General features: G+C 32.2%; 2 protein-coding genes across 2 annotated transcripts; one reads left to right on the top strand and one right to left on the bottom strand.

Annotated features, from left to right (window-relative positions):
* The first annotated feature begins 10149 nt into the window (after positions 1–10149).
* Positions 10150–23727, top strand: TOC64-III (translocon at the outer membrane of chloroplasts 64-III). The gene is made up of 13 exons (XM_021436540.1): positions 10150–10508; positions 11521–11673; positions 12252–12376; positions 12814–12939; positions 14535–14717; positions 14825–14969; positions 15832–16000; positions 17009–17143; positions 17244–17444; positions 21190–21317; positions 21399–21450; positions 22874–22943; positions 23324–23727. Exons 1-13 carry the CDS (start codon positions 10306–10308, stop codon positions 23404–23406), a joined length of 1773 nt encoding a protein of 590 aa, XP_021292215.1. The 5' UTR covers positions 10150–10305; the 3' UTR covers positions 23407–23727.
* Positions 23728–33002: 9275 nt separating this feature from the next.
* On the bottom strand, positions 33003–38374 carry LOC110422644 (nuclear localized protein). The gene is made up of 7 exons (XM_021436640.1): positions 37952–38374; positions 37634–37719; positions 37356–37418; positions 37137–37238; positions 36850–36915; positions 34134–34212; positions 33003–33814 (listed from the first exon to the last, which is right to left on the bottom strand). Exons 1-7 carry the CDS (start codon positions 38304–38306, stop codon positions 33309–33311), a joined length of 1257 nt encoding a protein of 418 aa, XP_021292315.1. The 5' UTR covers positions 38307–38374; the 3' UTR covers positions 33003–33308.
* Between the last annotated feature and the right edge of the window lie 17298 nt (positions 38375–55672).

Raw genomic sequence — 55672 nt, forward strand, 5'->3', positions numbered from 1 at the left:
TCAAATATAAGTTGTAGTGTTGCACTGGTGCTTGGAATTTCATCCATGTATCATTTTGTATTCAGAATAACTAATGTGTTCTAACATATATGTTGTAAACTTTAATTAATAAAGATATACATGCAAATTGACAGAATGAAATAATTGTATTTCTTTTAATACAATTTTTTTATTATATACATTTTTAATGACCCTCAAAATAATTTTTTTATTTAATAATTATTTTTATTTCTTAAACCGTTTGATAAAATTAGAGTCATTATGGTTAGCATATTGCTAGTTAAGCCCAGCAAATAAATTCTAACTTAATATGTTAAGCCTATCAAATTTGGAAAAAATAAAAGTGAGTCTATTAACCTAAACTCACTAAGTTTTAATATAAATCTAAGCTTATCATAATATATTATAACTTAACAGTCCAACCAAATAATCTATCATAACATGTTATCTATCAATAGTTTAACCCAATATATTAATTAGCAATTTAAAAGGTAAATAGAAAATAAGATAAGAGCTTCTTCAAAAAGTTACCCATTTCATGTAGAACATATAAATTAAAGAGACAATTTATTTAAGTTTGAAAAATTGTTCTCTTCCACTTTTGCGTACAAAGAGTGAGAAAGACTTCTTTCATAGTTCCATTCAGTCATATATATATGACACCATCATTACTATTAATGTGCATTTTTTTGTATGTCCAATGTCTTGCAAATTTTATTCAATCTTCTAGATGAATAAGAATTGAATTATATATAAAGTTCTCTTTAACTGTTTAGTATCTTATTCTATTTGGCCTCTCTTTTAAAAATGCTCTAGCTTTGCCCCTGTCCACAAATATTAGGGAGAGGGTGAAACATCATTCAAAACTTCCAAAACATTTCTTCACAATAACTTAGTTTTCACTTACATAGCATAGAGATCGATCTTATTTAGGTTGGAGGTCGATCTCGAGTGCATAAAAGCCTTTCCTTAGCCTTCTGTTACCTAAGGATCAACACTTAATCTCAAAAGGGTTGGTCCCCACAACATATTCTTGTTCTTATGACTATAATGATAATGCATATACTTTTGATGAACTTCAAGATGCATATGATGACTTGGCATTTGAGTTTGAACATATGAATTTAAAATACAAAAAAGTCATCTCTAAGCTTAAAATAGAAAATGATTGAATGATTAACATTAAGTCTGAGCTGGAAAACAAAGAAAAAATTTTAAAGAATGAAGTGAATAACTTAAAGAAGAGAAATGAGTAATTAAATGAATCATATTCTAAATGAAACAAGGGCTCATAGAAACTTAATGAAATGCTTGAGACTTAAAAAGAATTTTTGACAAAAATGGCTTAAGATATGATAAGACAAAGACAAAAGCTTTCTTTGAAAAAGAAAATGAAAAGCATGGTGCATCACATGTTTGTGTTTGTTGTCACAAGAAGGGACATTCTATATATTTCTATTCTCTTAGAAAAACACCCCTCAAAGAAAATACTATAAAAAAGGTATAGGTCCTAAAAGAAACCAAACCTACATTAGGAAAAATTGCAGAAATTTTTGAGGTTCCAAGTATAAACAAACTTAGAAGAACTAACTCTCATAGGCCCAAGAAAGCTTGGGTACCAATATCAAAAATTAGTTTTATTTTGTAGGAAAGATCAAAGCAAGAATGCATGTATTGAACTTATTGCAAAATCAGGTGATATCTATTCCATGAATGACTTGCCTATAGAAAATGATTTGTTAATTGTTCGTTGCTCTCTGATTGGTTGATTATTGTTGAGACAAAAATTAGTTTCTTGAATTCATGATTTGGAGGAATGTTGTTTTGATGATCTAGTCTGCATAATAGTTGTTGAAATAAAATTTCAATCATTTCATACATATACATCATTCAAAACCAAGAACCATGTGCACTGGACTTGATTCTGCTTTTAAGATCTCTTATATATAATTGGGACAAAAGATTCTTTTTTTTTTCAAGTTTATAAAAGTTAAGATACGACTTCTGATTTTTAAAGAATTGATCCTTCAAATACAAAATGATTTCCAAAATGCCTAAAAAATTCAAAAAATTGACATTAAATTTCAAGAATCGATTCTTAAAAAAACTTAAAAAGTCTTGAAAAACTTAGGTAGAAAGAATCGATTCTTATCATTTAAGAATAGACTTTTGAGCCTTAAGTCAAGAAACTATTTAAGCTTTAAACTCTCATTTTTCAGTTTTTAAAGTTTTTATAAAGCAAAATCTCACAATCCCGTCTCTCTCAAGAAATTTTCTCTTTTTCCAAAAGCAGATATTTTAAGAGTTAAAGACTGAAATTTTCCCAAAAGCTTTTCGACTTCAAATCCTTTTAAATTTAAGTTGACTCATTTGCAAGTGCATGTTATCCAAAAGTAGAATCGATTTGCAATACGAAAGAATCAACACCCCCTTTCTCAAAACCTCGATTCTTCACTTAAACTTTTAGAGGAAATGGCTCCAAAATGGCCAATAGAAGAAAAAGGAAAAAACCAACAATAGCTTCCAAAACAATGAGATATGAGAAACTTGATCCATTCAACATTAACTTTGCGGACAAGGGAGAAAAAAGATATTTGATGAGGACTACTCCAAGAGAAAAGTAATTCATGGAAGAATCATAAACTTGAAATAGTTTGAAAAAGAATTTAAACCATCTTACATTGAAAATCTGAGAAAAATGAGATAGTATGAATTTTTGTGTCTAAGAAGACTAGCCTATCAGAAATTAATTGAAGTGTTTTATTTAAATGGAACCACTAAGTATCAATGAGATAATGATGAAAACATCAAGGACCACAATGATTCACTTGCTACATTAGTCAGTGGAAAAGAGATCATCATCACACCAACGTTATTATAAAAATTGTTGAAGCTAAAACCTATCAAAAGTGATTCTATCAGTGAGATAAATGAATAGAACAAAATCCCAGAAGATGAGCTAGAAGTTGAATTTTTTATTGGCCTAGCCACTTCACAAAGCATCAAAAAGCATAACAAGACTTGGTACAAATAATAAAATCTTGCATTTGATAGTCAGACAAACACTAAGACCATTCAACCATAAAAGCAACACAGTGACAATTGAAAACATTTGGTTTATGCATCATATCAAGAAGTGTACTCTAATAGATCTAGCATGGTTCATTTACAAAGATATAGAGTTAATAACTAAAGGAGGAAGAAATAGTCTACCTTATGGAATGGCCATCTTAGAGATTTTTGGCAAAATGAAGGTTAATACTTCACTAGACAAGCTAATAATGGCTAAAAAAGTCAATAATCTTGATCAAGAAGAAACTGGACAACTTGGCTTTGAACATGATGTTGTCAAGAATGAATGGATAAGGAAGAATATTCAATTGAAAGATAAAGTTAAAGGGAAAGAAACACAAGCAAGAAGTCAAAAAGAAAAACCTGTTTAAGTTGGAAGTCAAAAAGAAAAATTTGTTGAAGTCCATTCTGAAATAGAATTCAAGATATTTAGGCAACCAATAGATCCATCATTTCCTTGTGAACCTCCTCCAAAGGCAAATGAAAGTCCCTTTGGACTACCTAATATGGAGTACATGCTTGAAAGTGCACAACATTCAACTTCAATCTAGGTTCAGAAACTACTAGAATGTTACGTTGCATAACATTTGCATACATTTTGTTTCATGCTAATGTAATTGTATTGCAAATGATCCTTTGTATTCTTTTTAATCAATGAAACATCTTTTTGATCATATTACTCTGTGTTAATATCTCTTGGTGTTAATGGATGACTAATTGAACTTGCATGCTATGAATGTTTCCATTGTTAGTGTAAGCCCTGCAAGCCAATCGATTTTGTGCTTGTAAAACACTATATTAATTAGTCATATTTCATGTTACATACATTATGGATATTTTATATAATGTGTGAGGTATTTCTTTATCCATGAGTTTATTTATAAAGAGTTATGAGAGACTTTGTAGATAAAATCCTTGAAACATAATGGTCTTGTAAAGAAATTATAAAGGTTATAATTATGAGATTCTTATGCATTAAAGCCTTGTTCCTAAGTATGTTCCTGGTCATTATATTGTCAAGAATAAGGGCATTGACAATGCTCAAAGGCTAGTACATGCAATGCCTCCTCACTTTAGAAGTAAGCAATTGATCTAATAGGTTAAAGTATGTGAGATACTTGGGGATAGTATGTGGGTGCTTGTTATGAAACAAGTTCACTGAACATGACCTGCTATGAGAGTTCCATTTGATATTTCACTCAAGTGTCTATGAAAATACTCTCATGTGTCAGTAGTGTAAGTAATTCTCAAACTTGTGATACCAGGTTATCTTGTATGTGAATTATCATGCTTTGATTTCACCTCTATGGGTCTGGAGATGACCAGATGCTTAAATAAGGTGCTTTTGGGCATGACATGAAGCATACGAAGATGAATGAGTAGTTTAGAGAGGATTCATTACCCCAAGTGATATGAAGGGGACATATCTCATTTGTTCTTAGCTTATATTGATGAAAAGTCCTTGGCTAAGGAAATCTTGATAGGTCAATATAGAAGCTGTAGGACTAATATGGACAAGTTAGAAAGTAGACATCGAGCCAAGCTTTCTATCTATCTAGGATATATGATGAAAGGATCGAATTACACTAAGATACTGTATACTGAAAGGTTAGTCAAATCATATTAACTCTCCTAACATTTGGGTGGTCATGATGTATTGCTAGATGCTGCTCATGATCTATAAATATAAATATAAATTCTTAACTGAATTAATTTATATTTATTGCCAACATGCTGGGAACCTAATAGGTCACACACATAAGGTGAATTGTCAAAATTAATTTGAGTTTAATTGGATGTGATCTAATTAATTTTATAGAGGTTTAGGGTTCCTCATAATAGAGCATTAGTAGCACAAGTTAAGTATAATGATCAATCAAAATTTAATAATAAAATTATAGATGTTGGGGATTTAAATCATACTAAGATAACTCATACATAATGGAATATTATTAAAATTTTAATCCCCAAATCCATGGATCACTTTAATTAAAACTAATCTAGAAAAACTTAAAATTGTATATTTGATTTTGACATTAGAAATATCAAAGGAGAATTGAATTCTTTACTCGATATTCTTAGTAGAGAATTTTTACAAGGAAAAACATGCCATCAAAATTAAGATATAAAAAAAGAAGAAGAAAGGAATATCCTCTTCCCAAAATCATTTCTAAAAACTAATCAAATCATGGTACAAACTTTGTATGCAAGAAACTATTAGGATGAACCTTACAAGCCAATCTCTAGTTATATAGGAATTACATTTTAAGTTATTCATGTATGACATTTTATTAATTTATAATAACTATGAGGTAATTCTTTATTCATAAGTTGTGATTTAATTACTTTTTGTACTTATATAGATAAAGCCCATGAAACTATATATGCTTTGTAAAGGAATTGTATTGGGATACAACTATGATATCTTTTTGCATCAAAGAATTATTCATAAAAGTTCATGATCATTGTATTATTGAGACGAGGCATCAATAATACTTAAAGGTTGACGCATGCTATATTCCTTACTTGTGAAGTAAGCAACTGTTCTCATAGGTTGAAGTATAGAGATACTTGAAACTAGCATGTGAGTGCTTGGAATGAAAGAGTAAGTTCACTGAACATGACCCTCTAGGAGAAGTGCATTTGGTATCTCACTCAAGTGTCTATGCAATACTTCTCATGTGTCAGTTGTGTAACTGCACGTTAGACTTGAGACACTAGGTTATCTTATATGTAGAGTACTATACTTTAATTTTATCCCTACAGGTGCCTAACTAAAGATGCTAAAATAAGATGTTTTTGGGTATAGTATGAAATATATAAAGACAAATTAATAGTCAAGATAGGAATCATCACCCAAGTGATTCAAGGGGAAATATATTAGGCAAAATGTTTTCAAACATTTTTCTCTAGTAAAGCTTCCCCTAATTTTTTTTTTCAAAAAGATTTGCATTTAAGTTTGAAAGCACTCTTGAAAAAACATCTTGAAAAATCTAGCCAACATGAATGGAAATTTAAGTACAAGTTTACTCACTATATTTCTCTTAGTTTTTGTTGTATAAAAAGAAATAGAAAATAGAGTATAAGAATAAAGGAAGAAAAACTCATAGAAAAATAGAGCATTAGTAGCACAAGTTAAGTATAATTATCAATCAAAATTTAATAATAAAATTATAGATGTTGGGGATTTAAATCATACTAAGATAACTCATACATAGTGAAATATTATTAAAATTTTAATTTCCAAATCCATGGATCACTTTAATTAAAACTAATCTAGCTAACATGTTTTTCCTTGTAAAAATTCTCTACTAAGAATATCAGGTAGAGAATTCAATTCTCCTTTGATATTTCTAATGTCAAAATCAAATATACTTAAAATTGCTTTCCATCGAGCAAAAATTTTTGTAAGCAATATTTTGGACATCCTTTTGTAAAACTTCTTTTACTGACTTGCAATTAATTTTGTGAAGGAATTTTTGATATAGTAAATCACTTTAGAATTTTGAAATATATAAAATGCTTGATAAAATCTCTTTTTTGATAGTATTGCAATTTTGTTGGGTAGGCGTTCAATGTTTTAAGGTGAATTGGATTATTTGTTCCTTCTAATTTTGACTTGCTTAAGAACACCCCCTCATATCTTATGTTTGAGACATCAATTTTTACAATCTTTAAGGCACTTAGATCTGCTAGATGTAAGTAAAGGAGTTTTTTAATATGAAATTTAATTTGTTAGATAACATTGGCATGCTCTTGGGTCCAAAGAGTAGGATTCCTTATGAGCCTATCATGCAAGGGTTTATAGAGTTTGCTATGGCCAAGGTAAAAATCTATAACATAATTAAGACTTCTAGGAACCTTTGGAGTTAGATCTTGTCTAGAATTTGGTTAGGAATTTTTCTACAAAATTTATGGATCTTTCTATTAGTGTAATGGTTCCTTGGGTTACATAATGACCTAAGAATCCTACTTTAGTTTGGAACAAGCTAATTTTAGATTTGAAGACTACTAATCCATTTTTCTTAATTATATTGATAAAAATCTTAGGATGTTTAAAGTGTTCTTCTAAATTTTTAGAAAACACTAGGGCATCATCTCTGTAGACATAAATTAGGAATAAGAATTTAAGATTTCATTCTTTATTCTTTGGAATTTTGATGGCGTATTTTTTAATCCAAATGGCATAACATTCCATTCGTATTAGCTGAAAGAGACAGTAAATGTTGTTTTATATCTTTCATATTCTTTGATTTAAATTTGCCAAAATCCTAATTTCATGTCAAATTTTGAAAAATATTTGTATTACATAATTTTTGTAACAATTTTTTTTTTGTTTGGGATTAGATATCTGATCCATTTTAAAGCTTTATTTAATGGTTTGTAATTTATTACTAACCTTGGTGTTTCTTTCTCCAATTTTGTAATTTTTTATAACATAAAAAACATAATAGCTCGAGGGTGAACTGCTTTCCTTATGAGGTTCATTTTAAGAAGATCCTGTGTTTTTTTTGTACAAAACGCTTCTATTTCTTTGTTCATTTAAATTGGTCTTGCTTTAGTAAGAATTTGTTTTTCATTAAAATCTTTTTCATAAGGTAAGTTGACTTCTTGTTTGTTCCTATCCCAAAAGGCATTGGAAATATTATAACAAATTGTTTTTTTAATGACTTTCAAAAAAAATTATTTTTTAATTTCTTTTTTGATTTGTTCAATTTTTTGTTGAACAATTCTATTACCTAATTGTTCATTTATTCTTTTAAAAGCAATTTCTTCTTTTAAATAAGTAATTTGTTTTTACTTGTTATTTATTAGAGAATTTATTTAACCCATATGAACAGATAAGGATTTTAGTAAGTTAAAATTTCTAATTTTTGGTTTTGCTATGAAAGGAAAAATTATTTTGTTGTTCAATACTTTAGTAGTAATTGCTTGGTTTGTAACTTTATATGGTTTAAGTAAAGATATGAATGGTATGCCCAGTATGACATTTGCATTCTTGATTGAACGGATGTGGGCACATGGAATGTGCAAGTGAATTGTTAACAAGGACATGGTTAAAATTGATGAAATGCAAACATGTGATGTATGTTATGACAAAGGTATATGAATATATGTGTGTTTAGATTTATGTTTGTTACATGAAATGAGTTGTGCTAATGTTGTTTATGTTCATGAAGCTTGCTTGAGTCTAGTAGACCTTATTTACATAAGCCTTTGCATCGGTCATGGTTCGAGATTTAGGTTGTTACAAATATTCACCTTGCTTGTATAGTTTATCAAACACTCAAATCCTTAAGAGATATGGAAGTTATGCCTTAGCCTTCAAAAGATATTATTTAAAAGTTTTATCTAAGTCTTAAAAGATAAAAAGATTATATATCTTAATCTTCAAAAGTTATTTGTATTGATTGATATTCTATAGTGAATTCAACTTCTTAGCAATTTAAAGGAGAGGACACAAGCACTAAGAGGTGGGAGAAAACCTCCTTGAATTAAGTTTGCAATTCTCTTTATACTTTTTTTCTTTATTGCATCTCCTTTCGATTAAATATTTGTTCAATTATTAATTATTTTAATATTTGATATATTTCTTTTAAAAATTTATTTTATAAAGAAGAATTTTAGAGATCTAATTTATTCCCTTTTTGGATTATTCACTCTAATTAAATTAAAAAACTCTTCCCAATTTTTCTGTCTTTTTGTTTTCGATTTTTAAGGTTTAAGATTTCAATTGCCACCATTTATTCCTCCACCACCCGCTTCGCATCTCCTTGCTAGTTTTGCCTCTCCTCCACTTGTAAATCATTTTACAGAGAAGCAAGATAGGAAATGACAAATACTATTTTATCATTTTTCTTTCTTTTTTCCCTTGTTTTCCTTATATATATATATATATATATTAAATAAAACACCTACATCGATGATGTTGCCATCATATACATCATGGCTTGGTTGATAATTAATTTTATTTTAAAAAATTTTAATCTTTTAATTACAATTAACAAAACATTAGATTTTTCTATTATCTTACATTTTTTCCCTTTCACATGTTTTTCATGAACCCTTCATGCAGTAGGTGTGTCAAAATTTTTTTTTCCAAATATAAGGTGTGTATAAAATTTAGTTATGACAAATTACAAGGTGTGTTTTCATATTTTATGCTTTCTCAGTCTAATAAGTTAAGAAATTAAAAAAAAAAGAAAATTACAAAATAGGTTAATGAAGCAAAAATAATTGGACCTTGTTAACATGGTTACAAACACTTAGCAAGAAGGAAATAAAATTTATAAAATACTATTAAAGAAGTCATTATATTATTTCTTTTCTCACGAGCTTCTTTTCTAATAATCTTGTTCATTAAATTCTTCCTTCGCTTGGTTGAATTCAGCCGGTTGAGATCCCTTTTTTGATCTCATCTACCTTTCAATAATTTCGAAAACTTCAATATCCTCCCTTTAAAATATTATACCAATGGTAATAAAAAATGTAAATATTTGTGGTCTATTACCCTTTATTGTAATTTTCCTTTATTTTAAAGAAGTCATTATATTATTTTTTTTTGACTAACATCCTCACTAATAATCTTGTTCATTAAATCTTTCCTTCGCTTTGGCCTAATTTAGGTTGTTGGTATTATTTTTTGATACCACTTGTCACGGAATCTATATTTTATTTTTCGATACCATTTGTCACTTGTTAATATCCTTTTTTGATACCACTTGTCATTGTTAGGAATTTAAACCCAACTCTATGAGTCGCAATTTAAACTCAACTTGACGTGGTTTTGAATTCTAAAAATAGAATTTAAGTAAGGTTATAAATTACGAGTTTATATTCTTAATCTAAAAAACATACTTGATAAGTAGTGAAAAACTTATATTTATATACTCTAGATTTATCTTTATCTCTGTGAGATTCGTAATATCTTATTTATTGATACCTTTTTTCAATAATTTCGAAAGATTCAATATCCTTCCTTATAAATATTATACCAATGGTTGCAAAAATGTAAATATTTGTGGTCTATTGCCCTTGATTGTAATTTTCCTTGAAAAACCCAAAAAGGAGAAGGAAGCACGCAACTCGGTACTTCCGTCTCTTTGAGAAACTGGAAATCCAGCAGCCTCATCCACCCAAAGCCAAACCCCACAAAAACCCACCCTAACCCCTCGCCTCCCTTCCTTTCATTCAAATCTTTAGGGCCTTATTCAAACATCGGCAGCAGCACGCATGGCTTCTCATGCCGCCAATCTGTGGGTGCTGCTGGGGCTGGGCTTAGCTGGAATTCTTCTAATGACCAAAAGGCTTAAGAAAACTATTAAAGCTGACTTTGGAGCTTTCATCCAAAAGCTAGAGCTGCTTCCACCGCCTCAACCTGCTCCTCCCAAAGCTCCCCACCCTCTTACCGGTCTCAGTTTCGCCGTCTCTGACCTGTATGCTGTTCTTCTTTTTATCTTATATGAGTCTGTTGTGCTTGACAATTGTTGGGGAAGTGGAAATAAATGGATTTTTTTTCTTGTTTTATTGTAACTGGTAATTTAATTGCTGGATTAATTTTGTAGTTAGGAGTAGATAGGAGAAGTGCTTAAGGCTAAAGGACATATATATATATATATATATATATATGGCATCTTTATCCTTTAGGGCAAGAAAGAAAAAAAGAAAGGAAAGGAGAGAAAGCCAAAATATTTATGGACTTTTGTTGCTTCAACTAACTGTCATCTGCAAAAGGAGTGGCATGGTGGAGTTGGAGTTGGTGCTTGAGTGAATGCTTTCTTTATTGGGCCGTTAATCTAGTGATGTGAAGCTCTATTTGAACAAGAAATAGCTCTCTTTCTTTGGCACAAACGCATACTTATATCCATAAACCTTAATAAGGGTTTGGCTGCTGCTTTTGCTACTTGCTCTGGTATTTTAGAAGCAAATGTAATAATAGGCTTCCTTTGGATTCAAAAGAAGTAATATTTTTGAACGCCAGAAATTAAAAATTTAATTATTCAAAAATATAAATAAAAATGCAATTTTTATGAATAACGCAATGCATGAGTTTACTTCTATAGAGAACACTTATGTTTCAATCTTTATTGCATTTTAGCTTAGCAACTTGTGAGGAAGCAAAAAGCTAAAAGCAATTAGCAAAACCAATAACCTAAATTTTTTTCTCTGCTATTATGAATACTTTGAAATTTCTCATTTTTCATGGTTATTTGTTTCAAAGATTTCATTGGGAGTTGCGGGAAATGGTTAAAGAGTGTAATGGGAAAATTCAATCGAGTTTTTGAATTTTTTGGTATTCTGTTGTGTTTTAAGCATTAAGGTTGTCAATTCAGAATTAGTTATGTTACACTTGCATAGCCCTATGGTTTTACTCTTTCCTCTGCTCAGTATCTTGCCTGCACTATCTATTTGGCTTCTAATAGCTGATATTGATGTCATGCTTATCAGTTTTGACATTGAAGGATATGTGACTGGGTTTGGCCATCCAGATTGGGTGAGGACGCATGAAGCATCTTCTCGAACGTCTCCTGTGGTCTTGAGCCTTGTAGAAGGAGGCGCCTCTTGTGTTGGGAAAACTGTTGTGGATGAACTGGCCTACGGGTACGTGGCATTATGAACTACTCGCATGAACAGTAAGCTTTGGTTTTACAACCTGTTTGGATTGAGGGTAATGGAGGGAAAGGAGGGACAGTGGTACCCTCTCTTTTGTTTGAAGAACATTTAAATAGAAAAAGAGGGATTGGGGGGGTGTATGAGCGCTACTCCATACCTTCATCTTTTTAAACCCTTCAAATAAGGGGCATTTGGAAGGGATGCTTTCTTGTTAAATTTTGTTAATGGGAAGACAAGTACCCTTATTTTAACATTTTGTTTTAACTCATAAATGGTATAATAGTAATGACATTACAAATTATCATTACATTCCCTTTTCACTCCTTAACCAAACAAGGTTGTTCTCGTTTCCTCTTCTTTTTCTATGACATCCAAACAAGGAGAAGCAGACCCTCTCCCCTTTCTCTCCTTCCCTTTTCCTAATGATTCCAAGCACAGTGTTATTTTATATTTACTGATGACGGAAATCTCTCTTGGTTTAGGTATTTTCTTATCATATATGATTTAGTTTTTTGGTTCTTAAGATTTGCATGATGCTATATGCTTTTGGCATGCTCTATTTTCAGTATCCATGGTGAGAATAAACACTATAGCACACCGACCAATCCTGCAGCACCAGCACGTATTCCAGGTGGATCCTCTAGTGGAGCAGCTGTTGCTGTTGCGGCTAATTTTGTAGACTTCTCTTTAGGTGAGCTTCGTGCTTTCTCTCTGATGGCTTAGCTTCCTTAGTTTCTCTAAGTTGCATTCTTGGTCTTGGCATATATATGACCTTTCAGGGAAATGTTAATATTGTTTATCATTTGTCTTAGACACTTGAGCTTACTCCGTCTTGTCTGAAGAATGAATATTTCCGTAACAATAGTTTGATGATGTTAATCTTATTCATCAAAATTCTGTATAGTTTTAATTTAATTGCCATATTTTAGGGCAAACTACCACACTCTGTTTACTCTCAACTAGTGATGTTTGGGGATATCTAACCTTGCTATTGATTGGAAGTCTGATTTTCCTAATGTTTGAGTTTAACCAAACATGATATGATCTTCATGGTCCTATATAATATTGTATTCCAGAAGATCCTGTATAATTTTGGCTCTAATTTTGCTCATAATATTTTGTGAGTAGGCATTGATACTCTTGGTGGCGTGAGAGTACCTGCTGCCTTCTGTGGTGTTATTGGACTTCGACCCTCATATGGTGTTGTTTCTCACACAGGAATCATACCTGTTTCTTCAAGTCTCGACACTGTTGGTATGTATAATGAAATACCAAATGCTGTGATAGCCAATATACAATTTTGGGTGTTGTGAGGCATATGGGAATATGCAGTCATATAATTCTGTGTGTGATACACAATGGTTATTAGTTGATTCAAGCTTTTTAGATTATTTTCTTGTATGAAAGGAACACAAGATCCTTTGTAACATAGTCTAGTTTTATGGAATAAAAGTAAAAGCAAGTCTGTTTGCTTTCTATTATTTCATCTTCATGTAGTGAGGAAAAGAAGATATTTTTATGTATAGATGCTTGTTTAAATTGGTCTTGTCATTAAACTAACATTATGTTGGGGCCAGCAGTTTTAGCTCTCTTGATTTTAGTTTGCATCATGGTTTTATCTATCCAAATCAGCTTTTTTAAGTTGAATTTTCTCCCTATTCTTTTCTGTTTTTGGTGTATTTTCTTTTTCCCTTGCTTGTACTGTCTAACTAATTCCATAGATAACTTTTATTTTTTAGTGTTGTTGGTCTAGTTATATAAAATTATTGTCAGATAAACATTGAGCAATAATTTGTTCTGATACAGAATTGCACCATGAGATAGTTCTAACTCTCCTTTTCATTCTAGTTTAAGTTTCAAGAATTTCAACTTATTAATTAAGCTAATTATTTTCAACTTAATTTTTCTAATTTTTGGGATTTATCACTTTCTTAAGAGTTGCTTTTGTCTAAGATAAAGTAATAACTATTGATTAATAAAAATAAAATAGCTTATTCAAAAGAAAAAGGGTAATATAGTCTTCAAAAAAGTTGAACACTCCTTAAGCTGCTTGCTGACATGCACAGAGACTCCACACAGACATATTTCATAAATTTGATAAATTTTGGTCAATAATTGTGGTACATTGGGATTGAATAGCTTGAGAACCTTCTTTTTGGTTTTAAAGTTTTATTGATGAATGTTCCATGCGTAAGTGCTATATTCATTCTGATGTATGAGTTGAACAAAAGTTTGCATGTCCTTTTTTGCTTCTCATATTTTACTTGTCGAAAGCATTTACTTTGCACGTGTACTCTGCTTCTAAAAGATTATGACTTGGTGTGGTTTTAAAATTAATTGTACTTTAAGAAGCTGAATTTAGGCTGCATGTCCTTTTCTCCTTCTCATATATTACCCGCGGAAAGCATTTACTTTGCATGTGTACTCTGCTTCTAGAAGATTATGACATGGTGTTGTTTTAAATTAATTGTAGATTATGAAGCTGAATTTAAGCTGCATGTCGTTTTTTCCTTCTCATATTTAACCTGAGGAAAACATTTACTTTGCATGTGTACTCTGCTTCTGAAAGATTCTGACATGGTTTGGTTTTAAAATAAATTATACATTAAGAAGCTGAATTTAGGTTCTGAGCAGAAAAATATTAGGTAACGATCATAGCTTATTACTATGTCTATCAATCAATCATTGGCTGACTAGGTACTATGTTTGCCTTTTGCACTTGATTCTCTTTATTTGTTAATTTTCATATTTCTTCTAGATTAGTGATTTAACTAATCTGAATCTTGTCACTATGCTGTTGTGCACTTATTAAACTTGATTGCATTTGACTTGTGAAACGACTATGGCAGGATTGTTAGCTAAGGATCCTAACATTTTACATCGGGTTGGCCTTGTGCTCTTGCAACTTCCATTTTCGGTTCAACGCAATCCTAGGCAAATTCTGTTGGCTGATGATTGTTTTCAACTGCTAAAGATTCCTATGGAAAGAGTTTCTCAAGTGGTCATTAATTCCACTGAGAAGCTTTTTGGAAGTATGTTATTTCCTATATGCCTTAAAAAAGCTTTTTGTAAATAATTTTGTTGTGGTTTGTTGTTTAGACTTGTGAAATTTGCTAACTTTTCTTTTGACCTACTTAAGGACAAGTATTGAAGCATGAAAATCTTGAGGACTACTTCAGCTCTAAGGTCCCAAGCTTGAAGGAGTTTTATAGGCAGAAAATAAATAGTGATTTAAAAATTTCGTCCATAAGATTGCTTGCAAATGTTGCGCAGTTTCTTCAAAGGTGAGCTTTAATCTTAATGTTGATGTATTCAGCATGTTAGTATTTAATGTTAATTCATATGATGAAGTGCCTCTTTGCCCCCAGTTTTTTTCATAAATATGCATTTATGTCATTTCATATTTGCATTATGTTTAATGGTGCAACATACAAGCACCTGTGTTATTTCGTTCTACGAGTTCTAGATTTTGAATTTGCAGTATAAATCTATAAGTATTCCATATTTAAACCATTCAGGTAATATTTTATTAAATTTTATTATCTTTCTATGTGTTATTTTATATTTTCTATTGAGGTTTATGGTGTAGCTTATAAGTACTTATGTTATTTTAGTTTCTAGTTAGATTGTGGATTTTTGTTTGTACGAAAACAATAAGATTATGGTTTATGTAGAGTATTTGGAATGAATTTTCTTTCTTTTTATGTTTGCTCTTTCTCATTTCTTTGTAATACCTCTCCCTTATTTTTTATATTTCTCGCCTCTTTACTCCCTTAGTTTCCTTGATTTTTCCCCTTGTTCTACATCACCTTTCCCCTAACCATAAGTTTCATCATCAACTAAACATTACACTGAGCATACATATATATCTTTTGTTAAGTTTGCAGAAAAGTTTTCTGTACTACCATGCTATTCCATGCAATTTGATGTGCAAGTAGGGAATCTGGATTGTTGGAAAGTTCTTGTTGAAAATGTCTTCTTCTGTGCTCAGATAAACTGTTGAAAGTTTTTAGTCCATGATATCAATTTATGTTGTAACTGACCTATCAGATATTCTTCCTTCAGGCTGCTGAGTTACAGTTCTATGTTTAACAAGATTGGCGACATTGCCTTGAGTGAGATATTTCTTTTTCTTTTTTAATGCAGATATGAGTTTAAATGTATGCATGAAGAATGGATTAGTTCAGAAAAGCCCATTCTTGATTCTGCCGTCTCCACACAAATAAATGAAACACTGGATTTGACAGATAAAGAGATTGAAATCTGCAAATCAATTAGGAATGAGATGCGTTTGGCAGTCAATTCTCTTCTGAAGGTGAGGACTTTTGTTAGGTTATATATGTTGGAGATATATAGTGATATTAATGAATCGTTTCCTGGTTAAGTGTAAAAATGCAACTTATGTTGCATGTAATTTAAACTCAACTTGATGAATTCTGGAATGTTGTTGAAAGATGGGTGCCCCATCTAACCTCCTAGTTCTCACACAACACACCCAAGCACACATAAATATGAAGTTGTGTTTTGCATGTAGCTTAGTCATCCAAGTTTCAACTAAGCTTCAACTTGGCCGTCCACTGCCCCTAGAGCAGATCTCTTAGCTTGTCCCTTCTTCAGGCGTACTTAGATCATTAAGTTAATTACCGAGGACTTAAAACATAGTACTTCATGTTTGTTCTAAGGTTCATGCATTGCAAAGCATGGTGTAGCAGATAAAGCATGATTTTTACTTGGTAATGGAAAGGAAAGAAAAGAATAGGAGAGAGAAGACCAGGTTAATAGTTTAGTGTCTCTGAAGTCATAGCTGACAATTCTAGTGAGCCTCTGGTTTTTGTTTATAATGTTTACTGATACCTTGATATTTGGAGATGTGTTCTTATGTTCTCTTGATCTGTGATTTAAGAGTGTAGAAATTTGTTTTCTTAGTTTGGCAAGCTTGAGAAACAGAGTTTTCTCAAAGACTATCTGTCTGTCCTTTTCAAACCTGGTTTCTTCTTGTACTCATTCCATAAACACAACAAAGGATGATGTTATGGGCAAATTTACTATTCAACATGGTTTGAGATCCTTTGCATTGTCATTAACACTCAATAGTTGTTATGATGTTTGTGGTTGCTTCTTTTCCTTTTTAATCTATGCTTCAGTGCCACATTAATTGGCTCTTCTATGTTGTGTATTATACTTGTCTTCCTTTTTGTCGCTCTGGGCAGATGGCATGCATGCTGCTGCTGCTATAGGGTGCACCTGCTCTTCTCTTATTTGTAGTTGAGTCACTTTTGGACTGTTTTTTTGAGTGTGTTTGTTTTATATGTATTTGGCTTAGGATGATGGAATTCTGGTGATTCCTACCACTGCTCATCCCCCTCCGAAACTTGGTAGCAAGGAGATCTTCTCAGAGGACTACCACAATTGTATGTTTAGTCTGTTGAGTATTGCTAGCATATCTGGTTGCTGTCAGGTGAAATTCTCTCATATTGATGTCGGTAGAAAAAGCATATTGTAGTAGAAAAAAAGTATATTGTATGAATGTAAAATTGTGTATTTCATTAATGTTTCAGGTCACACTACCACTTGGATATCATGATAAATACCCTGTTTCGGTGTCCTTCATAGCCAGGCACGGTGGTGATCGTTTTTTACTGGATACGGTTCAGACTATGTATTCATCTCTGCAAGAGCATGCTGATACTGTTGCTAAGTCTAAATCATCATGTAATGCTGTCAACCGGGAACAGTCTGCTGAGGTTGCCAAAGAGAAGGTCAGTATCATCTTTCTTGTCTTCATAACACATTTTAGTACTTTAAGATGCCAATTTTTCATCCTCTTGTAGTTAATATGGGATATAACCTCTCAATAAAGCCAACATGGAATGTCTTGGTTGGTGAATTCTTATTATAGTTGTAGTTCTTAGATGATGATTAATTGAGAATTTTCTGTTTTTTTGTCCAAATTATTACTATTATTTTATGCTCTATCCAAACAATGTCCCTTCTTTGCATGTTGAGTTTTCAGGTAACTTCAAAACTTTCCTCCCGATCTTCTTGATTAACCTGAGAAATAGGAGCTATTTATTTGAATTTTTCTACACTTGTTGGAACGTGGTCTTTAGCCTTTTGAATCTTTTGAACCTCTTCATCTCTCTCAACCATAAATCACCTATCTCATTCACACTTATATTGACTTGCCTTTTGTTGTGAAGCATATTCGAGGAACAACTACTATGCCACATGTCTCTTGTAATTGTTGCTCATACACATTTAACCTTTTCGCTTTTGAAGCAATTATGACATAAGTTTTTTGGGATCACCATCTTCATAAAATATTGAATGATAAAATTCTTAGAACCATAGCTATTTCATAAAGATAGCAACTGATTGAAATGCAATAGGTTTTCTTTTAAGATCCCAATTGGGACACGTGATAATGCTTGTTCTAAAATCTCAAAAAAGATGTTTCATCATACTAAATGCTTGTTTGGCCTGGCCTTTTTTCAGCTTATCTACCTCTTAAAAGTAGAAGCCAAGCTAAATAGGATTTTTGAGAAACTCTTTAGAAAAAAGTAGTTTTTTGAAAGAACAAAATTTTAGAAAAAAGAGCTTGAAAATAAGGCACCAGAGAGGAGCTCTCTTTTCATTTTTTAAAAACACGCCAACTTTTTCAAGAAATACCTCTCTCAATCTCTTCTCTCCCTTTTTCTACAAATCACCCTTTTCCAATGCAAAATCGCTCTCTCTCTCCTCTACCTCTCTCTGCATAGACTACAAAAAAAACTTAATAACAGAATAGCAAAATCTAAGATTTTTTTGTTTTTACAAAGATTAAGAGAAAAAAGATTCAAAATTCAAAACTGTATTTACGTACTATTTAAAGGTGTTCTCTCTTATTCACTACAAAATCTAATATTATTATCACTATACAAGTTTGAGAGTTGTTTCGTTTCTTTATGGATTTTTTTGATTTTAGCATCTTAAATTGTATATGAACTCGAAGCAGACTTATTCTGCTTTGATTTATTAGGTGATTGAAGGTGGCATGAATACCCTTTATGGTAATTTTAATCAAAATTAGAGGTTATATAATTTACGTTGCCAAACAACTTTAACTTAATTTTAAAAATTATTTTTCGTATGAGTTTCATAATAGCTTTTAAGCTTAAAAAAATCTAGGCCAAAGAGGCTTTAAACTTTGAGACTCCAACTTTTAGATGGTGCATAGGGAAAATGGACCTAAAGTACGAAATCTGAACATTCAAACTATTGGGAAGGGGTCTCTTGTCAACTTGACGATGTGGAAACTGATGTGGTGAACATTCCTAACTGGATTGCTGATATGGACAATTATGTGGCAGCTGGAGTAGATGATGACATCACATGAATGACTTTGGTGCAGATCTGAATCGGGTAGGGACACTAATGTGATGGTGATCTGACCTGTTACACGACCGATGCCTGGAGGCATGTGTGTCATTTGTATAGTGACTAGCTTTTCTGTCCAGCTAAATGATCGTGTCAGTTTTCAACCAGACCACTGGAGATCGGTGATCTAGGCTTTGGCAGTTCAGCTTTCCTCTTTCATTTCTATGTTTTCCTCCTTTAAAAATGGATCTAGATTTTTTAACTTTGGAAAGTATGGAGCCAAAAATGGGTGTTGGTTTGCTGGGGAAAATTATTTTGTTTCGCTTGAATATTTTTGGCTTAAATAACAAAAAAGCCCATGAATTATATGCATTTTTACAGTTGAGCTTTATAGTTTTATTGTTCCCAATTAAGTTCTGTTTCTTTTATTTGTCGTCAATTATGTCCTTTTTCTTCTATTTTACCCAATGGAGCCTTTATTACAAAAATATAATGGATGTTATTCTTGGTGATGGTTGTCAAATCTTGTATATGTGGAATCTAATGTGATGTGCTATCCAAGACACGAGGGCTGTTGATGTGGCATGTCACATTACAAGAAATTCCATGTTATCAGCTCGTGTCTAGTTAGCATGTCATGTCAGATTCCATGTATACAGCAAGTAACAGCTGTCACTGGGAATAACATTCATCACATTTCCATTATGATATAAGGGCTCAATTGGATGCAAATAAAAGAAACAGGGCTTAGTTGGGTATGATAAAAATGTAGGGCCTTAATTGCAAAATTGCCTTAATTGCAAAAATGCATATAGTTCAGGTGTCTTTTTATTATTTTAACCAATATTTTTCTAGGAACAAGGAATTCAGAAACTCTTAAGCTATGTTTTCAGGCTCTTATATAAATTTCATGTCGGCACAGTGTGAAGGAAATAAGAGACAAATCATTATATCTGAGTAGGGAGAGAAATAGGTGGGAATAAGAAGACAGAATCAGATAGAGGAAAAAGAGCAGAGACAAAGATTGAGAGAATCAATCCAAAACTAATTAGTATTAATAACCTAAACATTAAAATATATGATTATTACCAGTTAGCCTCTAAAACGTTACAAATTAATGAAATGGAACCCTAAATAATATAATTCTTCAATTATCATCTTAATGATCTGTATCATTATCTTTTTAGAATTTGTCGCTTAGCATCAATTAAGATTTTCTGAACTTTATATCTGAAATAGGTTTAGATTTTTTCTATATATTGAAATCTACAAGATTATACCGTGTATCAATTTATTTTGCTAACATAGAAACCTTTTTTCTAGTCTGTATTGTTCATGGAATGAGTTTGAAGTGCTCGAGTGTCATTTTTGAGTTAGTACCTTCTCATGAGTGACTTTTTATCCTTGTCATTACAACATCAATCAATGGGAATATCATGACTTACTAATTCTTCGTTCTTTTAATTTATCATGGTAAGCATGAAGACTGAATTGGGGCTTTCCTTAACACTGTTGTCAGTTGATGAACTTGACCTTTAACTTGAGTAGTAATATTGTATGTTTCAGATTAGAATCTACTCTATCTGTGTAATTAACTTGTTCCTGAAATTGTCATTGTTCTGGGGAATTTGAGGACGTGTGGCAGTTCACTTCGACAAGTCAAATTAGAGTTCATGTTCTTCTACATGTTTTATATTTTGTTTGTTATCATTAGATGAATCAATTTTAAAAACTAGAGAAAACACTGGAGTGATATTGTGTACAATATGACACCTTATGAAGGTATTTTCCTAGGGCTGTTTAGAGTAAGATTGCTGCAGGAAGTGCTTGTAGCTGTAGAAATTTGATAACTGCAGTTTCCATTTAAGTGCTTACTTTAGAAAAGGAAAAGAGAAAATCATGTTTCTTCTAGTTAAAATTGAGTATATGTGTGCTTGTTTACTTTCTTGCTCCCCTTGTGAGCTTATTCAAAACGGCTTGGCTTGTGTCTTTTCTCATGCATGATTTAGTATATGTTTACCCCTGTGCTGTTATTTAGAGCCTAGTGTATGGTATCACATACTAGCAGTTTTGCAAAAATTGTTTGGTTTGTGCATTTTCTTCTTTGCCTTAAATAAATATCTTCTGTTTGTGAATTCAATGATTCAGGGCAACCAAGCATACAAAGATAAACAATGGCAGAAGGCTGTTGGGTTTTATACTGAAGCTATCAAGCTTAATGGCAATAATGCAACATATTATAGTAACAGGGCTGCAGCATATCTTGAACTAGGAAGGTAATGTTTTATGCATTGGAATTGACTTCTTCCTTCAATTTATTTTGGTGCTTCCTTGACATTTTCTTCTGTTCCATTCAGTTTCCTCCAAGCAGAGGCGGATTGTACCAAAGCCATAAACCTTGATAAAAAGGTAACTTCTCTCCTAAAAGATAATGAGTTTGATTGTGTAACTAAATGTTTTAGGCCACGTATGGCGTTTTATATGCCTTTGATTATCTTGGCATAGGAATTGAATTTACTTTAAAATCATAATTTCAACTGTTCACTCATATTTATTTATTTATTTTTTTTGTTTTGGTTCCGGGTGGGGGATTATGTGTTAGGTCAATTCCTAGCATATGTTTTAACTAGTCTCTCTCTCGGAAAGTTCATGAGTTCCATTGATATTCCAATGATATGATGTAATTTAATCTATGCTAAGGATCCAGTTGATTGTTGTTGTTGCTACTTCCCTGTTTGCTTCTGAAAGGAAAAGTTTAAAAAATTTACTTTCCTGGATAAGAAACTGCATTTGTTCAATTTCCTAAGAAAAAATTATATTTGAATTGTTTTCATTTTTCAGCCATGTGCTTATTCTGATAAAGTAATCACTCCATTTCAAATTAGCTTTCCGTCTTACTGTTCTAGCATGTTCAAGATAATGTTCCATTTCACCAAACTAGGAAACATTTTTGCAATGTTGTCCTTTATTAAAATACTAACCAATTTATAGAAAAATGGTTCTTCTTGAACAAAGTTCAATTTTAGGTGGGCCAGCCTCTAACTTTCATGGAACTTAAAGGGTAAAATAGTTAAGCAATGGATAAGATACCTCATGTGTAAAACTTTGTAATTTGCAAAGTGCACAATCAATTGGAAAGAGATTAACTTTGCTTTTTATTGCTTTTGCTTTAGAGTAACTTTTGAATAAGTGAATTTAATTAGTAAAATTGTTCTAATAGAGCCTAAATCTACTTTTGAGGTGCTTGTCTTTGTTGTTTGCGTTTGATATGTTTCTATATTTTCTTCACAATGAAGTAAATGGAATGTCTCTATTAGTTATTAGGGTTTTCTATTATATGAGTTTAGTCTGATATGAAGAGGCTGACCAGTGTCGAACTGGTTGAATGGATTATCATAAAACAAAAATTGAAATTGCTGTCCTAGTATTGTTGAAGATGATTACAGAAATATATCTCTTGATGAAGGGTGGGTGAAGTGTTTAATAGCATGCATATGAAAATAAGCTGTTCTTGTGAATTGTTTGGTTGAAGCAGACAAGATATTAATTGGGTAATTTTTTTTCTAAGCAAGCTGTGAATATCCATTTTGTTTCATTCATTCAGGTCCCAATCACAGTTTAGATTTATTTTATTTTTGTCCATTGACTAAAGCTGTTAGTGAATGCATTAGATTGTTTGATGCTTCAGTTTAGTGGACAATTTGCTACTCCTGCCTGCCACATCCTACCCCCCGCTCCCCCCCTCCCCCCTTTTTTTAAGTAGTTCAATGAAAAATTTTCTGCCCTGTGTTTTCATTACCATAATAACAGTATTTCTTATTATATTTCTCAGAATGTAAAGGCGTATTTACGGAGAGGCACTGCTAGAGAAATGCTTGGCTACTATAAGGAGGCAATTGAGGGTGAGTTATTACTCTGCATTTTTTTTGGCTATTCTGCATTGTTATCTATATGTACGCTGCTTCCTGGACTGGTTGGAATGAAGAGGGTGCTCATGGCCTGTGTGGATTATATATGTTGAGAAATTTGTGTGGAATGGAGGCAATCTGATATTCTTTGTCTTGGCAGTTGAAATTTATTTACTTGGTGAGGAATAAAATATAAATGCTTATACTCAGGTGAAGGGGAAAGTCATGATATACAAGTATTCAACTTCAGATGGCATCATGATGCTTATATACAAGTTTTACCCTTGTTTCTATTGAAAGATTTCAAAATTTTTAATGCTTTCTGGGTCGATAGAACTGGATTTCTGTGCCCTAATGGCACTTTTGCACTGCAGATTTTAGGTACGCCCTGGTGCTTGAGCCAACCAATAAAAGAGCAGCCCTTTCTGCTGAGAGATTAAGGAAGGTCTTTCAGTAGGTGGTCGGAATATAATCAAATTCCAAGTGGACTCACTGTTGCAGAATTGGTTCATATCTTGGAAGTCTTCCTTGATTTTGTTGCATCAAGGGCTTTAACTAGGTGGAGTTTTCGAGCATCTCAATGTTGCCCCAGGATTAGTTTTGAGAGATGCATCTTGATTACGAGAAATTCTCTTCCTTGGCAGGTCTGGAGAGATGTTATTATTTGATCTCATCGCATTGTCTGCAGCATTAGTTTATTATTATTATTGTCAGTGTTGTAAGGATAGTCCAATTTTGTTCCTTAATTTTTTTTTTTGTATTCTTGTGCAATACTCGGGTTGGGGTTTGGGAGGGAGGGGGGTTTGGTGGCGGGGTGGCTGAGGTTTTCACACAATCTTGGTTAAGAGTGGCTTTTAAAAGTTTCCTTCCTATATTTTTGTTTTATATAAAGCTGTCGGCATGTTCTCTGATGATGACTGTTGAGCATTTACTCGTGAAAATAAGTGATCTTTTATATTTTTTGCCATTCGCTACAAAAGAACGTGAACTATTAATGGTTACTGAATGAATTCAGAGAAGGATCCCCAACTCCAACTTCGGCTGTCATTGTAAAGTGCAACTTATTTTCAAAGAAAGAAATAAGGGTAAAATACATTAACATTTTTAAGTGTTGTTTATAATTTTATACGAATTTATTAATTTTTGAAATATATAGTCCGTTGTGAAAGTATAAATGATGTTAACGGTATATTGGAAATGACTAAAATGCCTTTTGCATAAAAAGCTCTAATCACGTGTTACAAAAACTTTAATTAGTTCAATTTGCATTCATCTGTCTTTCATTTTGTTGTTCATTCACACCAATTGGCTAGGGATTTTGTAGATTCTTTTCGATTAAAAGCTTTATCTTACAGCGGAGAAGTCATAAACTATTGTGTTATTTCGAGCTCTTTAAATCCTAGCTCAAATTGAGAGTCTCAAATTGTGAGTGAAGGTTAGGATTCATTGATTTTGTTGTCATTGTGGTAAGTATTGTGAATTTGTATTGCTATGGTGAGGGTTAAGGTTAGCGTTTCGATTAGGAATTGGGGATTTAGGATGAGGGTTAAGATTAGGGTTTCAATTAGGATTTGGGGATTTTAGGTGAGGGTTTACGGTTTTATTGGTGTTTGAAGTTCATTATAAGCTATTAGGGTGACAGTTAGAGTTTAGGTCTAAGTTTAGGTTCAAGAAATGGGTTTGAGTTTAGGGTTTGAAATTGGAGATTTAAGGTTTGATAATATTAAAATGATAAGCTTAAAGCAAAATTACCAAAAGGGGGCTTAGAGTTAAGTGTAACCTTCATAAAATGCCTTATGAGTAACTTATTACCTTGCCGTTTCCAACAAGATCAAGCACAACATTCACAACATGCCTTTTGCAAGATTAGACGTAACCTCTACAACATACTTCATGAAGGATCAAGCGTGACCTCTATCAAGACACTGTCTTGTTCGTGTTCAAGTACAACCTTTACACAAGAGGTAGCCTTTGAAAGGATCGGACAAAACCTTTCTTTTGCTTTGAGGTATAACCAATACAACAACGAATTCTAATGAATCTCTAACTCAAAATCTTTAGAAAGGTTGATAAAGAAGTTTAGGATCAGAAATGTGAGAGCTTTCTTAATGATGTGAATGATCAAAGAAACTTTAAGTTCAAGAAGTATCAACTAAAAGATAAAAATGTGATCTTTAGGCTCTGCTTTTACTCAAGGATAAAAACTTTTTGCTCACAGCTCTTTCTCCACTGTTGATATTTGTTTAAGAACTGACTTCTTTTTCTTCAAAATCAATTTTTCTTATTATAAAGAAATAGATTTTGTTTTCTTTCACTTAAGAATCAAGTTTTTTCTATTAAGAATTTAATTCCGAGGCTGGCACTTTGAATTTGGAAACTAAAAGATCTTTGAGAAAATTAAGAGATATTTCTTTAAGTTTAAGAACATGATTATTCATATTCAAAACATGTTCAAATAATCATAGCATTTCAATAAATTCAACTTCAACACTTCTTTGAAGATTTTCTTCATATTAAAAAGTATCTTCCATTTATTTTCAAATCTCATTGACTTTAATTAATTTTGTCATTTAAAAACAAGAATAAAGCTAATAGGTAAGAAATTGGGGATTTAGGGCTATGATCTAGTTTAAGGTACCCTAAACAAAATTGTACCCTTAAATCTCCAATTTCTTACCAAACCCTAAATCCCCAATTTCAAACCCTAAACCCAAACCCATTTCCTTAAATTGATCAGCATTGAAGTTGGAAGGTTTAGTAAATAATAGGAGATTTAGGGCTCAAGTTTGGTTTAAGGTACCCTAAACAAAACTGTAACCTTTAATCCCCAATTACTTACCAAATCCTAACTCCCCAAATTCTAAGGTGATCAAGTTAAGGTTTAAGGTTCTGGGAACCCTAATTGATTTTAAATTAGAAATTTGTGAAATTGGTTTTAATTTGATTGGGGTTTAGGGATAACATTCAAGAATTGCATTATTTTTTAGCATTTAAGGTTTACTAACCTATTGTAATTTTGATTTTCAAGTCTAGATATGGTGAACATCTTGTATGACTTGGTAGTGCACCATAACGAAAAGGTGATGACCATTGGAACATGGATCCAGATAGATTTTCCTTTATAAAGATGACAAATGATGTGTTCAAGTTGTTAGTGGATGATTCTAATGTTGGGATAGGTTGGGTATCTCCATTACGACACATCACATTAAATTAGAGGAGGTTTTTGAATTGAAGAATGATGATGTTTTAAAGCTATTCCAATTGAATGAAGGTGCCCACCTTCACTTGGACCTGATCTTAACAATTCCCCTGCAGATAATGGACTTTAGTATGTTTTTTGCTTTTGTAAATGTAAAGCCTGATTTTGTTACTAGGGTTAATGCTTCTGATGTTAATGTGAATGTGAATGTTGGTGTAAGTACTAGTAGAGGCAAGATAGGTGAGGTTAGTTCTAGTGATCTTAATGCCTCTACTTCAAGTATTGGTAGAGGCAGAGTTAGAAGTCAAGGTAAAGGTAAAGGTAAAGGACCTTCTCCTTTTGTTGATGTTGATGTTAGTGATGAAAATAGTGCTTCATCTAAGGACATATATGGGTTTAGTTTATGCAGTGAGGTTGTAGACTTGATGCTTGAAATAAAAAAGTGAGAGATAAGTTAGTCTCAAGATAATTATGAGAATTATGTTCAAGTTAAGTAACATCAAGCAAATGATGGTCTGTTTGATATTGGAAATGATGTCAAGGAAGGAAAGCAAGATAGCTCTGACTTTAACAAAGAAGGTATAACAATAACTAGGTCCCTTAGAGGAATCCCTGACACTTTTGATGAGAATAGAAAAGTTGTTCTAGTAGAGAACATGTTATTTACCAATGTGCTTCACTTTAGAGAGGTGATGGTAGATTACATGGTCTAAGAAGGGATAGAGATTTATAAAGCCAAAAAATGAGAAATAAGGTTTAAGGCATTCTATCAAGGAAATAGTTATGAGTGGATGATTCATGCAAACTTGTGTTTAGATAAAAAGACCTTTTAGATTAAAATGCTAGGGAAGGAACATTCTTGTATTAGGGTGAGTGAAAAAAATTCTATTGCCACAAGTGTGTGGCTAACTAAGAAATTTCTTGTTAAGTTGAAATTTGAGCCCAATATGTCTTGTAATCTAATGTAGTATGAATTGCAAGAGAGGTATGGATTGAGTGTTCATCCTAAGAAGTTGTATTGGACATAAAAAAAGTCCACAAAATAACTAAAGGGACTCTTAATAAGTCTTATTTATATGTGCATTTGTATGCCTAGATGGTGAGGGATACAAATCTTGGGAGCATAGCCATAATGCAGCTAGAGAGGCTTGAGGTCAACATGTACCCCACACTCAAAAGGTTTTTCCTATTTGTTGATGCTATAAGGAAAGGCTTCAACAATGGATGTAGGCCTTTCATTGGGGTTGATGGCTACCATCTTAAAAGGTCATAAGGTGGAGCCTTTTTATCTACCATTGCATGATGGGAATTGTTGTCTATTTCTAGTTGCTGTTGTTGTTGTAGAATTGGAGAATCGTCATTCTTAGGGTTAGGCTTTGATTTTTGAATTTGTTAAATGTTGCCATTGAGGACTTCAACAAACTATTGGTAGTGATGAGTGATGGCCAAAAGGTAAACCCTAAACCTTACTATTCTCCATTTGATTATTTAATTTCAATTACTTATTATCTATTTAATTAATGTGTCTTTATTCTTATATGACAAGGCTTAAAAGACGTACTTACAAAAGTAATGCCCCATGCAAGTCAAAGAAGATGCATAAAGCATTTGTATACCAAATTTTGACAAAGGTTCCCATTGAAAGCCAGTTATTGGATGATTGTCAAAGCTTACAGCCAATAAGATTGAATGAAGCTATGATGAAGATAAAGGCTGAAAATGATGATGCATATAAATGGTTTATGGAAAAACCACTAACATTTTGGCTAAGGCACACCTTTGACCCTAGTGTGAAAAGTGACCATGTAACCAACAACATGGTAGAAAGCTTCAACAAATGGATTCGGCTTGTCATAACCAAACCCATTTTGACTCTATTTGAAGAAGTTAGAGTGAAGATAATGAAGAGATTCTATGGCAGATATGAGTAGGCATGCACATGGGAGGGCCAAGTGATCCCAAAAATTAAGAAATTGGATTTTGCCAAGTACAGTGGGAGGTTTTGTAAGGTTGTGCCTACCTCAAATAATGAGTTTAATGTGTTTCAAGGTGACAAGACTTATGCAGTCAGCTTGGGGTGACTAGGATAACTTATCCTAATGGTGTTTGGATTATTTCAAGAATTTCCTACAAGCATACAGTAGCTTGCATAAGTCACAAAGGGGTGATATATAGCAATATTGTGACAGTTAATATACTAAATAGAAACTTTTATGCTAGCATACATTAATTACATTCACCCTATACCTGACATCACAATAGTTGAGTTTAGAAGGTAAGTTGATTCAGTGGATCCTTCAATGCGTTGTTGTATGCCTGGCAAACCGCAAAAGAATAGAAAATGGAACTTGGGGAAGTGCCATTTGGATTTGGTAATGCTAGGAGGATGAGCATTGTTAGGTGCACTTTTTGCCAAAGTCTTGGTCATAATAAAAAGACATGTCCTAAGGTTCTTGTGGGACATAATATGAAGGTAATCCTTACAAATAATTTAATCTTTTAACTTGCACATTAATTATGCAACTAATACATTTTTATATTTTAAATTGAAGTTAAATACCTTGTCTAAGTCTTCATCAAAAGTTGTTGGGTCTTCATTAAGAGCTCTTGGGTTTGCATCAAGAGTTGTTAGTGGGTCTACATCAAGAACATCAAGTGGACCTTCTGTTGGTGTATAAAAAAGACCTATTATTGCTACTTTAGGACATGGTGGTGCTGTTGCTACTATTAGAGGACATGGTGGTAGAGATGCTACTGTTGCTAGAGAACATGGTGGTGCTACTTGAACTACTAGATCTGCTTCATTTGTAAGGAAGCTTTCATTTCCTGCTAGACATGCTACCTTTGTCACCTTTACTTCTTTGATAATGAATTTTGTGAATGCATTATTTGAATCTGGCACTAATAATATTGGAAAGACACATGTAAATGTCTTTAATGTTGTTGATATGTGAATTTGATACAATTAGGGTTTTTTGTAGTGTTTTTACTAGCTGGTATGTAATTACAAAGGATATTTTGTAATTTTTCGCCTTTGTTTGTCTATCATTTTCTAGAGATGTGATATTGGATACTAATTATTGATTTTAATGTTAGACACATTGATAGTGGTCCTCTTTGGTAAAGCTGATGACACAAGTTCTTTTGTAAAATTACTAATTTTTCTATGCATAAAGGTTTGGGGAAAATAGTAGCCCTCATGTGCGTAAGGGACTTGATGTAACTATTATATAGGATATATATTGAATATCAATGTAAAGATGGTATTTCTTTATGCAGTTCTTGTATAGGATATATATTGAATATCGATGCAAAGATGATATTGCTTGTTCAGAAAAAAAGCCTTTATATTAACTTTTATATCACTTGTTACAGCTAAGCAAAAACAAATAGCGACAAAATAGGGAAGTTAAGCAAGGTGAGGAGGAATAATGTGGTGGTGTAGAAGAAACCATGTAAAGGCATGTATGATGGTTAGGCGAATAGGTATAGAGGCAATGCGACATGGAAGGGTGATACAAGGACATTAAGAAACATATAGGTCGAAGAGTCTAATACTCAGGTGAGGAGTGTCAAAGATGTTTGGGGGAAGTAGGATGGTGAGATAGTGATAGTATTTGTCAATACTTTACCACTGAAAGTTGGATGGAAGAAGTTAGGGGCTATTTGTCAATGATATGGGAACGTTTTGGATGTATTTGTCACATTGAAAAGAACATGAGGGAAGGAGAATAGGTTATGTGTTGTTTAAAACAATGATAGAGGAGAACAGGGTGATTTGGGGGTTGAATGGTTCATGGTCGCTTGATTATAGAATCTGGATGGATATGTCTAGGTTTGGTGCTAGAAACACGTATTGGAAAAAGAAGAAGGTCAATCACAAGAGAACATAGAAGGGAAAAGGTGAAAGGATGAAGAAAAAGTGAAGAGCCAAGAAGTTCAACAAAGAAAGATGGGAACTGTAAATTAGAGATCATTTACGGAGGCAGTTAAAGAGGGGAAGATGAAGGAAGACAAGGTATTGATGGGCGAAGAGGTGGGAAAGAGGTGCTAGCTTGCGAGGGAATTATTAAAGAAGATAAAATGTAATGGTTGAGGCAAAGTGTGGTAAGGTTATTGTCATATCCCATTTCCTGAAGGGATTGTGAGTAGCGCAAAGACTCAAACAAATACAACCCACTGAGCCTAAACAAGCCTCTTAACCTCAATCAATCATCAATCACATACAAGCATAGATAAATGTAAACATAAGCATCCATGCATTGGCATAAGTACACACTTATGGCCTTTTCGACATAAAAAGAGTACATGTTTCTCATTCATAAAATATGTACCCAGTACACTTAGCATAAAATCTGTAAACGCACCTCAGGTGCTCATATAGGCTCGTAGGCCATCATTCACAATATTCACATAATCTCATGAAATAATTTTCCATTTCAAGGTTGAACATTCGAGTATCAACATATATAGAGATAAACTAAAATATAAAGATTGACCCATTAGTAGAGCATAACTCGAATCACTAGGCATCAAGTAGCTGCTAGACACCTACCAATGACAAATGAACGGATCGTGACTCTTTGACACTAGCTACTAGCAATAGAGTGCTATCACTGATCTGCAACAAAATAAATAAGAAAAATAACGTGTGAGTCATAAAGATTTCGTGAATGGATACGGGAAGGGGATAAGCCAAAAAGTGTTTTGTAAACATGTCCTTTATAATCTCATGCCATTCGTAAACTATTTAACCATAAAGTCTATGAAACATGGTATTCTTTTTAGGAGTTCTAAAAATGAGCAAGAAATCTAGAACCTTTTAACAAGAAATCTAGATTTTTAGCTTTTGATTTGAGGGAGATTGTTTCAACAAGAACACTAAAAGGAAGAGAAATTTTGTCTTAAAATTCATCAAAATAACGAAACTTGACAACAGGACTTTTCAGTTTAGTGAAAGATATTCTTTTGGGACAGACTATTGATAATACTATGTTGTAGAGTTATTTGATCACAATTTTGGGTGAATGTAGTCCAAAGTTCTTGAGATTTAATTTAAGTACTAGTTATTTTAGTCATTTATTTTATTTAAGTTAATTATATTATGTTCAATTGCTTTAAGTTATTTTAGTAGATTTTTCTTTAACTCTAGTTATTATTTAAGTTAGTTTATTGCTTTTGTAGGTGTGTTATGAAAATGGTGATATTTTGAGAAGAAGAATGCATTCAAGATGCGAACTTTTTCTACCCATATTCTAGTATTTTCAGCATATCTTTCACTACAAAAGTTCAATTGATGTGATTCTTGAACCATTGGAAAGCTAAAAAGCAGATTTATTACTTTTAAGTTTACCACTTTACCCAGTTCATCTTTGAAAAAGGAGAAAATCACGTCACAATGGAATGAAGTGTAGCAGAAGCTAGAAATTCAAGTCAAAGCATAGAGGGCTATGGCCATGGGAGAAAGGAGTGCTATAGCACCTTGACAAGGCAAGGATGCTTCATCAACTTAGAGTACTCGGTGCTACGGCCACCTAGTTTGATGGTTAATTTTTTTTTTTGGATGATGTTTTTAGTAGTTATATGAAACTAAATTTTTTAATCTAGAATCACAATAGAACCCAATACGTAATTTAAATTTTTAATATTCTTTCTGGCTTATAATTAATAGTGTTTGAGTTGTTTATTTCAATCATGTTCCTAATGCGTCTGATTACTTGGTCACCGATTAGATTTTTTTGAAAACCTAAACAGAAATTGAATACGGAGTTAAGAGTAAGCCATGGATGAAATAGCATATCCTCAATATCAAATACATGAGATGATTGATTTGATTCATGTGTAGGGTAGGAATACACTTACGTGTCATATATAGCTATATTTAGAGTATAAGCTTAATGAGTCTTTCTTAATTTTAATTTGCATAGGAATATAGTAAGTTGGTTAAGGCATATATTTTTATAAAAACATCGGAAGAGACTTATAAATATATTAAAACTATATTAACATCTTGAACTTATCTAGTAAGCAAAAAGAGAATAAATAAAATTTAGATGAAACATTGAGGAGATGTTGTAGTTTTAGACTTTTGATTGATTAATTCTACTTAAATTGTTACTTTTACTTTCAGTTTTAGTTTTAGTTTCTTTAATTTTTAGTAGCTCTAACTTCAGTTGTTTGGGTAAAATTAAGTTGAGTTAATTTTAGTACTTAAGAGAAGGATTTGGGCAATTCTTCATGAGAACGAACTTTTTTTTCTATTATATTACTTGTTAACGATACATGCATTTGCGTGGTAAATCCGACAATAATTACATATTTTGAAAACTAATGAACTCATGTAAAATTATATGTAAAACTTAAAGATGTTAGTGTATTTTATCCAGAAAATAATGATTTGCATTGGAAACTTAAGTGGCCAAGCTAGATCCCAATCTTCTCTAGTCTTCTCCAATTATGCTAGATTGAACATTTAAATTTATAAAATTTGGGATTGCTTTAATTTGTTTAATTGTTGAAGGAAGCCCCTTAGTCATTTTTTAATGAGATTACATTTACGGTTATGATTCATCCCATCTCTTGTTAACAAGGGATTTATAACATTTTATCTTATCAAATTTTCATTCAATTATGCAATCCACAGAGAAGAGGGAGTCACCATAATCCAAACTTCTACTCTAACATCTTTCAAGAGAGATCTACTTTAGTGAAAATTTAGATAAGCTTTGATAATAATTATAATAAGTCCACATTTCAACTTAAAAAACATGGCTAAAAAACCTCTTTTTAAATCCAAAATTCATTCCACCTTTGATGTAAGATCCATAACATGACACCTTGCGGGCTTCCGATATTAAACTTAAAAATAGGTTCCAGCAATAACTAAAACAGAGAACCTCGATGCTACTATAGAAGTTCTTTCTTTATCAGAATTCTGCAAGGTTAAAACTTTTAAAAGGCACAATGTCCTGTTAAAATAAATAAATAAATAGGGACGCACGATTGAGATGTAACTATAGTGCCAATGGGAAAAAACCCTCACTTGCCTTGACCAGAATAGAATGCAAAATGGCTGAACCATGCCATCTATACACTGCAAAATTAATACGAACCATTCTTTAAAACGGGTGTGACTATATAAATGCAAATATGGCATCTCAGTCAAATGCAAACAACTCATCTAACTGCTCATCAGTCCATTGTGGAAGTAAGCCAGTTGATATTGGTAGCCGTCCTTGTTTCTTGTCTCCATTGTCAGTCACATTCTCCTGGTAGTTAGCAACGCCAACCAAGTTTGCACCACCGCTGCTTTGGTTGCTTTCCAGGTGATTGCCACTTGCTGCCAGATTCCGTGGGCTGGACTGGTCCTCCAGCGCAACATTTTCCTCACACTCATTGGTGCCAGCTAGTACTGCAGCTTTTTTCAATCCGCTGAGAATATCCTGCCGCACTGAATGTCCCTTCGCTACGAAGGCATTTTGACTTCTATTTCTCTCCTTAATACAGCAGCTGCTTCCCAGTGCTTCATCTCCTTCAATTCCTTTATCATTATGCACTCTCCCTTTCATGTAACCAGTCTGTCTGAGGCTGTTCATAATTCCTTCAGTTCTCTCTTGTGACAGAGTGGACACTTTCTGTTGGATATATGGCTGTTTACTGTTTTCTGCAGGAATGAAAGTAGATAAACAATCACAGTAACATTCAGCGGTACTATTAAAACAATCTGACACTGATGATAAAACCAGTGGCCAAGTGGTCCATCCCAGGATAAAAGGTGTTGGGAGTAGCTTATATCATCTGTTTGGTTCCAAATCTAAGCAATAGAAGATGGAGGGGGGTAATTTTGCATTGTGTAACCTACCCGTTGAATAGGGAAAGAAACCAAAAAAAATTATCAATTATACTCCAAGTAGAACAAAACCAAAACTTTTCCTGGTTAGATAACAAAGAGAAGCCATTCGTCAAAGAAATCTGTCACCTACCAACACCATGATCGGTTGGAATGACTGTTGATACAGGATAATTCTGTTGTGACTGAGGTCCACTATCCTTTGAGATTGCCTGCAAAATTTGTAAATAATATCAGCAAGTAGTGTAAGTATCTAGGGTTTCTTTTAATGCAAAAAGTAGATTTAGAAAGGCTTTTCCTCGGATTTTAGATGTTTGAGATCTTTATTTATTAAAATCTCAACATTCATATGCATTTGATTTTCACAGTTAAAGTTTTAAGTAGCAAGTAAATTTCTAAACTTAAAGATTTGTGTGAAAGCCATGCCTTAGGGAACAATCGATATGTAACAGTGGTAATGGGAAAAACTTCCACTCATGCATATAAGACCAGAAATCATATCATAAGCAGTTATCAACATGGCTGTGGCCGACATATTTACCAGCTACCAGGAACATGATTGTTTAATTAGTAATCACCAAAGCATGACAACATGATAACTTGAAACTAATGTGCCAAGGCCACTGGCTGGAAATTCAAGCACACAGGTCCTTTGAAGAGCTTACTTGCACAAGTTACATTCATGGCAGTGCATGAAGTTCGGAAAGGGCATACTTCAAGAATCTAGCGAATTAGATGTATCTGATATTGTGATTGTTCAAGTTGAAAAATAATGCTTTGCATCAATAGAACATAGATAGTAGTTAAAATTTCAGATGCCTTAACCATGCTCTATACAATTTTGAGACTATAAATTCTAGTCAGAAAAAATAGATGCAACTACAAAAATTGAAGTATATTTTATGGGCTAAACGCTCAAATTAGGGTTAAACATTAGGACACTTTTTCAATTAAGGGCCAAACGTTTTAATTGTAACAATCAAAGACCAAACGTTTTAATTGTAACAATCAAGGACCAAACGTTTTCGATTTCTGACAATTAAGCGCTAAGTTGACAAGTTGATAGAGCATGTATCACAGGCGACAAAAAGTTGCATTGAAAATATAGTTGGTACACGCCATTTTAAAAATTTAATTGTTACACGTCATATTGAAAAATATAGTTATTACACGTCATGTTAAAAATTTAGTTATTACACGTCATAATAAAAAAGTTGTTAAACACCACGCCATAACTTAAATTGCTTTGACTTGACAAAAAAGGCTTTTTGACAAAACTATTCTTCTGTATCTTACCCTTCCAAGTTAACATCCACATCATGCACATGTCCTACATGCGCCAAACATCTCTCACCTTAGCCCTTAATTTTAAAGAACTGAAAACGTTTGGCCTTTAATTTTTACAATTGAAACATTTGACGCTAAATTGATAAAAATCCAAAAGTTTTGACCCCAAATTGAACGTTTAGTCTATTTTATAAGGAATCAAGATTAAGTGTCGCACACAGGCATTATACGACGTAGGTATATTGTGTTTGAAATTTTTTCATTAATTTCAAGGATCTGAATATAGAATCTATAAGAATTCAAGGTACCTAACAAGTGTTGAACATAGGTACTTTAGGTCGTCCTTGTCAAATAGCATGCTGATGAACTTTTATATCTGTATCTATACTAACTGGTTTTAATGCACAAGGCATACTCTGGGCTTAGGACATCAAGTCAACTATGCTGCAATATACGTAGGAAAGCAAGTAATTATAATTTGATAACTAAAAGCTTTTGGTTGGATTACTTATAAGCTAAGAAGAATTTAGTTACATGTTGGGCATGCACCATTTTGCAAAGGACAAGTTAAAAAGTACTCAGACATTTGACTGACCTGTATTAAGGAAATCAAAGACATTTAAGTGGTATTCAAGAGTCACTAAGTTCAATTGTAGCAATTTGGTGAAGAAAAGAAACACCCTCCATAAGAATGAATGTTTTAGGAATTGGTATATCATAAATAGCAGGACCAAAACGGAAAATCTAGAATTTGAGATGGTAAAGCGTTGATGAGAACTATGAGGTAGAGTTAACATGCTTTACTTTGAAATAATGGATCATTAATGTAGTGTGTTGGCAATGACCTGATAAGAGTAAACTTCAAATGAAGTTGAAAGTCCTTCAAGCACAAAGAGGTAATAGAAGAGGATTATAAGTGCAATAACAAAAAGAAAAAGGAAAATTTCTCATGTGCTAGACATTTTGAGCATTGGTTGGTAAACTATGTCTATGACCAACAAGACAAAAAAATAGTATGCATGGCAAAGCATAGACAGAGAAAATATGAGTCCAATTGAAATTATCACAATCATTTCAAACTGTATAAATAAAATAGAAAACAGCTATTTAGGACTGGGACTAGCCCAATAGGGAATAAGGTCTAATTCTGACTTCACTAAATGCTGTCTTCAATGCAATCTAAGCTCAGTTAAGAGACCACCAGCCTGAATTTTACGCCATACATGGACTCCAGAAAGCAACATATCAAACAAAATTTCTCCGATTGTATACCGTCCATGATTTTTAAGGATTGGCAATAATGGATACAGAATTGAAACCATCTGTCATGACAATTTCTAGAAAGAACCACTTCTTAACAAAGTTTAATCGTCAAGAAGTTGTTGTTCAATGTTAAATATATTTTTATATTTTGCATTGGTAGCTGGAAATATGGTTCCAATTAGGCCAAACGAGCTTGAGAATATGGGAAAGAGAGATGTGACTAGAACGAAGGCAAGTGCTCTAACAGGAGTATTGAGTCTAAAGATTCACTAGGAAGTTTGTTAATTTTAAACATGTACCTTGACAACATTGCTGAGTGTTATATTGAGATAGCATGCAGAGCGCGAAGGTGAGAAAATTGAAACCTGAAAAGACAATGCTTCAATCAAACTCTTGACACAAATGACAACATTGAAAACTCTAATTTGATACATGAAGTTCCACAGGCAAAATTCCCCTACTAGAAGCCATATGAATGAGAATATCACACTAGTTCTAAGATATAAAGTATAACACCACACTCTGTACACATTTACCAATCATGACTTAAATTATATTAATAATTGCCCAAAAACAATAGAAAAACCTTCTGCAATATCAAAACTGTGCCAACAGATATGTCTTTTCCAAACCCTCCCTCAACTAGGACTTTGCGATGAATACTAGCATCAATTGTACCTGTAGGATCCTGAAATCAAATCATAGGCTCATCAAATGTTCTTAATATATAGAGAGCATTGAACTAAAAGAAGAGAAAAAGAAAATTAAGAATGCATTACAAGCAAAATCCTCTAGTTATTTTTACCTTGAGAGTCACCATCAGATCACCAAGACCATTTGGGGTACAAGATTTGATAACGGCAACAATCTAATTGAATATAAAATTAGAAATTGAGAAAAAACTAAATATCAATTGCACTCTTGTATTAAATAGATAAGTTTATTTAACCTTGGAACCTTATATTTCCATCAGTTGGACTACTGATTATATGAAAAGCATTTTGAGTTATTGAAAAACATAAAAAACAATGTACATGGCAAACTCAAGAGTCCCCACGCTGTCAACCATTGAAAAAGCCATACCTGAGCTACTTTTCTATTGCCCATTTTAGGTTCAGTCTTGATCCAGCTCAAAGGAGTACCAATTGTCCCGCCATCATCAGCCAAACCTTTCGTCAAAAACAACCAAACAATATCTAAAGTCTAAACACCAAGAAACCCAGAGATCTAAACCGCTTTGCTTATTACTTTAGATACTAGCTTTTTACTTTCTCAAAAATTGCTGCAAGGCATAATCATAATTTGACAGTGAATGAACAAACCACAAAATTGCATCCCTAAATTTAACATAAACGAAGTCTAAAAACAATTAAGAGACTAAAAAAGGAAAGAAATAAGAACCTTCGCGGCGAATAAATTCGACGGCAAAAAGCCAGGGATCACGCGAGAAGTCGTCATCGTCGGCGCCAGGATTTTCTACGGCCCTCCTAATATACTCCTGGGTTGGAAGGGGCTCTTCGCCAATGCCGACGCGATTGCTTTTGTTCTGAATTTTTCGAAGCATTGCGGCTTGAACGGCTCCGGCAGGGCCAGGGATGAGGCACGGAGAAGAGGGCGGTGGAGAGTTTGGGGTGGGTTGAAGATTCTTTATAGGAGATGGAGGGGGAGAGTATTGGGGTTTGCGTTTGCAAGGGCGGAGAAGGGAAGGGAGGTCAGAGGCGTCGAGGTCAAGAGCTTCCCAGGGGTCTGGCTCCATTGTTGTCTTTTGAAACGCGGGAAATGGAGTTTGGGGGGGTATTTTCGAAATAAATGGACACTGATTTATTTTACTGCATCGTATAGCCCCGTTTGTAATGCTCAATTATATATTCACACATTTTTATTTGATCATTTGTTTGTTAACCAAAATCATTTAAGACTAATACTATCTCGTGGTCCGCGTTTGAAGCGAGGAAAGTTGCTCAAATTTCCCTCATAATGAGTGGTAAAATTACTTTGCCATGTTTGATAAAGTTAAAAATCAATATAATATAAAAATATATCGTAATTACATAATAATTGACGGAAGAAATCACATTATCATCAAAAATTACTGTAATGTTACTTTACCATTTTTTTGGCAAAAATAAAAAATATGATTTACCATTATTGACTTCATTTTGTTTTAACTCAACATATTTTTTTTTCAGCTAAATATCAAAATAAACCTCCGAACTATATCAAAAAAATTAATTGAACCCATATCTTTTTATTGCATTCAAATAAAACCTTTAACTCTTATTTTAAATCAAATAAACCCATATCTCTTACCGTAAACTCTTTTTTTTAATCAACTGTACAGTAAGTAATTTTTTATGTCACGTCATTTGTCACATGACATGTTGACATATCATCTTCATGACATCAATACCATGTGACAGACGACATAACATAAAAAAATTATTGACTAAAAATTGGGTTTTTTTCTTTTAATTCATCCAAATATCTAAAAATTATTGGTTAGGAATTTGAAATAAAAAAAAAAGTAATTGCTTCAAACTTACCATTGTTTCTTAATTGAATGCCATCTTAATAATTGAAACCATGATTCCTAACAAAAAAAAAACCCTAATCCAATGTTTTCAATTTGATTAAAATCATTGTTGCTCTACTAAAAGTTGGAGTAGAGAAATTTAAGAATACCTAGAAATGATTTTGACAAGAAGATACTTACAAGAGTTCGGAGGCATAGGTTTTACACCTAAGATAGATTATCATAATTAATATTTTCTTTGTTTTTCATATCTTGCAAATCTTTGATTGCCTACTTCTTTCTTTACAAAATTTTCTATTTTCTTGCTGTCACCTTATAATCATTTTCAAAAATCCCAAACACAACAACTTTAATTTAGCTATCCTTTTCTCAAAATCATTTTAAGTATTTTCATATTTCTCTATACCAACTTTTAGTAAAGTAACAATAGCTTCAATGGGAAAAGTTAGATTAGGTTTTTTTTTTTGGTTGAGAGTGATGGCCATAATTAAGAAATTGGTAATTAGTTAAAAAATAATGACAATCAGTTTGAAACAATTAGTTTTTTTTTATTTCTTATTCCAAATCCTTAACCATTAATTTTTGGGCATTTGAATAGATTAAAAGGAACAAACCCAATTCTTAGTTAGCAATTTTTTTATGCCAAGTCATCTGGCGCGTGGCATTAATGTCATCAAGATGACACATCGTCATGCCACGTGGTAGATGACATGGTATAAAAATTGTTGACGAAACTATTGATTAACAAAAGTTAATTAACAGTTAAGGCGAAGAGCTTATTTGATCCAAAATAAGAGTTTTGGGATTTATTTGAATGTAATAAAAGGATAGAAGCTAAATAGATTTTCTTGATATAGGATAGAGATTTATCTACGCATTTAGTCTCCTCCTCCTCCTCCTTCTTTTTCTTCTTCTTCTTCTTCTTCCCCATCTAGTCTAATGTACCACTTTAAACGTTACCAAACTGAAAATTAGATGTGGTCACTTTCCTCTGTTCTTTCACTCTCTTTAGCTACGTCATTTGTATCGTAAAGAAAATTCTAATAAACAAAGTCTAGATTTAGAGCTTTTACAACAAATTTAAAGAAGAAACATTTAAAAGAAAAAGTCTCTAAAATAAAATTTAAAAAATCTAAAGAAGTGGCTCCTTTATTTTGTCTAATTAAAAAAAAATCAATTTTGTTTAATTTAATAACAAATCACCAAACTCTTGAATGGAATTTTTATAAAAAAGAGAAAAATTGAAATGAATTTTTGCAAAAGAAAATAATTATAAATTTTTTTATTTAAAAATTTCCAAAAATAGTATTTTACATTCATGAAACAATAAAATTTATAATTCAAATCTAATTTTTTTTTATCTTATTTTTAGACTTGAAATTTGAATGTGTAAAATGATATTAAAGTCTAAAAAGAAGAGGTTCACAATGAGGTGGATGATCGGTGAAGAAAAAGGTGCATTTATTGGGATGTGACAAAGTTAGTATTAAAGTTCTAGGTTCATAGAGTCTTAGGCTTTCTTTGGTTTCAACGGAATGTTTGGAGTCATGTGTAGGAATCTTATTTATGTTTTGTGTACCTGAGTATAAATTGAGAACAAGAAACTTGCATATAATTTATTGTTTGTTTGCCCATATTATGAAAAAGAGTTATGTCTATAATTACTGTGAGTCTATAGCGTTGAATCTTACAATATGTGGTTGATCTATTCTAGGTAAGATATGCCATCCAAGGTGCGAGCTAGTGGTAGAAATAAGGTAGAGCATGAGACTTCTGCAAACATTAAAGTTAGACCATAAATGCCCATTACTAGGGGTTGTGGCAAGTACGATAGAGCATGAGGCTCCCATAGAGGTTACAAACAAACCACATATGCCTACTATTTGAGGTCATGGCAAATGCAGCAAGACCGCTTATTTGAAGATAACTGATACCCCCACCAGTGCACAGTAAGGGGATAAAGGTCCTAAAGTAGTAGTAAATTCCCTAGTTTGAGCAGCAAGACTAGTATGGGTAGAATTGCCCACTGACAAACATGTGGAGATTATCTACCTATAGTTGAGATTATGATGAATTGATATTCCATATAGCCAGAACCCATGATTTACGTGTGCTAGTTTAAGCGAGAGTGTTACCTAAAGCTTGAGTTATGATTAGAAAAAATTTTTAAAGTAAGAGACTCTTTATGAGGCAATATTGACAAGGTCGTATGTTTGAATTCTAGTGGCTCAATAGATGGGTAAAACTATTAGAAATTCTTGATCATAGACAAACAGAGATAAAACTACATATGTTGTTCATGAGGTGTCGATGATGATCCTTAGGTTGAGTACAATCCTTGATGATGAATGAAGAATTATGGATAATTGATTGTGGCAATAAAACATAGACTAACGCGAACAAGTAAATGATTTTTTTATGAGAGGTACCCAATACTTTGACATTACCCTAAATGTGAAGGGTAATGAGAAATTATGTTAAAAATTTTGAGGAAAAGATGCTTGCTAAGAAACTAAGGAAAGTTGAAAGGCTTGACCAGTTGATAAAGAACTAAGATATGCCTATTTGATTTATGATAAGGTAGATACCTTATGTTTAAGACATGGTCGAAAGGATTTAGAATTTGAAGGTCTTAAAGGTATAAGACTAGTCCTTGTTGATGAGATTTCAACGGATATTACTAAGGATAAATTGATGACGCATGGGAGTCCAAGTGTGACATGTCAAAATCAACAATGAAGGATATTAGCAATTTTAATTACTAAATGGTATTAACATCACAATTTCCAAGGTAAAGCTTTATTTTTAACAATGCACAAGTAATAAGTTGACCTTGTAATGATTAAATGAAGAAATTACTCTATGGTAACGTTAACTATGTGGGGAAGTACTACCCAAGTTAGATATCGAGGATTATGACTGGTGACGTGACATTGATCGTAGCCATTTATTTTAGGGACACTATATAAGTCTCCACAGGCCATTATTCATCATGGCATAAGGAATTGTTATGGCAGGGTAAATAAAAACAAACGTTAACTATTGAGAGATTTAGGATCATCACCCTTTTGATGAAGGTGTTGGTGGCAAAATACGAAAATAAGACTTGCATGGTCTAGATTTAGGAGAAGAACACCCAAGCCAATCTAATCTTGATGGAAATGCTTAAGTTTGATGTGATATTGGGTATGGATTGGTTGTCACCCAATAATGCTAACGTTGATTGCCGCTTCAAGGTGGTAAGCTTTAACTATTCAAGCGAGGCACCCTTTAGTATTCGAAGGGATCATATATGGTAACAAAAAGTCTAGTTTCAACCTTAGAGGGTAAGAGATTGATTAGTTATGAATGTGAAGGATTTGTGATGATAGTTAAGGACGCCCATATGGTAGTGGTTAAAGCGGTCGTCATGCTAATTTTGAGATAATTCATTGATGCATTTCTCAAGGAGTTACTAGGATTACCTTCATATAAAGACATAAAGTTTTGCATTGACATGGTGCAAGGTACAAGTCCAATATCTATTCCACCATACCAAATGACACCTGCAGAGCTCAGAGAGTTGAAGGATTAGTTAAAAAATCTATTGGGAAAAGTTTTCATTCGTCCTAGTGTGTCGCCATGGGGTACGCCGATGCTATTCATGAAAAAGAATGATGGGTCAATGAGGTTGTGTATAGACTATAGATAGTTAAACAAGGCAATGGTGAAGAATAGTTATCTTTTACCACATGTTGATGACTTATTTGATTAGCTTCAAGAAGCATAATATTTTTTTAAGATTGATTTGAGATTAGGCTACCATTAGTTGAAGATTAAGTTTAAGGATGTGCTTAAAACTACTTTTCATACTAGGTACAGATAGTATGAGTCTTTAATGATGTCGTTCAGACTTACAAATGGCCTAATTGCTTTTATGGACATGAACATTTATAACACTTTTTACCAAGCTTAAGCACAACCTTTACAATGCCTTTTAACGGAAGTAAGTACAACACACACTAACTTTTCAAGGCTAAGTTAGAACCTTTACACAAATGTTTACAATAAGAAAATAGCAATAAATGCCTCTTCAAGGTTGATAAGCTAAGCGTTTAAGATTAAAAGAGAATGAGCACAATTTATCTCACAATATGAGCTCAAGAATATCAATGAATGGCATTGAATGCTTTGAAGGAATGATTTAAATAAAATGTTAGAGAGGAGTAAATGAAGCTAAAGCTTTTCTCAAATATTGAAGCAATTTTTAGAGTTTTCTCACTTCTCAAAATGGGTGGGAAGCCTTATTTTATACATTTTTGAGAGAATATAGTCGTTAAAGAGGAGTAAGGGTTGAAAATAGCCATTGGAAGCATTTATTGCACAATTATTGCATCACTAGGGTCGAGTATGGAAGAGATGAAGTCGACCTTGAATTTGAATTTATTTGAAATTGTACTTTAAGGGATGAGTTTTTAATGATGTAGTCGACCATCAACCCGAGACTAACTTCATTTCTTTTTTCCTTGCTTTGGAGTCAAGTATGGTGATGTGAAAGTAGACTTTTTAAGCTTTCAAGGGCTCTTCGAAATCTTTTCTTTCTTTTAAAGTTGAGTATAGCTTGCCTAGAGTCAACCCCCCAAGCTTTTTTCAATTTTTCTTAAGCATTTTGCCTTGGGGTTAAGCTTAATGATGTGTCGTTGACCCAAAACCCAAGCCATCTCATCATTCTCTTTTTATTTGTGCATGTAGGGTATAATATGAAGAAGTTGTAGTTGACCCTAGACTAGTGCCTTTATCACATGAGCTTTCAGTTGAGCTTTTGAATGCCTTCTTATCTTTGAATCAAGCTTGGTGTTGATGATATAGATCATCCTTGGATGGTTTAAGGTGAACTCCTCATTTTGTGAACCTATCTTGTAATTCAAAATACTTCAACATCTTAAGCATAAATGTTAGAGAGATCATAAAACTCATTTAAGCATATGTAGCACTCACACAACTAAATCAATCAAGCTTGTAGACATTTCAAAAACAAGTGTATGAGAGTTCAATAATCTGCAAGAAATGTTCAAAGGTCACTCAAATAAGTTCAAGCAATTTTGCCCAATTTTATCATTTTAATCATTTTAAAGCTTATAAAGATAACACCTTGTAATAAAATTGCATACTTCTGAAACAAAGTATATTATTAATATAAGATATATAGACATAGTAACTTATTATTATACTAATTAGTAAAATTAGTCTTTTAGATTTTATCAATTTACTATTCATTATAACATATTAACAATAAGACAACTTAATCTAGAATCTAACTTATGAATAATAACATAAATTAATTTAAAAATTAAAATGTAAATTACTAATTTGATTGACTAAGGACTAAGTTTATTCTCCTTAGAATTCTATAGTCTTCCACACTCTTCTGCTCAAGTCAGCTCTCAACTCCACTTTGGCACTCTCTCTTCTTCTCCATTGTCTTCGCTCTTTACCTTCTTGAATCTCTTCTAGTCATCATTGTCCATCCCTAGTCGACTAGCCTTACACAATGACTTTCTCCTCAGTTGTCACATTCTCATTTCTCACTCCACTTTCACTCTTTTAGTTTTAGAAGTTAGACCATTTGCAGCCCTTATGGGTTTCTCTTCTTCATTATTGCCTACTAGTGCGATAGTCCAAACTTAGTCTTTGCCTTTTGTCACCAATCTCGAGTCCAGTTGCTATTGTTGACCATCAATCCCTTTTTCAAGTGATAAAAATCAAAGGTATAATTTAGAGTTTCTGGTTTCATGATTGGCCTATTGGATTTTTGCTACTGCTAGTGATTTGTTTTAACAAATGAAATTGATTTATTTTGAAATGTCAACTTGTTTGTGAGATTGTACTTAATTTTCTAGTGATTTCTTTAAAGATGTTATCCTAAAAGACATAGAGAAAGGCACCTACACCAGGGACTACACCAACAACAAGGAGTAGGACAACAAAGGTAACAAGAAAAGATGTTGCGATTGCATTTACCTAATAGCATAGCTTTATTCAACCTAGAGCAACATTTAGATCTAAAAGAAAGGTAACTAAGACATGGTAAAAAATGTGGACTCATTTCACCAAGTTCATAGATGAGAAAGGTAAGTCCAAATTTAAATGCAATTATTGTTGTAAAGAATTTTGTGTTGATTCAAAGAGAAATCCAAATACTTATATGAATTAGAATTAAAAAAAATGTAAAAAAGCTTCTCAATTTGCTGGTCGTACCCAATCAGAAAATAGTTTTTAATGTAGATGGATCCTTAGATAATTGGAAATTTGATCAAGAGTTCATTAGGAAGAGTTTGGTTGAAATGATTATTTTAGATAAGCAACCCTTTAAGTTTGTGGAAGGAAATGCATTTAGGATATACATGGCAGCTTCATGGCCAGAATTGCATGTTCCATCACTTTTTTTTAAAACTTTGATGATCTTATTTTGAAAGTTTCAAGTTCCTCATATGTTACTTCTAATTTTTGAGGAAATTTGTGAAGTGTATTGTTTGTTGCATGATTGTAAATTGAGTGGTGATGTTGAATTTAGTTTCATGGCTAAAAGAATGAAAGAAAAATATGATAAGTATTAGGGAAATGTGAACAAAATAAATATGTTGTTGTATGTTATAATTATTCCTGATCTTAGACATAAGTATTTTTTTTTTGTAGAATTTTTTTTTAAAAGAATGTATTCATTGAGTGAAGCTAGTTCGATAATGATAAAATTGAGGGATAAAATGTTGGAATTGTTCAATCATTATAAGACAATGATGCAACCTTAGAATTTTGAACATGTGAATGAGAGTAGCCAAATAAGCTAACCAATTCAACACACTAGCGACCAAAATTAGAAAAAGAAAAAGGTTATCAAGTAAGATTTTAGGAAGTTTAGGTTTAAAAGTGGATGTAAGGAGCGAAAAAAAGAATTCGCCAAGTACTTGAGTAAAGTGCTTGGTGATCATGGTGCGAATGATGAGGATTTAAGTGTTTTGGACTAGTGGAAACTAAATAGTTGTAGATTTCCTATTCTTTCTCTATTGGCTTGTCATATTTTGGCAATGCCTATATTCACATTTGCTTAAGAATCTGCTTTCAGCAATAGTGGTCAAGTTCTTGATGCATATAGGTGTTCTTTAACTCCTAAGGTGGTACAAGTCTGATATTGGTACAAGCTTTGATGTGTACTCAAGATTGGTTGAGATCCATCACATTCAGATTTAGGCTTTGAGGTGGAAATCATAAAGCTAGAGAAAATCGATTTAGGTAATATTTTAAATGTATATATTATTAATCTTGCCTTTTTTTAAGTTATTATTTCTTAATTTTCTTTAGTCTTTGTCTATCTAGTTATTTTTGTTTATGCATTTATAGAACTTTCAAGAATTTCTTTGGAGCCGGTTATTGATTGGTTAGTGATGACAGAGAAAGAGGTTGCCTTCATAAATGAAAAGATGTTTTGTTTAGTGTCAATTTGTCTGTACTTGTTAATATTTAACATGTTAATATTTGTAGTAGCGTGTTGTTGCCCTGTTGCTAGTTGGAACTTAGATAGATCTTGCTATCTTAAAACTATTAAATTGATGTATGGTGAATGGTGTGATTTCAAACTTTCAATTGTACTTGAACTTTTGTTTTGTTGGTTATGAACTGATAAAGTTATAATGTGTATTGTTTTAGTTGATAATTTCTCAAGAAAACTTATTATATAAATTAAAAGAAATAGAAAAAGCTATAAAAATTGATTAAATCAGTTTTAACAGATTTAACCAACTAAAATTGGTTAATTTTAAAGTCGGCTAAGACCCTAAATTTGACTGGTTCGATTAATAGTTTAAGAAAACTCGATTAAGTTAGTTAATGGTTTTTCTTGACCAAATTAACCAATTTAACTAATTGCTCTCCCATACTCCTTTCCATTGTCTTGACTTTTCATTTTATCGAATCTTGACAAGTCACTATCCCTAGTTGACAAGATCTACAATGATGACTTTCTCAATCCTCACATTCTCATTTCTCACTCCACTCTTACTCTCTTAGTTGTAAAAGCTAAACTAGTTGGGACCCTCATGGGTTTCCCTTGTTCACTGCTGCTTACTAGTGCAATGGTTTGGTCTTAGTCTACGCATTCTACAATCGGTCTCAAGTCCAATTGCTGTTATTAACCTTGAATCCGCTTTTCAAGTGATAAAAAGTAAAGTTGTAATTTAAGGTTTCTGGTTACTTGATTTGCCATTTAAGTATTCTTTTTTGCTACTCCTAGTGATTTATTTGTACAACTGATATTGATTAATTTTGAAATATTGAATTGTTAGCTAGATTGTATTTAATTTTCGAGTGATTTCCTTAAAGATGTCGTTTGAAGAGACATAGACAGAGGTACTTACCTTAAAGACTACATTAACACCAAGGAGTAGGATAATAAAGACAATGACAATAGTTACTGTGTTTGCATTTACTTAACACCATAACTTTAGTCAATCTAGAGCAACATCTAGTGCTAAAAGAAATGTGACAAAGACATGGTCAAAAATGTGGACTCATTTCACCAAGTTCACAAATGAGAAAGGTAAGTTTAAATCTAGATGCAATTACTGTATTAAATAAGTTTGTGTTGATTTAAATAGAAATGGAACTACTTTTATGAATTATCATAACAAAGTATGTAAAAAAGCTTCTCAATCTACTAGTTGTACTCAATCAAAAATAGTTTTTAATGTAGATGGGTCTTTAACTAATTGGAGATTTGGTCAAGAGTCTATTAGGAAAAGTTTGGCAAAATTATTGTTTTAGATAAGTTGCCTTTAAGTTTGAGAAAGGAAAATGGCTTAGGAGATACATGGCAATTTTATGTCCAAGATTTCATGTTCAATCTAGATGAACTGTTGTTAGAGATTGTTTTTTGCTGCAAGTAGATGAGAAGAATAGTTTGAAAAAGCTTGGGTTCTTCATATAGGGTATCCCCAACCATAGACATTTAGACCTTATTAAAAAGAGGGAACTACGTGTGTTTTACATCCTATTTTATTAATGATGATTAGAATTTATACAAAAACATTTTAAACTTTTGTCCAATTTCTAGTCATAAAGTTGATGATGTTGGTAGGGCAATTGATAGATTCTTGCATGATTGAAGCATTGATAAAATTTTAATTGTCACACTAAACAATGTTATATCTCAAATGATGTTGCAATAACATACTTGGAGAAAAGGTTCAACCAATTAGAAACTAGTATTGAACAAGACAAATTTCTTCATTTAAGATACATTGCACACATAATCAACCTAATTGTTAGTGACAGATTGAAGGAATCTCCTGATTTAGTTCCTCGTGTGAAGGGAGCAGTTAGATATGTGAGACAATCACCATCTAGGTTGCAAAAATTTAAGAATTGTGTTCGTATTGGAAATATTCTTACAAAGAGTTAGTTGGGCTTAGATGTTAGCACTAGGAGGAATTCAACATACTTAATGTTAGATGCAACTCAAAAATTTGAGAGGGCTTTTGAGAAATTTGATGAGATGGATTCTTTATATAAAAGTGACCTATTGTTGGAAGATGGGTATCATGATAGTATGAATTGGCAAAATGTTGGGAGACTAATCACTTTTTACTAGCATTTTTATGATCTTACTTTGAAACATTCTTCATATGTTACTTTGAGGAAATTTGTGAAATGTATTGTTTGTTGCATGATTAGCAATTGAATGGTGATGTTGAATTTAGTTTAAAGGCTAAAAGCATGAAAGAAAAATATAATATGTATTAAGGAATATGGAAAAAATGAATATTTTGTTATATGTTGCAAATCTTCTTGATCCTAGACATAAATATGTTTTTGTAGAATTCTGTTTTAGAAGAATGTATTCATTGAGGGAAATTGATTTGATGATGACAAAATTAAGGAATACAATGCTGGAATTGTTCAATCATTAGAAGAAAATAATGTAGCCTTTGCAATTTGAGCATGTGAGTGAGAGTAGCCAAATAAGCCAACCAACTAAATACATTAGTGATCCAAATCAAAAAAAGACAAAGGCTATTAACTCAGATTTCAAGAAGTTTAAGGTTGAAAGTGGATCTGTGGAGCAAAAAATGGAATTGATAAGTATTTAAGTGAAGCACTTGATGATCATGATAAGGATGTTGAGGATTTTAATGTTTCGGACTGGTGGAAAGTAAATAGTCCTAAATTTCTCAATCTTTCCAAATTAGCCTGTCATGTTTTGGCAATGCCTATATCTATGGTTGCTTTAGAATCTACTTTCAGCACTAGTGGTTGAATTCTTGATGCATATAGGAGTTCTTTAACTCTTAAGTTGGTACAAGCTTTGATTTGGGCTAAAGATAAGTTATGAGATCCATCACATTCAAATTCAGGTTTTGAGGAAGAAATCAGGGAGATAAAGAAAGTTGATTTTGATAATATTGTAAATGTACATCTTATTTAATTTTTCTTTTTTTATGTTATTATTTCTTAATTTTCTTTAATTTCTGTTTATCTTTACTTTATACTATTATTGTTGATGCATTTGTAGAACTTTCAAGAATTGCTTTAGAGCTAGTTATTAATTGATGAATAATGACAAAGAAAGAGGGCTATGTTCATAAATGAGAATATGCTTTGTTTCGTGTCAGACGGTCAATACTTGTAAATATTTGACAATTGACAATTGAGTTAATATTTTTAGTAACATGTTGCTAGCCTATTGCTTGTTGGAACTTAGATAGTTGGACGGATCTTGAAATTTGGGAACTATTAAGTTGTTGCTTGGTGAATGGTGATTTCAAAGTTTCAATTGTACTTGAAATTTGGTTTTACTAGTTATAAACTTATAAAGTTCTAATGTTTACTTTTTTATTTGATAATTTCTCAAGAAAACTTATTAAATAAATTAAAAAATAGAAAAAGCTAAAAAATTTGATTTAATTGGTATAAACCAATTTAATCTACTAAATTCAATTAATTTTTAAGTTGGTTAAAGCCTTAAATTTGAGCAGTTCGATTAATAGTTTATGGAATTTGGTAAGTCAATTAATAGTATTTCTTGACTAAATTAACCAATTGGTCACCCTTACTTTTCTCCATTGTCTTCTCTTTTCATTTTCTCGAATTCTGACCAGTCATCGTCATCTGTCTCTAGTTGACTAGACTTACTATTGTTGGATTTATTATGCAAGTGCACGTATCATTAATAAGTAATATAATAGAAAGTAAAGCTTGTTCCTATGGGGAATTGCCCAAATCCTTTTGCGAAGTACTAAAATTAACATAATTTAATCTTTTCCAAACAAGAAACTTTAAAACTACTAAAATTTAAAGAAACTAAAACTAAAAATAAAACTGAAAGCAAAAATAACAATTTAACTAGAATCAATCAACTAAAAGTCTAGAACCACAATATCCCCTCAATGTTTCATCTGAATCTTTTCTACTCTCTCTTTACTTACTAGATAGGCTCTAGTTTCTAACCTAGAGTTCTAATATATTTATAAGTCCCTTCCAATGTTCTTATAGAAATATCTTCCTTAACCAATTTATTACATTCCTATACGAATTGAAATTAAGAAAGACTCATTAAGCTTAGACTGTAATTATGGTTACATATGATGTATAAGTGTATTCTTGCTTTACATGCAAACTGAATCAATCATCTTATGCAATTAATATTGAACATATGCTATTTCATCCATGGCTTGCTGTAAACTCCCTTTTCTAGTTCCGTTTACGTTTCCAAATCAATTTAATTGATAATCAAGCAAGAAGACACATTAAGAATAGAATTGAATAAACAACTCAAACACTATCAATCATAAGCAAGAAAGAATATTAAAAATTCAAATTACACATTGGGTTCAATTGTGATTCTAGATTAAAAATTTAGTTCCACATAACTACTAAAAACATCATCCAAAAAAGAAATTTAACCATAAAAACTAAACAAAGAAAGTATAAAGATACAAAAGAAGAAAGAACTCTAAGATTTATCAAGTCTTTGATCTACAATCTTCTTTGTTTTCTTTGCTTTTGTACTAACTTCAATGCCTCTTTTTCTTCAGAAAAATCATGATTCTCTTCTAAACGTGCTTCTAAAAGAGGGATTAAATAGAGCTCAAGTTCATGTCAAAATAGAAGTCTGAATGTGCCAGAACCTAACTCAAACATGCATACGCCTCTACTTCTCTCTTTAGGCACCACGATGTTGCACTCTCAATATATTTTTTTCTAATTTTCTTTTCGAGTGCCATGGCGCTGCCTCTTTGGTGACCATGGCACCGAGTCCTCAATTTTGATGAAGTGTCCTTGCCTTATCAGGGTGTTGTGATACTTATTCCTTCCATGGCCTCGGTCTTCCATGCTTTGTCTTGAAATTTCAAGTTTTGTTGCACCGCTTGGAATTATGATGGGAGCTTTTCCTTCTTCAAAGCTGAACTGGGAAAAGTGGTAAATATAAAAGTTGTAGCTCTACTTCTTAGATTTCCAATGGTTCAAGAATCACATCAATTGGGCTTATTTAGTGAAAGATATGTTTGAAATACCAGAACATATACAATAGAAGTTTGCACTTTAAATGCATTCTTTTTCACAAAATATCACCCTTTTCATAGCACACCTACAAAAGCAATAAACTAACTTAAATAATAACTAAAATTAAAGCTAAATATCATAAAATAACTTAAAGCAATTGAATCTAATATAATTAACTCAAATAAAATAAATGACTTAAAATAACTAATACTTAAACTAATTCTCAAGAACTTAGACAAAATACAACTAAAATTGAGACCAAATAACTTTATAGAATAGAGTTATCACCTACACCGATAACTCTTTCTTCAATTCTCATATTATCATTTCTCACTCCACTCTCACTCTTTAGTCTTAGATATTAGATCAGCCATGACCTTCATAAGTTTCTCTTTTTGCTATTACTTGTTGGTGCGGTGGTCTAATCTTACTCTCTACCTTTTGCTAACAGTCTCGAGTCCAATTGCTATCTCTAACCTTAAATCCCCTTTTCTAATAATAAAAATTAAAGGTATAATGGAGGTTTTCTACTTTCATGATTTTCCATTTGGGTTTTTTTTTTGTCCTAGTGCTTTATTTTGAAAATGAAATTAGTTTATTTTGATATGTTGAAATTGTTTGTTAGATTTTATTTAATTTTCTAGTGATTTCTTTAAAGATGTGCGAATAGAGATGGATAGAGGTATTTACACTAAAGACTAGACCAATACCGATATGTAGGACAACAAAGAAAATGATAGTAGATGTCGTAGTTGCATCTACACAACACAATCACTCTATTCTATTTGTAGTAACATATAAAATTAAGAGAAGGTGATGAAGACATGGTCAGAAATGTGGACTCCTTTCACCAAGTTTGTAGATGAGAAAAGTGAGTCCAAAGCTAGATGCAATTATTATAGTAGAGAATATTATGCTTATTCGAAGAGAAAGGGAACTACTTTTATGAATCATCATAAAAGAATAAGTAAAAAAGCTTCTTAATCTGCTGGTTGTACCTAATTGGATATAGTTTTTAATCTGGATAGGTTTTTGGCTAATTAGAAATTTATCAAGAGGCAAATATGAAGAGTTTGGCTTAAGTGATTGTTTTAGATGATTTTCCCTTTAAGTTTGTGGGAAAAAAAGGGGGTATAAGAGATACATGGTAATTTCATGTCCAAGAATTCATGTTCCATCTAGATGGACTGCCATTAAAAACTGTTTCAATTGAATATAGAAAGAAAGAATAGTTTGAAAAAAAATTTAGATTCTTCATACAGGGTATCCCTAACCACAAACACTTGGATCTCATTGCAAAGAGTGAACTACATGTGTTTTTCAACTCATTTTATTGATGATGATTGCATTAGCCTTGTGTTATATCATGTTTTGATTTGATAAAAATTATGTATTATCTTGAATTTAATATTAAGCATTTAAAATTGTCTCAAATATATTTTTAATCGTTTAACATCATATAATTGTTTAAAAAACTATGTATCTCTAGAAATATCAAAAAAGCTTTCAAACAATACATATTCAGCTAAGAAAACAAAGAGCAAACATGTCTTGAATTATTATTTAATTGTAGGAACAAGGCAAGGAAGAAATAGTTGAAGAGAGGTGCCAAAAAGCTAAGGAAACCTCAAGACCGAAGTCAAGAGTCAATCCTAGAGAAGTTCAAGTTGACCTAAAGGTAGAAAGAGTGAAAAATTTGAAGTATACACAGCCATAGTTGACCTTGGAGTGGCTGTAGTCAACCTTAAAATAGAAAGCTTGAAAAATTAGATAACAACATACCCATAGTCGACCTGGAATAGTGGTAGTCGACCTTGGCTACTCTGATGCATGAAAAAAAGGGAAATCAAGAGACATAGTCGACCTTAGCAAAGCGATAGTCGACTACATTAACTTAGACTTGCAAAAATCACACTATTGGGATTTGGATTTAGATCGAGTTGAGGAAGTTTATACTTAACTATAGAACCCAAATTTGAGAAATTTGAAGAACATAGTCAACCTTAGGAGTGTTGTGGTTAAGGGTTTTAGTAACGATTAGATTTGATTCAAACTTGTGTCTAACAGCTTCAAACTTTACACTAGTTATAAATAGACACCTTAGAATCATTTGGAAGTAAAAGAAGACCTAAGATAAAGTTTTAAACCCTAAGGAGACCTCTAAAGCTTATCTTCACTCTCTTGCTTCATTTTAGTTTTCCATTAAACTTAGAAAAATATTATACTTGTTTCATTCAAGCTAAAATTTCTTCTTTCACTACACTTAACCTTAAACTCCTAGCACCTAGCTTTGTAAAGGCATTTTCTTGCTAAACTTTATACTCCATTGTAAAGGTTTTGGCTTACCCTTGAAAAAATATTTATGGATTTGTGGTTGAGCTAGTGAAAAACCATTATTGAAGGGTTTTCTTTGATCCCATGAAAAAGCATTATAAGGGTTTTGCTTGTTCTCATAAAAAGCTCATTTCCCTTAGTGGATCTGAAATTTCTTGGTGCTCCAAGAGAATGGATGTAGGCACTAGAGAAAGCTGAACCACTATAAAAATATTGTGTCTTGCTTTTAACCTTTTCACATTGTGATTTATTGCTTACATTTAGCTTAGGAAAATATTTTACCTTGATTTATTATTTGTTCTTTCCAATTTATTATTGAAAATTTGCTTAAGAAAATCACACACTTTGTTTTTGACACAGAAAGAAATTTCTGGTTGCAAAAGTCTTGATTTTTTACTAGTTTTCAAAAGAACCTTTTATATCAATTCACTTCCTCTTGGTATATTGATTATTGAGATGTCTATACTAATACATTGGAATTTACACAAATTTCGAGTTAAAATTATATATATAATTTAGAGTATATATTGTATTTATTTTAAAAAAAAGGTTCAAGACCTTAAGTTTTATTGCAACAAATATAATTTGGGACCAAATGAGATACACCGAGGCTTAGTATCTTAGCAAGAATGGTCCATTGCATACATTAGGTTGAGTATGCAAATTAAGGAATTTGGGCAAATAATTAATTCTCGATTTAAGAAATTTTTTATTAATTAATGTAAGTGTTTGGTTACCAAAATGTCTCATTTACTAAAATTAATTGATTATTTTCTTAAGTAAAAGGTTACGAGATGATTTCTTAATTTGTTTTATACAATCATCTGCCTAAAAAGGGTTATTGTGTAAGGCAATTTAAAGCGGGACATGATGCATCATGGTTGAGAGCATATCAATTTAGAAAGTTTGTCTGCCCAAAGGCGATAGGTTTTTGAAAAACTAGAATATTTTCATATTAGCTTTTTGCAAAGAATGCTTATTAGCATGTCATATTCTTTGCCTAAAGGGGAGTTTGTGATGATGCACTTGGACATTTTAGTTATTTTCTTTAGCACATTGATAACTCTATTATATAGAGTTATTTTAACACATTTTGAGCGCTTAAGTAGCTAGATCTTTGAGATTTTAGATTCAAATTTTAGCATTTTAGGTGTTTTTCTAGTTTAAGTTTAATTACTTGTTAAGTGATTAATTTAAGTTATTTTAGTTAAATTTTATGTTGTTTTGTTTTAAATTACTTTAAGAGTAGTTATTGCTAATTTCTCTTATGGTTTCTGTAGAAAATTGATGAAAAAGGCTCATTTGATGAAAATCAGTGCAAGTATGGTAATGGCTTCATTCGTATATGTTTCGGTATTTTGACCATATCTCTCTCTACAATACTCCAAATGTGGTGATTCTTAGACCACTAGAATTATAAGAAGAAGCGCTACAATGTTTACATTTCAATTCACCCAATTATGGCTGTATCATGGTCAAAATATTTGTCAAAGTTGGAGCACTGTAGAAGTATGCAAAGACTAAACATGATGCGGTATTTGGAGCATATCTTTCAATCTAGAAGTTCAATTGATGCTATTCTTGATCCATTGGAAAGTTAAGAGATAGGGATAAAATTCTATGTTTACCAATTTGCCTAGTTCAGAATATATCAAGGTGAAACTCATGTTTAAAGTTGATAGACTACCATAACATTGGGAGAACAAGGCTGCAGCGTTGAT

This window comes from Theobroma umbraticum, unplaced genomic scaffold, assembly GCF_002168275.2.
Source record: "Theobroma umbraticum cultivar Fairchild unplaced genomic scaffold, ASM216827v3 scaffold_146.0, whole genome shotgun sequence".
In the NCBI taxonomy this organism is placed as follows: Eukaryota; Viridiplantae; Streptophyta; class Magnoliopsida; order Malvales; family Malvaceae; genus Theobroma; species Theobroma umbraticum.

What these genes read in the sequence shown, in the direction of transcription:
- TOC64-III (XM_021436540.1), top strand. Translation starts at nt 10,306, where the DNA reads ATGGCTTCTCATGCCGCCAATCTGTGGGTGCTGCTGGGGCTGGGCTTA. An exon ending in CAGTCAATTCTCTTCTGAAG is followed by an intron (nt 16,001 to 17,008) that starts GTGAGGACTTTT and finishes TATTTGGCTTAG; the next exon opens with GATGATGGAATTCTGGTGAT. An exon ending in CCATAAACCTTGATAAAAAG is followed by an intron (nt 21,451 to 22,873) that starts GTAACTTCTCTC and finishes TATATTTCTCAG; the next exon opens with AATGTAAAGGCGTATTTACG.
- LOC110422644 (XM_021436640.1), bottom strand. Translation starts at nt 38,306, where the DNA reads ATGGAGCCAGACCCCTGGGAAGCTCTTGACCTCGACGCCTCTGACCTC. An exon ending in ATCTGATGGTGACTCTCAAG is followed by an intron (nt 37,239 to 37,355) that starts GTAAAAATAACT and finishes ATTTGATTTCAG; the next exon opens with GATCCTACAGGTACAATTGA. An exon ending in TCCAACCGATCATGGTGTTG is followed by an intron (nt 33,815 to 34,133) that starts GTAGGTGACAGA and finishes TCATTCCTGCAG; the next exon opens with AAAACAGTAAACAGCCATAT.